Below are 72089 nucleotides of genomic sequence, written 5' to 3' on the forward strand. Positions count from 1 at the left end.
CACACACAAAAAAACACACCCACCCACCCCAGGACAGATTCACTAGGTTTGCTACCCTCTCTGTTCTTCATTCACACAAGAGAGCAGACTCATTTTCTCAAAGTGTATACTCAGAGGCTGGTACTGTCTTTCTCTGCTAAACAGGTAAGGACACGGATCAAACCACACAGAGTGGATGTTGTAGATGTTTCCTGCAAACTACAAAATGAGCTATTCAGGGCTTGAAGAGGATCCATACTCTTAACAGTTTCTTGGGGTTCCACTGCAGATGAGATTGGCAATTGGGATCCCATTATCAGCTGCCATATACTAATACAGAGTCAGTGTCTAAGACATAGATTGGAGTTTCCTGGGCCCTGGTTCACAAATGTTTTCAAACATATTCCATCGATTCATGAGACAGAGATCAACCACTGTCATACTGCATAGGATTTCAGAAGGTCAAAGGACTTTTCTTTATGGGACCTTCTTCAAAACAGTGCTTTCCCATATATTGCCATAAAATAAGGCTAGTGCTTAGATTATGTAGATTATGCCCATTTTGACAGGACAATATGAACCTGAATTTGAATCAGGGTGGAAAAGCAGAAGATAGAGTAGCAGCTATTAAGGCCCAGAAAGAACAGGTGGGCTTAAACATTATTTCCTTGAAAGGCAGAGACAAGACTGTAAGACAAAAAAGGTCAGGAAATTTTCGCTGTATGAAATAATTCTGAGTAAAACATTCTGACATTTACATATCGATGAAATGTATTTTGAAATGCACTCGTTCTCAGATGCTAAGCAAAGTGATAAAACAAAAATATATTTTCCCACCTTAAGACTTGTGCTTTTAATACACATAACAATTCTATTCAAAACAGTTTAAAAGTTCAACAGAAAAGTTAAATACAAATGTATAACAAATACCTTTTTTTGTATACTACATTTTTTTTTTTTTTTGAGACGGAGTCTCACTCCGTCCCCCAGGCTAGAGTGCAGTGGCGCGATCTCTGCTCACTGCAAACTCTGCCTCCCGGGTTCACGCCATTCTCCTGCCTCAGCCTCCCAAGTAGCTGGGACTACAGGTGCCCGCCACCACGCCTGGCTAATTTTTTTGTATTTTTAGTAGAGACGGGGTTTCACCATGTTAGCCAGGATAATCTCGATCTCCTGACCTCGTGATCTGCCTGCCTTGGCCTCCCAAAGTGCTAGATTACAGGCGTGAGCCACTGCGCCTGGCCTGTACACTACTTTCAATCTATCAACCACAGTATCTGCTAAGTGGAAAGCTGGTGCTAAAGAATGTGCAATTAATTTTTTTTTTTTTTTTTTGAGACCTAGTCTCGCTCTGACACCCAGTCTGGAGTGCAATGGCGTGGTCTCGGCTCACTGCAACCTCCACCTCCTGGGTTCAATCCATTCTCCTGCCTCAGCCTCCTAAGTAGCTGGGACTACAGGTGCGTGCCACCATGCCCAGCTCACTTTTGTATTTTTAAATAGAGACAGGGTTTCGCCATGATGGCCAGGCTGGTCTCGAATTCCTGACCTTGTGATCCGCCTACCTTGGCCTCCCAAAGTACTGGGATTACAGGCTTGAGCCACCGTGCCTAGCCGAAGTATTTTATAACATAGTTTAAAATCCTTAAATTCTACTTAAATGGCTGAAATGATATTAGCTCTTTCACAGAAGTTTCTAGTGTAAGCTGAGGTTCTACAACTACATGCTCTTTCCGAAGGCAGTCGTATCAGAATGCAGATGTATCTGATCTCATGTGATGATTGCAAAGGAAATAACTAAGCCAATCTAAATTTCACTCTAGAATTAGTTAAAGTTTTGATTAAAAGGAGGAGTTTCTTTTGAATTAAATTAGTAAAGACAATGAGAAACCTGATAGGAGTTAACATGAACACATACACCACAGGCTTTGGTTGCAAGTAGGCCATGCTAACAATTCTACTGGGATCTGACTACTTTCTCCTGGCAGTATCTTATTCATGAAAGCTATAACAAGATGTCAATAAGACAGCATATTAAAGAAAAGACAAACTCACTATCAGCAGGAACTCTTAGCAGAGGAGGCTTTAGACAGGTTGGCTAATGCCTGTGCTTCGATTTGTGGTGAGCTGGTAATTACAAACAACTGAAAGTGACAAACTGGTTTAAAGGTATCCTCCTCCAACCTTTGACATTTCACGTTTCTGTGGAATGAGTAAGATGAGCATTATGCTTACTCCTAGGCTGAACATTGAGTTTGATGTATAATGAACTGATAGCTGTTATGAACTTCTAAGGAAGATTTAAGTTATATCTGGGGGTTAGTTTTCTTAAAAACATGGTCTTTAATGCTACTTCATGATTAGCAACAATAACAAAGCCTCTAAGGACTTATACTGGCCACAGTTGTGACAATTTGAGCATCGAAAAGAACATAATGGATTGAAACCCATTAAAACTATAAAAATTCACAAGACCACCATCACACCAGAAAAGAGAAATCTAAAAAAAAGAAAAAAACCACTAATTTGTCACCATCTAATAAACCAGTTAGTTTGAAGTTCATAATTAAATGAAAATAATAAAGCATTCAACCTGCCCTTCTAGTAGAACTGTAGGTAAGGATGACCAAATAGCTCAAATGGAGAAGGGAAAGCTATAGTTCATATAGAACAACCGACTAACAAACGCAGAAGAAATGAAAGAACTAGACAACCAACTCACAAACTTTAACAAAGTTAATGATTTAGGCAAGAATTACCACCCAGTGTTAAAACTCCTGGGTAAATGGTAATTCATTCAGTGCCAAAGGAATACCACACAGGTAAGTATGTAGTCACGAAGGGGAAAAATCTAACTGGAGGATCAGACTGTCATGCTGATCCAGTAATCAAGCTTAGATCACTAGATTAGTTAATGGTAGATCAACTAGACATTACATGTTTTCTGAAGTGATGCGATATGAAGCATGTATCTTATCTATCATATAATCTAGCACAAAATGTTTTAACCTGAATCTATAAAGGCTTTAGATACAACTTCAAGATTGCAGGTAGTACAGGCAATATATAAACAAGTTAAACAACACCATGAAAAAGCAACTAGGCAAATTCACAAGACAGGATTCTACAGGACCGCTGCCCCAGTCTCTTTAACAAGTCAGTGTCATAAAAAAGGAACTGTGCTAGATTAAAATAGATGTAAGGGACATTAAAGGACATGACCAGTTGCAATGTAAGGTCATAGAATGAATGTCAGTTTGCACAAACCAACTGCAAATTTAGGGACAACTGGGGAAATTTAAATATGGTCTAAGGTAAAAAATGTGCTGGAATGAGAAAGTGGAGATTGTTGATTAAAGAAAAATCAGTTATAAAACACTATAGATGTGGTCTTACTTTGGTTAAAAATGTAAATGTATATGTATGGAAAAAGATCTGGAAGGATATTAAGAGTGGTAATCTGTGAGTGGTGGAAATATGTTTTAACTTCTTATTTTTGCTTGTCTATTTTTTTAAAACATCCTCAATGCATTTATATTGCTTCTATAATAAATAAAAGTTTATTTTAAAACAAGAACTTCTAGAAAATTGCAGTTCCTGTCTTCTGTTAGATAACTGATTATAGACAGTCTGTAGACCAACAAGAACAAAAACAAAGAACCACTACTTATCTGTAGACCAACAAGTACAAAAACAAAAAACCACTACTTAATATCTTATTCGTAGGTAAAATACTTGACTGAAATAAATTTTTCAGTGCTTAGCTTACAAAGATAATAATAGAATGTAGCAGAAATGTCTCTCCATAATAAATGCAGGCAACAGGCCAATTTATCTTTGAAGTATTCAATTAAAAAAACACAAGTACAATACGTCCTGCTAGGCATCATTCACCCTCCAAATCAAGCCTCGACTACTAGTATTCACCCTTAGAAAAAAAAATCTAGTGTCTAGTATTTAAAACGTGTAAATTATGAACTTCATGAGAGCCTTATGACCCCATCCTAGGGTGAGGTCCTCATCTATGCCTCAGGAGTGGCAGGAGTGGCATTGGGCTCCAAGTCCTCCTGGGAAGGGGGAGCCGAGGCTTCCTGTTCAGCAAGTGCCTCTCTAAGTTGGCTGCCTAAAACTGCATCATGAATGCTGTGGAACAGCAGCTCCCATAGGGCAGGATTTTCAAAAAATCTATTCCGAGTGAGGTCATTCACAACTTGTGCTATGAAAAGAAGAAAAGAAAATTAGTCCACACTCTGGGTATCAGTCTTCAACAATTAAAAAAAGTAACACTTCCATATAGTGGTTTTTTTTGTTATTGTTTTTTGTTTCGTTTTTTTTTGAGACAGAGTCTCACTCTGTCACCCAGGCTGGAGAGTAGTGGTGTGATCTCAGCTCACTGCAACCTCCACCTCCTGTATTCAAGCACATATAGTTTAAATATTAAAATGCTATAGTAAAAGTTTCACTCCAATTCCTGTCTCTACCCATCATACCCTCCATCCCAGGAAACTACTTCCTTGTGTGCTCTACCAGGATTTCTCTATGTAAATATAAATAAATATAAGTATGTATTCTTATTTCCCACTTTTCTTATCCCCAAAACAGCATATTTTATATATTTGGGGATAAGAAAAGTGGGAAATATACACACACACACACACACACACACATATATACACATATATAAATATATATATACACACATATATAAATATATATATACACACATATATAAATATATATACACATATATAAATATATATATATACACACACACATATATATATAAAATGCTGTTTTGGGGATAAGAAAAGTGGAAAATATATATTAATGTTATATATATAATATATATAGAGATAATTCTGAACCCTTTTTGCTTAATTTTTTACCACTATGTCATATTCTATTGTATAGATGTCCTTAGTTTATTTAACTAGTCCCTTTTGTTTGGTACTTGAGTTTTTTGTTTTGTAACAATGCTGTGATGATCAACGACATACAGATGTCATTTTGAACATATGCAGTGTATTGCTGGATTTTCTGTATTGAAAGGTAAATGCACTTATAATTTTGAAAGCTAATGTGAGTCTGCCCTCCACGGGGGCTGTTACATTTTGTGCTCCCGTCAGTAGTGTCTGAGAGGGCCTGTTTTCCCACCATATGCCTATGGAGCATGTTGTCATTTACTTTTGATTTTTGGCAATCTTACAGGTGAAAAATGGCATCTTTATGCAGATTTCATTTTCAAGCACTTTTTTTAATTATTAATTTTTTTTCTTTTAAATAAAGATGGGATCTCACTATGTTGCTTAGGCTGGTCTTGAACTCTTAGGCTCAAGCGATCCTCCTACTTTGACCTCCCAAAGTGTTGGGATTATAGGCGTGAGCCACCACATCCAGCCTCAGGCACTGTTGTACTTTTTTTTTTCCTTTTTTTTTTTTTTTTTTTGAGATGGAGTCTTACTCTGTCACCCAGGCTGGAGAGCAGTGGTGCAATCTTGGCTCACTGCAACCTCCGCCTCCTGGGTTCAAGCGATTCTCCTGCCTCAGCCTTCCGAGTAGCTGGGACTAAAGGCATGCATCACCAAACTGGGCTAATTTTTTGTATTTTTAGTAGAGAGGGGGTTTCACCATGTTAGCCAAGATGGGCTTGATCTTCTGACCTCAGGTGATCCGCCTGCCTCAGCCTCCCAAAGTGCTGGGATTACAGGTGTGAGCCACACGCCTGGCTCCTTTTTTAAAAAATCGTTTTCTTTCTTTTTTTTTTTGGAAACAAGGTCTCATTCTGTTGCCCAGGCTGGAGTGTAGTGGTGTGATGTTGGCTCACTGCAACTTCTGCCTCCTAGATTCAAGACATCCTCCCACCTCAGCCTCCTGAGTAGCTGGGATTACAGGCATGAGCCACCAAGTCTGGCTAATTTATGTATTTTTAGTAGAGATGGGGTTTTGCCATGTTGCCCAGGCTGGTCTTGAACTCCTAGGCTCAGGCAATCCACCTGCCTTGGCCTCCCAAAGCGCTGGGATTACAGGTGTGAGCCACAACACCCGGCCTCAAACACTGTTTTAACCAAAATATAATATAAAACAAAAATAGCAGACAAAGTATTTCCAAATGATTGGATAGAGAAATGAGCAACCTGAATGATTACATGTAACTGTTTATGGCAGCCATTAGATAATTGCTACTGTGGTAATGTATATATTATAATTACTATATTTATAGCAGCCATTAATATTATAATAAATGATGGCTTATTGGCTCCTTTCCTCCAACTCCAGTTCAGGAGGGTTGTCACAAGTAACTTGTAATATGAATGCCTCCATGTGGCTAATTTCAAAGCTGGCTTTAGAGTGATTTTTCAGAAGAATAATTTTCATTTTTATAAAATAATTAAAAAATTAAGGACATTTCCAAGTGCAATTATTTAAATAAGAGAAACAAAACTAAAATATTAAGCTTCACCCCATCTTAGAGGTATACTCACCACTGCATCCTGCTAAGTATACATATATACCGACGTCTCCATATTCTTTTACAATCTGTAATAATGTTGAAATAAAATTTAGTTTCTCTTTACTCTGTGCCAGATGAAAGTCTCTTTTTACCAATGGTTTTCAGCGACAGAAGACACTCTAATTCATTCATTTGAGCTACTTTGCTTCAATAATGATATATTTTTGAGCTAATCAGTTAAAAATAATTTTGTATTTCTTTTGCTTTTTATGTGGACAGTGATAATTAGGGGTAGCAAAAATACTGTTAAATTTTACTTAAGTATAATAAAACTATTATATTAACTTAAAGGATATTATAATTTTAAAATAAAAAACAATTTTTTTTAGAGACAGCATCTCACTAGTTTACTCATGCTGGTCTTGAACTCCTGAGCTCAGCAATCCTCCTGCTTCAGCCTCCTGAGTAGCCTAGCATATTACAGTAATGTTTTCTAAAACGAATCTTCTTATAGCAATACACATTAAAATATTTACAGATGATGTTATGACTGGGATGTGTTTCAAAATAAAACAACAGAAAGTGAATGTCAGCTATAAAGGAAACTAGATTGACCATAAATTCATCATTATTGAAGATGAGTGATAGTTCATAGGGGTTCAATATACTAAAATGTTTACTTCTATATATTTTTGAAATTTTCCATAATCAAAAGGGGATAAATCTTTTGTTGAAAAGAGATCCTAGCCCACCTCCCTGATTTTGCTGATAGTACGACACCAGGCATAGAGCTGTTAAATGACTCGTTCAAGAGGATGCTTACCCCTGCCAGAGTTTTCACTCCAACAGAATCAATAAAATTGACTTGAGTGAAATCCAAAATGACAGTGTGGACATTATTCCCTGGGGGCATAAATCTTTGCATTTCCTCAGGAAATGTGCTTTTGATCACTATCGGGGGATATTTTACTTCACCATCCTCTTCTTCAGGCTTGGTAGCATCTTCTCTATCTACTTCTGCATCCTGTGTCAAAAATTAAACCAAATCAGAATTTTATGAACAACTCATATTTCTGGTTGTGAGAAAGATTTATAATGGAAAATCTGCCCTTGTATTCTTAAGCTACTGACTCTACCAGACCCCTTGTAAAATATTTGTCACATTCCAGCCTTGTAACTGAACAAAAAAAGGATGTATGTATAGCATTCCATTTTAAGTCAACTTTTCTCTTTTTCTCCTCCTTTTTTTTCTTGTCCAACGAAATCCACTCTCCTCAGTTATCCTATCCATTTTCTGCGAACTTCTAAAATAGTTCCATTAACTTTAGTATGATGGGTCACACATTAGCCTGCCTGAACAGCAAAAGCCGCCTTTGAGCTTTTTTCAACTATCAGCTGAATAAATCTACGACAAAGTGCTAATGGTAAAATCTGTTAAGGTATTGTATAATTTTTATTTTTTAAAATGATGTTTTCCTTACTTTTTTCAGAAACAGCCTCATAACTGACCTTATCAGGTGCTTGTAAAATATAGAGGATACTAAGGTGGTTTACAAACTTTCCTCTTTTAGTAACTTCGTGCTATGTATAAACTTCAGTCATGAGTAAAGATGGAGGGCATTGCAGAACAAGACAAAAGGGAACATTTCAACGAAAAGGCCACAAGACCACTCACCGCTTTGACAACAGTCGCGTTGGCCATATTTGTATTTCCGACTTCCTTAGCGTACTTCCGCATGGCCTTTCTCCTTGCTCCCATGATGACTGCTGGGTTCACTCCAGTCTTTACAGAAGAGCAACATACGCAAAATCACTTCATGGCTCTCAGGGACCCACCCCAATGCCACTCCCCTTCAAATCTCCCCATTTAACTGCTTTCTGTGTCAGATTATCACCCCAACCCTTGCACTGCCTTTCCCTCAGAGGCCCTGAACTGGTCACTCCCTCACATTAGTAGCCTTTCTTATTCTCAGTCTTTATTCAAGACAACCAGAAGCTAAAATATTAAAGACAATTTTTAGAGCAGTCTTTGTCAAGCTCAGATCTGTCAGGTTGTTATATTTAAGAGACTCTGTGGGTTGACAGGGAGCTTTTCCTATATACAGGGTGGTGTAGGGTTGAGTTCTAAACATGACCAAAGGAATCTACATGATCCCAAGAGTAAGAAACCTAAAATTATTTTCTCATTTTTTCTTAAAATTTTGTTTGAAAAGTAATATATATATATACAACAAGAGAGAATGAACAATGGTGATGGCTGCACAATGTTTATGTACTTAATGCCACCCACTGGACTCTATATTTTGAAAATGCTTAAAATAGTACATTTTATGTTATGTATATTTTACTACAATAAAAGAGAGAGAAATAAAGCAAGAATGAAATAGTATACACAAGGGTATACTAGTGATCCTCATAGCCCTGTCAACCCACAAATCCCATCCTCAGAAATAATCAATTTCTCATGACTCACCTTTCGTTTTAATGCATTGCTATACAAGTCGCTATTTGCATAGTAAATTGGTGCATTTATTTGAAATATTTTTATTCCAGGAATTTCTTTCACCTTAAGAGTAAAATATTGCTGAATTTAACACATGGAAATATTTCAGAATCAAAACTGCATAGCCTCCCCACCCCAAATAGAAAATGAACGCAGAAGTTGCTAAGGTCCCCTTTTCAGGACTTAGCTAAAATGATGTCACTCTAGCACACACACAGAAAAAAAAAAAAAGATAAAAGAAAATAAAAGTCACTCTTATCTACTCATGCTCTGAATGGAAGAGAACTGACAGAGACCTTTTAAACATGCACATCTTTCCATTTGTTTTAAAAGTCAGTCTTTGTTTTATTTTTACCATTAAACACAAAGAAGAAACTGAAAAATCCCCAAAAACAGAAAAGAAAATGGACAGGAGATGGAAGGCTGCTGCCCAGACTGTGAGAGGCAGGCAAATAAAGTGAACAGAGGTTTACACTGGTTTGAGTCACAGAAGCAGGAAGGAGCTTAAATGGATACAAGTGAAACTGAGTGAATATTTTATCAAGAACCCTGGGAGGCAGGCTGGAAACAAGTAATCCTGCATATAATTCTTTGGATCGAGGAAAAATATAGCAATTCTAACACCTTTACCTTAGAGTGAATTTTGTTTCCTCATTTCCTAATACCTTAGAGTGAGTCTGAGAATTTCTTCCCAAGCATAATAAAGACAGACAGACAAAACTAGTTTTAAAAGATTTTGTAGAAATCTTCGAGATTCCACAGAAGAAAAGAACATTCAAAATCAAGGAAATCTGAAGCCATAATTTTAACCATTAAAATGAAGTGGGAGAATTCCACAGCCCCACCATCTACATTTTACACGGTTAAAATTATTTTACCATTGGTATACATTCATCAGAAAAAAACCATGCACACACAAACCATCCTTTCAGTTTCAATACTGTATAAATGTATACTTTAATTTCAACAATATATATTTATCCCCATTAAAAATGAGGAAAAATAAATATTGGAAATTGAGTAGTTAATGCACAGTATAAATTATAAAATTGAATCCATATAGTAGATCAAAGCTCAGACTTTTCACTTTGACCACTATACCTCCCACCTTACTCCTACTTTTTGTCCTGGGTAAAAACAGTACTTAGCCAAGCACATCACATGCTTACAACCTTTTTAAGTGATAGAAAAAGGTCCTACCTCCTCATATGCGTCTATATCAATATACACATCAGTTTCAGGAAGCTGTCCAAGGACTTTGTAGCTTGGACTGAAGATAAAGAGTGTTAAATACCATTGTGTTGAGGCAAAGTGTGTGATTTCAACAGGAGGTTGTGTATGTTTATGTCAGGTTGGGGTTTGCTAGTGCATTTGGGAATGCTTGATCCTTACATGGTGTCTTTGCAGAAGGGCTACACACATATCACGTTCCCAGTGCCATTCCAAGCCTAATACACCCTCCACATCTCATGCCACATACACATCACATGCCACACACAAACATACATACCACACATGATACACACACACCAGATACACCTCATACTACACATACACATCCCAACACCTACCTCACACACCACACACATACACAATACACATACCTACACACAATGCATACATACCACACACATATATACACACAATACACACACACCACACATACAGAATACACACACATTACACTATATACCACACATATACATGCACACATGCATACATACATGTATAATACACAATACATACCCCCACACACATGCATACACACAATGTACACACACCATACATACATACCTCATATCACACACAATATGCACACACTACACACCACACATATACACATCATACACACTGCATATATACTACACAATGCACACCCCTCACATGCATACACACCATGCACATACACACCACACATATGCAATACACACACCATATACACCTCATACCACACATATACACACTCCCACACATATACACAATACACACACATACAATGTATACATACCCACATACCACACACACATACACAATACACAATACACACATCTACACATAATGCATGTACACCACTCACATATAAACAAAATATACACACACATCACCCCACATATCACACACATACATACACACAATGCATACACACCCCACCACATATGCAATACAAATACCTACACACAATGCATACACACCACACACAACACACACACACCACACATACACAATATACACAATCACACCATATACCATGCATACACATCCACACATGCATACACAGCACACACACACTACATGCCACACACAATACCATACACAATACACACATACCATATACCTCACACCACACACACCCCTACATACATATACACACACATGCATACACACCACACATGCAATATACAGTACACACACCACACATGTGTACATACCACATATATGCACACACTACACACATAATACACATACATGCAGACACACACATACATACCCCACACTACATGCCACACACAATACCATACACAATACACACACCACATACCCCTCATACCACACACACACACCCACATACATATACACATGCATATACAACCTTCATGCAAGACACAACACACACACCACACATATGCATACATACCACACACAACACACACATAATACACATACATACACATCACACACATATACATACATTACATATACCTCACACTTCACATCACACACACACACATCATGTACACCTCACACCACATTCACGATGCACATCACACACCCTATACCTCCCCTCCCCCTAACACCATACCACAAACACGATCTGGTCAGGACAAAATGTTCAGGCATTTAGAGGTGGAGGCAACACTGAATTTCGCAGAGTTCAAGTTATGCCAGGGATATATGTAACACAAGTTCTCCTCATGCCACTCAGTAGACAGAACTGTCTTTCTGCTCTAACTCTAAAGTAGGAGAGGGAACTTTTGTTTGTTGTTAGCAAGAATCACTGACTCATGGTAGGGGAGTAGTCAATTGAGGGCGTGGGGAGAAAATGAAAATCTCAAACTAGCATAGATGTTAATTTAGTCTGAATAGATTTTAAACATTTTTTGAGAACCCTAATTCTTTTTTTTTTTTTTTTTTTTTTGAGGTGGAGTCTTATCCTGTTGCCCAGGCTGGAGTGCAATGGTGCAATCTTGGCTCATTGCAACCTCCACCTCCCGGGTTCAAGCAATTCTCCTGCCTCAGCCTCCCAAGTAGTTTGGATTACAGTTGTGCGCCACCACGTCTAGCTAATTTTTGTATTTTTAATAGAGACAGGGTTTCACCATGTTGGCCAGGCTGGTCTCAAACTCCTGACATCAAGTCATCTACCCACCTTGGCCTCCCAAAGTGACGGGATTACAGACAGGCATGAGCCACTGTGCCTGCCCCTAATTCCTAACTCTTTGTAGGACCATCTGGCTCAAATTAGATACTGTAATAATGATAGATACTACTTCTTGAACACCTGTTATTATATCCTTTGAACAATGCTGCTGGGCACATTAATAATATTATAATAAGAGTTAACATTATTAACAATCCTGTAGATTAACAATGTAGATGAGAAATTGAGGCTCAGTGGGGTTAGGTAAGTTGTTCAATGTCAGAAAGCTTGTCAGAGCCAGAATATGGCTCAAGGTCTTTGATTTGATATTCCACAGTTTTGCTACTATGTCCTGGTGCTTCTTAGCATGAATGTCAAAGTACTTTGTAAATTAGAATATACCACACAAGTGTTAGCTGTTTTGCTGGGTAGATTCCCTCCATAAGCATTCAGAGAACACGAATGATGTGCCTGGTACTAGACTCCAGGAGCATCACTTCTACAAACAAGATGCTCACAGTCTAGTGATATCTGTGGACAAATACGGCTCTGAGGACTGATATTGTAGATAAGAGGCTAAGGCTCTCAGCTGAGTTTGCAATTATGAGAAAACCTCTAAGAGACTCAAAGTGCTGTCCATGTGTTGCAATCCAGTGCCAAAGGGGAGGCAGAGTAAGGGACACATGGATCACAAGTACACGAGTAGCTGAGATGGACATATGCAAGGTGCTGGGGAAGGATTAGAGCATCGTTGTGGGTACACAGGGGAAGTTGAGGTCCCTGACTGGGTGAGCTGGGCCTCAAAGGATGAGGATTTCAAATGCAGATGATGAACAGGCCTTCCTGACAACCTGCAGTGCCCTGGCACACCATTTCTGCAAGTCTAAATACTACTGCTCCCAGTGAAAGTCAAGTCCTTACTACTTTCCTAATGACACCAAGAGCAAGAAAGTCTTTTTTAAATGAAATCCCGTGGGGTTTTATTTGGCATCTCTTATGCTTATCACACTGAACCTTGCTTACACCTGTTGAGGCACTTATAACTGTGTATTCTAAGTCTTTAAAGTTTTTTTTGTTTTATTATTTACTTATTTATTTTTTTAGAGATGGGATCTTATTCTGTGGCCCACGCTGGAGTGCAGTGGCCTGATCATGGCTCACTGTAGCCTTGAACTCGGAGGCTCTAGTAATCCTTGTGCCTCAGCCTCCTGAGTAGCTGAGACTATAGGTGTGCACCACTACACCTTGCAAATGAAAAAATTTTGTAGGTCTCACAATGCAATGTCTCACACCTGTAATCCCAGCACTTTGGGAGGCTGAGGTGGGAGGAACACTTGAGCCCAGGAGTTCAAGACCAGACTGAGCATGATGGCGAGACCCCATCTCTACAAAATATTTAAAAATTAGCCAGGTGTGATGGTGTGTGCCTATCATGGGAGGCCGAGGTGGGAGGATCCCTTGAGCCCAGGAATTCAAGGAGGCAGTGAGCTGTGACCGTATAACTGCACTGTAGCCCATGTGGCAAAGTAAAACTCTATCTCTGAATATGATAAAATAAAAAATAATTTTTTTTTTTGGTAGAGGCATGGTCTTATTATGTTGTCCAGGCTGGTCTAAAACTCCTCGCCTCAGCAATCCTCCTGCCTTGGCCTCCTAAATTGCTGGGATTATGGGCATGAGATAAATCACTGTGTTTGGCCTATATTCTAATTTTTTGAAGATGGACTATAAAATGCTGATTGAGGCTGGGCGCGGTGGCTCATGCCTCTAATCCCAACACTTTGGGAGGCCGAGGCAGGTGGATCACGAGGTCAGGAGTTCAAGAACAGCCTGGCCAAGACGGTGAAACCCCGTCTCTACAAAAAATACAAAAAATTAGCTGGGCGTGGTGGCGGGTGCCTGTAATCCCAGCTACTCAAGAGGATGAGGCAGAGGCAGGGAATTGCTTGAACCCAGGAGGCGGAGGTTGCAGTGAGCTGAGATCATGCCACTGCACTCCAGCCTGGGTGACAGAGCATGACTCTGTCTTAAAAAAAAACCAAAATGCTGATTTGTCAGCTTCTGGATTTGCAAAAACTCACATCTGAGTCATTGCCTCACCACTTACTGTGATCTTGTGCAAGTTACTCAGTCATTCTAGGCTTCAGCTTCCACATCTGTGAAACAGGGTTGCTGATTGTCATTGCTTTATAAGGTTATATGAAATGGCATAAAGCACTGATCTTTGCACAGAGCCAGGCACATAAGTAATTATAATAATTTGTGCCATCATTACTTCACTGTCCTTATTAACACCATCATCATGATTACGTGTCTGCTCATCCTTAGGACAATGCAACCTTTGAGGGGAAGGACCACGTCTTATACACTGCACTGTCGCTAGAGTCTAGCATCTCCCTGGGAATATAGTAGGCCCTCAACAAATATCTATTTAGTGAAATTAGAATTTTTAAAATTTTATAATGCTAACCAAATTGTGAGCTTTAGGGGGCAGAAGCTGAACCTCTGTCACATTTATAACACATGCAAGTGCCTGAGTTCAGGAATTATCTGCAGAATGATGTCATTGTCTCTTTTTTGTCGTTTTTGTTGTTATTGTTGTTGTTGTTGTTGTTGTTGAGACAGAGTCTTGCTCTGTCGCCCAGGCTGGAGTGCAGTGGCGTGATCTCGGCTCACTGCAAGCTCCGCCTCTCGGGTTCACACCATTCTCCTGCCTCAGCCTCCCCAGTAGCTGGAGCTACAGGCGCCCACCACCACACCCGGCTAATTTTTTGTATTTTTTGTAGAGATAGGGTTTCACCGTGTTAGCCAGGATGGTCTCGATCTCCTGACCTCGTGATCCACCCGCTTCGGCCTCCCAAAATGCTGGGATTACAGCACAGCCGGGCCATGAATGTCTCTTAACTATGCCTGCTCTGAGGGAAAATGAGTGTTTCAAACAAACGGCCAAACTCAGTGAACCTCTACCCCTCTCTAGAAGTGTGCCCTAATTACAGAAGAAGCCAGCTGAAAATAAACACATACACTGAGTGCTGATCTCCTAAACTCTAACATAAAAAGACCCAGCAAAACCACCAACAAAGGATAGAACATAAAAAATATCAACTTCAGTTAATTATTATTTGAGGAAGAAAGAGAAGTAGAACTTTTATTTTTTTCTTTTCTTTTTTTTTTTTTGAGACAGGGTCTCACTCTGTCACCCAGGCTGGAGCGTAGGGGTGCCATCTCAGCTCACTGCAACCTCTGCCTCCCAGGCTCAAGTGATCCTCCTACCTCAGCCTTCCAAGTAGCTGGGACCACAAGTGTGCACCACCATGCCCATCTAATATTTTGTATTTTTGGTATGGATGGGGTTTTACCAGGTTGCCCAAACTGAAGCTTTTTTTTTTTTTTGTGGTGGGTTCTCACTCTTTCACCCAGGCTGGAGTGTAGTGGTGTGATCTTGGCTCACTGCAACCTCAGTTTCTTAGGTTTAAGCCATTCTCCTGCCTCAGCCTATTCAGTAGCTGAGATTACAGGTGTGCGCCACCACAAACAGCTATTTTTTTTTTTTTTGTATTTTTAGTAGAGATGGGGTTTCACCATGTTGGCCAGGCTGGTCTTAAACACTTGACCTCAAATGATCCGCCTGCCTCAGTCTCCCAAAGTGCTTGAATTACAGGTGTGAGCCACTGCGCCCAGCCCAAACTGGAGCACTAAAAAACAAACTTGCTGGACTTTAAAAGTTATGATAACCAGCCAGGCACGGTGCCTCACGCCTGTAATCCCAGCACTTTAGGAGGCCGAGGTAGCCAGATTGCGAGGTCAGGAGATCGAAACCATCCTGGCTGATAACGGTAAAACTCTGTCTTTACTAAAAATACAAAAAATTGGCTGGGCATGGTGACACGTGCCCGTAGTCTCAGCTACTCAGGAGGCTGAGGCAGGAGACCTGGACCCAGGAGGTGGAGGTTGCAATGAGTCGAGATCATGCCACTGCACTCCAGCCTGGGTGACAGAGCAAGATTCTGTCTCAAAAAAAAAACAAACAATAAAAATTTTATAACTCAGGTGAGTTCTTTAGTGTTAGAAAAATAAAGACTAAGTAAATAAAAATAAATAAAATTTATGATAAGATACCATAAAATCCTATTCAGTAAAGAAAACAAAAAACACTACCACCAACAAAAAAATCTCAAATTCTGTACTGTAGCTTGTTAAAAGTTATAGATTTTTTTCTTTTCTTTTTTTTTTTTTTTTTTTGAGACATGTGTCACTCTGTCACCCAGGCTGGAGTGCAGTGGCTCAATCTCAGCTCACTGCAACCTCCACCTCCTGGGTTCCAGCGATTTTCCTGCCTCAGCCTCCCAAGTAGCTGGGATTACAGGCACCCGCCACCACGCCTGGCTCACTTTCATAATTTTAGTAGAGATGAGGGTTCGCCATGTTGCCCAGGCTGGTCTTGAACTCCTGACCTCAAGTAATCTGCCTGCCTCAGCCTCCCAAAGTCCTGGGATTACAAGTGTGAGATACCACACTCGGCCAAAAGTTATAGACATTTTAAAACCATAATGTTTACCAAAGTTCTGAAATAAAGAACTCTTATATATACTAATAATGTTCTTCATAAAAATGGGAAACACTTCTTTTAGATAAATACAGGCAACAAGGTTGGAACTTGTTATTAAAAGTAGTTAAATTCTTATCCTGAGTTTAGAATCCCACATATTCTTAAGATTTTTCTGTTATGTCATTTGTGATGATGAAAATGCTCATTTCCCACCCTTGAGGGTAGCGAGCATCCTGACCTCCTGCAGATAAGGGGTCAACATCCTCATAAAGTGCCCTTTCAACACATCACAGTCACAACTTTTAAGATTTCATGTGATTTGCAACCATACGCAAAACCACACTAGCTTCATTTTTATTTTCCTCTGTGTTAAAGCGGGAAGGGCACTGGCATTGGTAGAGTGGGTGGCACTTGTCAGGCACTGGCTGGCTGTTTGTAGGCCTTGTCATTTAAACCTTATTGTAACTATATGAGGTAGGAAGTATTAGTCTCATTTCATAGATGCAGAAACAGGCTCTGAGAGGTATGCAAAATCACAGAGCTTACAGAAGGTGCTGCCAGGACCTGACTAAAGTCCAGGCTATTTCTTTACTTTATATTATTTAAAAAAATTTTTTGAGATGGAGTTTTGCTCTTGTTGCCCAGGCTGGAGTGCAATGGCACGACCTCGGCTCACTGCAACCTCCACCTCCCAGGTTCAGGTGATTCTCCTGCCTCAGCCTCCTAAGTAGCTGGGATTACAGGTGCAGGCCACCATACCCAGCTAATTTTTTGTATTTTTAGTAGCGACAGGGTTTCACCATGTTGGCCAGGCTGGTCTCGAACTCCTGACCTTGTGATCCACTTGCCGTGGCCTCCCAAAGTGCTGGGATTCCAGGCAAGAGCCACTGTGCCTGGCCAGTCCAGGCTATTTCTATGACAATGTTTCCTTTTCATCTTTATGGTGATTTATCACAAAAAGGTGTTTTTTTGTTTGTTTGTTTTTTGGTAGAGATGGAGTTTTGCTATGTTGCCCAGGCTGGTCTTGGCCTCAAGTGATCCTCCCACCTCAGCCTTCCAAAGTGCTGGAATTGGGATTATAGGTGTTAACCACTGTGCCTAGCCATAAACAGTTTTGTTTTTTTTTTGGTTTTTTTTTTGCTTTTTTTTGAGATGGAGTCTTGCTCTGTTGCCCAGGCTGGAGTGTAGTGGCGTGATCTTGGCTTACTGCAACCTCCACCTCCTGGGTTTAAGCAATTCTCCTGCCTCAGCTTCCCAAGTAGTTGGGATTATAGGTGTGTGCCACCATGCCTGGCTAATTTTTTTTGTATTTTTAGCGGAGATGGATTTCACCACGTTGGCCAGGCTGGTTTTGAACTCCTGACCTCAAGTGTTCTGCCTGCCTTGGCCTCTGAAAGTGCTGAGATTACAGGCGTGAGCCACTGCGCCCAATCCTATCTTTTTTTAATGTATTTTATACTTTCCCTAGTGGGCTCAACTTCCTACTAGGGAGAAGAGATAACAGGGGATAGTGGTTCAGGGTGGAGGAAAGGACAATGGAAGGAATGCATACGGTAACTTGGTGTCAGAGTTTGCTTCATGTCATTGAAACTCATGTCAGTACTTGGTGCCAAAACAAATTGCAAGAGGGTAAATAAACCAGCATAGCACTAGACTGGGAATGGCAGAAACAATGATGGAAATTAGGCTCTTTTAACATAACCATTGATGGGAGCATAAATTGTGACATAGAAGAGCATTTGGCAAAATTATATGGAATTTTAAAATTGGCATTTTGTTCATTTAGTCAACAGGCTACATGAGTGTTATAGCTCCCTCTTACGCTAACTAGAAATCATCAAAGGGCTCCACTTTTACCAGCTTAAACTTTGGTCTACACTTAAAGTCAACATTGTCATCTCTGCCTGGACACTCACACCCATTCCAATCTGGGCACTCACCTCTGTGTTCTGTAAATCACAGTCAGCAGAGCAATGATCACGGCGGTGATCAAACCATAGTCCAATCCCAGGAACAAGGAGGACACAAAAGTGGTAAGCCAGATGGTCTAAGCAAAAGACAGAAAACTTGATGGAGAACCATGTTAAACATCCCACAAGAGTTAAACACGCAAGTGTGCACACACACACACGCTACTTTTACTTTGCCTAACTGGATACTGCATATAACAACTGCATTAACTTATCTTTCTCACATTTTTCTTAGCACTAATCATATTTGCTCTATGACATATTAACAGAGCCATCACCTTTGTTACTTACCAGCTCTATTTTGCTGGTTCTCCAGAAAAAGGGGAGATCTGAGAACTGCATAAACATTCCCTTCAGGTTGACAATCACAATGGCCGACAGCACAGCCTGAAACAGAGCACATCCCCCATGCCTCTCCTCTTGTGTCCACAGAGTGTCCTTTGCTGGTTCCTCACTGTCCTCCCCATGCCTTCTCCCTACTCACTTCCTATGTGACACTGATGGTAGCTTTGAAGCCATGAACACCTGGATTTTAAGGACCTGGTTAGCTAAAAGGGGCCTTGGAAAATCGTTTTTTTTTGTTTTTGTTTTTTGAGATGAAGTCTTGCTCTGTCGCCCAGGCTGGAGTGCAGCAGCGCAATCTTGGCTCACTGCAACCTCTGCCTCCCAGGTTCAAGCAATTCTCCTGCCTCAGCCTTCCGAGTAGAGTAGCTGAGACTACAGGTGTGTGCCACCACACTCAGTTAATTTTTGTATTTCTAGTAGAGATGGGGTTTCACCATGTTGGTCAGGCTGGTCTCGAACTCCTATCCACAGGTGACCCGCCTGCCTCGGCCTCCCAAAGTGCCAGTTACAGGCATGAGCCACCGCACCCAGCCGGAAATCAGTCTTATATCCTAATAGCAAACCTGCATGGTGGCCAAGAGGTTCAGAATTAAAATTGGTACTCAAGGAATTACTTCACCTATGGTCTTTCTACATTATGATCTTCTCTACTCCCTATGGTTCCTGATCTCTACTAGATTAAATATATCATCATGTAAATATCTTATGAGTGTAGGCCATCTCAGATTTTTTATGATAGTATAAGGTCATAGAAGGTCAAAGAGAGAAGGGACATTCAAGATCAGCCAGTCCAAACCCCAACTTTGCAGATAAGGAAACCGAGACTCAGAGGAGTTAAGATGGCTTTCCCCAGGTCCTGCAGGCAGCTGTCAGTAGGTTATAGAGCAGGATCTTGGTCCTAGCCTTGGGCCTTTCTCATACCGTCTTGTGAGGGTTACAGTAAATAACCCTAATATAGCCATAAAAACATAAACAAATAAAATAGCAAAATCTCTACACATGAAAAAAACTTCACCCAAGTCCACATTACACACACCTGGGGCAATGATTCAAAGAGGAATCCAGTTGCTAATATGACCAGCAGAATCATTAATGAGGCCAAACAACCTGCAAGCTGAATGAGAGAAGACACATGGAAGGTGCTTTTAGGAGACTTGAATAAGAGGCAGGGCATAAGTTGGTTTTATTCTTTTGATAATTACTATGGGAAGATCAAGAAAATATGGATTCAAATAAGTCAACTAAACCACTACATAACCTATAGCTCCATCACACTTCCTCTCTGAAATTTTGGTTCTTCTTATGGCTTTTAAATGGAAGCTGAAATGCTGTAATATCCTAATTAAAATGCCCTTCCCAGAGGTGGAGGAAAGATGTCTGGTGCCAACCTGAGACCTACAAGGGCCACCAGAAGAGTTCAGATAAGTGTCTGCTGTCCAATATGGGAGCCAGTAGCCACATGTGGCCATTTCCTTTTTTTTTTTTTTTTTTTTTTGAGACAGAGTCTCACTCTGTCGCCAGGATGGAGTGCAGTGGCGCGACCTCGGCTCACCGCAACCTCTGCCTCCTGGGTTCAAGCGATTCTCCTGCCTCAGCCTCCCAAGTAGCTGGGACTACAGGCACCTGCCACCATGCCCAGCTAATTTTTGTATTTTTAGTAGAGATAGTGTTCACTACGTTGGTCAGGATGGTCTCGATCTCTTGACCTCGTGATCCGCCCACCTTGGCCTCCCAAAGTGCTGTGATTACAGGCGTGAGCCACCATGCCCAGCCGGCCATTTACATTTGTAAAAATTAAAAGTCAGGTCTTGGTCGAACTAATCACATTTCAAGTGCTCAAGAGCCACATGTTGCTAGTGGCTGCCGTATTGGACAATGCAGATATTGAACATTTCCATCATTGCAGAAAGTTCTACTGGATGGTGCTGGCATACTGCCCACACTCAGTCTCAGGCTTTCATGACAACATCCCATGTCTGAACTTTGAGGTTTACTGGTAGCTGAGTGTTGCATAACTTTCCAATTTAACTGGAGAATATAGCTCTTTCCTATAGATTCAGTTTCTTGTGATTCACTTCAACCAATCATGCCTTCCTCTGATTCACTATACAGCTCACTGGAGCATGGATCTGCAGGCAGAGTAGCTTTGTTTGGGTTCAGAATATAATCAAAAGATTAAAATTTAATTACCACCCATATTGTCAGGTCTTAGAGGCCTGTTGTATACACACCTGTGTCTTCCCACCGGTTCCCTCCTGAACAAGGCTTCGAGACAAGGAGCATGAAATTGAAAAGGTCTGGAAGAGTGAGCCAATGGAATTGCACAGTCCCAGGGCAATGAGCTCCTTTCCCATATAGAAACAAAACACAAAAGACATAGGTCATTCTTCAGGAAAAAAAGCATAATAGCCCATTTAATACACATTGTCAGCACTACAGCCTATCTCTTCATTTTCCTTTCAGACGTAAGAATTTGTTTAGCATGAGTTCAAAATAGGAATTATGGCATATTTTATAGTTGGTGGGGGCAACACTTTGAATTTTTGTCGGAGATAAACGCTGGGCTCCCTGCTCAGCCTCCTTCTTTCCAAACACACCCTCTACACAAATAAAGCTTAAGAAGAAAACTGCACTAAAAGGGATAAACTATTTTTACTGCTGAAGAGAAAGTTATTGTTGTATAGGACTCTTGACATCTTTTTAATGCCTGGGCTATTGCTCACAAATGAGTACATGCCAGTGTCTTCCTGGAGCAAGTGAGTCCTGTTCTTAGGTTACTTTGGGTGTTTCTAGTTTGACAACTGCATCTCAGACGAATGTGAAGCATCTAGTTTCTCCTTAGAATACATAAGGTATTGAAATAGACATTGTTATGTCAACATTATAGGTCACAGTGTTTGGATTAAATACCTTATCTGTGGCTGTGTTATAAAAGTAGGTGACAAAGAGAATATTGTGGAGTTAGTGATGAATCATACACCCAACGTTTAATGAATAAAGATAAACCTTCCTGGGGAGCAAAAATGCCTGGAATAACATTTAATCCTAAGCTGCGAGCTTTAAAAATAGGAATAACATTGCAGATTGAATAAATACCTGCTTCAGATACATCAATCACCAGTATAAAAAGTTTTTCTACCAAGATAGATTAGTTCTTGTGCCTTCCATAACCGACCTTGGTGATTTTTTTTTTTTTTTGAGGCGGAGTCTCGCTCTGTCGCCCAGGCTGGAGTGCAGTGGCGCGACCTTGGCTCACTGCAAGCTCTGCCTCCCGGGTTCACGCCATTCTCCTGCCTCAGCCTCCTGAGTAGTTAGGACTACAGGCGCCCGCCACCACGCCCGGCTAATTTTCTGTATTTTCAGTAGAGACGGAGTTTCATCATGTTAGCCAGGATGGTCTCGATCTCCTGACCTCATGATCCACCTGCCTTGGCCTCCCAAAGTGCTGGGATTACAGGCGTGAGCCAAACCTTCAATGTACTGCTACGAAACATCTGCAGGAAACTGATTATCTTTACCTGATTGCCGTCAACCTGGTAGCCATGTTTATTTGCTAAGGTCTTGGCCATGGAGATGGTCACTGAAAATCCAACGATGGCTATGGCAATGGCATCTACGTACACAAGGTGGAAGAGGCTGGTGTCCGGATTGGCTGGAGGTAGCAGCCTGAAAAGTCAAGCTGACTTTAACTTGTGTTGTGACCACAAGGGAAAAGAAAAAAAACCCTGCGCAGGGAAGCATTTTAGGGGGGCATTATGGGCAAATGAAGTAATCAATGCTTGGATACTTATTTGCTCTGGCTGGCAAAAAGGAGGGCCCTCCTTGACACAGAGAGGTTCTTTTCAGGCTCAAACTGCAAAGTGCAGCTTTCTACCTGGATGGGTTATCAGAAGAGATCAGATGCCGTTTTATTTATAAAAGGAGTAACCTCATATCTCATGGCACCCTGATGGCAAGTGTAAGTAAGACACAGAAACCAGGAAGAAGAGAGGGTCAGCAAAGTGCTCAGATGCCACCAGGCATCTGAACCCAAGTCTTGGAGTGGGTAGGAGAGTAGCCTAAGGGCTACCTTAGAGGAGAATTAATGTCCTGGCAATGCTAGGCACCACATACTTCTCCCCCCTGTCATCTGATGTAAAGACTCGGAGTCTGCTACCTCTTCCTGTGTGTGTGTGTGTGTGTTTTTTAATCCCATTAGCTGAGTTTGTAACATGGGAAAGGAGCAGCAGAAGGCTATACTCCTTGGGTGTCACCTGGAATCTTGCGAATCTGGAGGAGATAAAAGTGTGACTCCTGGAATCCCACAATGGAGAACCCAGCTTTTGTGGTACATACTTGTAGTCTGGGATCCTTATCCTAAAGAAACAGAATAGGGATTCCCTAGAATGTTATGGGAGAAGGGGCAATAGGGATTTTCAGACATTCTCCTCCAATTCAAGGCATTGGGCTAAACAATAATAACAATAACTTAACTGATACTAATAATTATTTATTATTAACTGATAACTGACACTAATAATTATTTATTATTTATTATTACTATATTTATTATGTCCCCTTCTCTGTGCCAGGTTCTGTGCTCATCTAATTGTTTTCAATGGCCCTGTGAACTAGGCACCATTATAATTCCCATTTTACAGATGAATAAAATGAGGCATAGTGAGGTTCAGCAACTTGTCCAAGGACAAGCAGCTCATCTACCAAGTACAACAAAACCATGAAGAACCTGCTTAGCCACAGCTATTTCTCTTACTATGTCATAGCACAGTGATGGAAGGGATGTTTCACATCATGAAGTAAGGAAACAGAGGAAGAAAAGGAAAGGAACCTAATGTCTGTTAAGGTGAGTTTACCTGCTACATGCTTTACATAAGTCGTCTCATTTTCCCTCACAGCACTCCCATTACATAGGTTCTACTATTATCCCAATTTATAGGTGAAAAAATGGATTTTGACAGATGTTAAGTGATTTTCCCAAACTGTAGCAGGGAGTCAAACCTGGGGGGTCTGACTATAAAACCTGTTGTCTTTCCCTGCTCTTTGCTGCACAGGCATGAACTAAGAGGGAAGGCCTAGCAGCAGGTTTGGGCCTAAGGGAGTAAGAATATAAGAAAAGGACACATTTTGGAACAAGTTAAGGAAAGTAAACAAACAGACGAACAAGAAAACAGGATATAGTGCTATGATTGGGATCTTTAATAGTCAACTGTCACTTTCTGGGCACTGTAAAATGCACTGCTCATCTACCAAGTACAACAAAACCATGAAGAACCTGCTTGTCTACAGCAGATGCATTTATATGTGTAGGTATGTGTATATAGAAGCATGGTAGTTTGCTCCCAAATAGGCCACCAGTCATTCCTCCCATACTTGTATGTGCATGTCACTCCCCAAATCTAGATGTGGAATCTGTTTCCCCTCCAGCTATATTTGGGCTGGCCTCGTGATGTGCTTTGAGCAACAGAATGTGGCGGAAGTGATGCTGTATGAGTGCCTTAAGAAGTCTGGTAAATTCTCTGCTTTTCTTTCCTATTGCTCTGAGCCACCACATAAAGAGGTCTGGCAATGCTGCTGGAGATACCACATGTGGAGAAGATGCCCGCCAGCCCTCACCGTTCCACTCACTCCAGATGAGGTGTCAGACACGTGAGTGAAGCCCTCTTGGATCCTCCAACACTAGTCACACCTGCAGACATCTGCAGATGCATAACAAACCCCAAGTGAGACCTAACAAAGAACCATCCAACTAAGCCTAACCTAGACTAAAGAATTATGAGCAAATTAATGGTGGCTGTTTTAAGTCACTGTTTTGGGGTAGCCTGTTATCAGTGGAGCCATAAGACTCACAGGTAACTGAAATGCTATGATTGTATGTAGATAGGTAGGCAGGTATTCGTTACCTACTTGGTTTTGGGCAATGTTCCAGAAAGATAAGGTCTCCTCTGGGTAGCCAATTTCCAGAAATGTAAGGTCTTTTTTTTTTTTTTTTTAAGTTAAGCTGTCACATACAGAAGGAAAGCAGTATGTTTGAGTACAATGCAATAGGGAAAAGAAGGTATTAAGTAGAAATTATAGTGACAAGTAGATTTTAACATACATATATACACATATACATATATGTATATATATACACATATACATATATGTATATATATACACATATACATATATATGTATATATATACACATATACATGTGTGTGTGTGTGTGTGTATATATATATATTTTTTTTTTTTTTTTGAGATGGTATTTCACTCTTGTTGCCCAGGTTAGAGTGCCATGGCATGATCTTGGCTCACTGCAACCTCCGCCTTCTGGTTTCAAGCAATTCTCCTCCTCAGCCTTCCAATAGTGGGATTTCAGGCACCCACCACCATGCCCAGCTAATTTTTGTATTTTTACTAGAGATGGGGTTTCACTATGTTTGCCAGGCTGGTCTGGAACTCCTGACCTCGTGATCTGCCCGCCTCAGCCTCCTAAAGTGCTGGGATTATAGGCGTCTGCCACCACACCTGGCCAATAATATGTTTTAAAAATGTACAGTTAGATAATATAGATGAAGCAAAGAAGTAACATGATTAGAAACTAAAAACTAATTGAAATAACAGCCTTAGAACCCATTACTAGTAAGTATTTAACATGACTTGAATGCTTGCTGTGTGTTCAGGCGTTCACTCACTGCCTTCCATGCATTATCTCCTGTAGCCCTCACAACTGCCCTCAAGATAAGTATTAATTACCATGCCCACCTGGCAGGTGAGGAAATGGAGGCTTTGAGAGGATAAGTGGCCTGCTTAAGATCACACAGCTAGTACGTGGCAGGCTAGGATTTAGGCTGTTTTGCTCTTAAATCCCATGTCACTCAAGGAGAGATTTTTAAAACTATTAAATTTAGGAAAACAAAAGAAAACAGAAAACCACTTGCCGCTATTGGTGGGATTGTAAAATGGCATAACTGCTACGGGAAACAGTATGAAAGCCTTTCAAAAAAGTAAAAATAGATCCAGCAATCCCACTTACAGGTATATATCCAAAAGAACTGAAAGAAAGGTCTCAAAGACATATTTGCACACCCATATCCACAGCTGTACTATTCAAATAGCCAAGAGGTAAAGGCAACCCACATGCTCATCAATGGATGCATGGAGAAATAAAATACAGTATATATCCACAATGGAATATTACTCAGCCTCAAAAAGGGAAGAAAATATTGTCATATGCTACAATATAGACAAACTCTGAAGACATTATGCTAAGTGAAATACGCCAGTCACAAAAAGACAAATGCTGTATGATTCCACTTACATGAGGCATCTAAAGAAGTCAAATTCATAAAAACAGAAAGATGAATGGCAGTTACTAGAGGCTGGGGTAAGAAGAAAAGAGGAAGCTCTTGTTTAAGGGGTATAGAGTTACAGATTTGCAAGGTGAAAAAGTCCTGGAGATCTGTTTTACAATAATGGGAATATATTTAATACTACTGAACTGTACACTTAAAAATGATTAAGATTGGCTGGGCATGGTGGCTCATGCCTATAATCCCAGCACTTTGGGAGGCCGAGGTGGGTGGATCACCTGAGGTCAGGAGTTTGAGACCAGCCTGGCCAACATGGTGAAACCCTGTCTCTACTAAAAATACAAAAATTAGTCGGGTGTGGTGGCACACACCTGTAATCCCAGTTACTCAGGAGGCTCAGGCAGGAGAATCACTTGAACCTCAGAGGCAGAGGTTGCAGTGAGCCGAGATTGTGCCATTGCACTCTAGCCTGGGCAACAGAGTGAGACTCGGTCTCAAAAAAAAAAAAAAAAAAAAAGCCAGGCACAGTGGCTCACACCTGTAATCCCAGCACTCCAGCACTTTGGGAAGCTGAGGCGGGCGGATCATCTGAGGTCAGGAGTTTGAGACCAGCCTGGCCAACATGGAGAAACCCTGTCTCTACTAAAAACACAAAAATTAGCCGGGTGCAGTGGCTCATGCCTGTAATCCCAGCACTTTGGGAGGCCAAGGTGGGAGGATCACGAGGTCAGGAAATTGAGACCAACCTGGCTAACACAGTGAAACCCTGTCTCTATTAAAAATACAAAAAATTAGCCGGGCGTGGTGGCGGGCACCCGCAGTCCCAGCTGCTCGGGAGGCTGAGGCAGGAGAATGGCATGAACCCAGGAGGCGGAGCTTGCAGTGAGCCAAGATCGCGCCACTGCAATCCAGCCTGGGGGACGGAGTGAGACTCCATCTCAAAAAAAAAAAAAAAAAAATTAGCCAGGTGTGGTAGCATACGCCTGTAATCCCAGCTATTTGGGAGGCTGAGGCAGCAGAATCGCTTCAACCTGGGAGACAGAGGTTGCAGTGAGCCAAGACAGTGCCACTGCACTCCAGCCTAGGCGACAGAGTGAGACTTTGTCTCAAAAAAAAAAAAGTTAAGACAAAAATTTGTTATGTGTTTTTTACTAAAATAAAAATAAAAATAAAATGCACCCAACCCCCCTAAAGCCCTCAGCTGTTTGATGTATAGAAAAAAGATTATTTTTCATTGCAAGAGTACTAATGTAAGAGTTAGAGGCAATAGATCCATCGATTATTTCAGTCACACAGTTACTTAAAACTACTTTCCTACCCTAGAGGAAGTGTTCCAACGACATCCACATTGTATGATTCTTTCAAGTTAAACCCAGCTGAAATGCCAGTTCCCATTACGACCTAAAAAGACACAAATCCAAATGCACCTTTAAAGATGAATGTTCAAATACTGCAAAAATCAGCTTCAAATATGTTAGTCAAGTCAAATCTATTCTCACTTTTAACATTCAGATTTAAAAAGATTTACCATTAGCTTCAACAATTCTTACTTCTCTTAATGACCCTACCCCATATAATTAAAATGAACTCTACAGTTTATGACCTGGAATTTTCTTCATGCTTTGTCCTTTTCTACTCTAAGGTGTCTGTCTAGTTGACTGCTACAGAAAAAGGCCATAAAGGCTTTCAAACGTTGACCTTAACTTTAGGGTGGTGAAATGAGTCTCTGGCCACAATGTTATGAATAAAGGATATTTAACTCTGTACTTCGAGGGTGGTACAATGACACTGTATGATTACAAAATGTACGTCTGGATTTAGAATCCTCCTGGTGATCCTGTTTCTGGGACAGCAGCCCCAAGTGTGGTGATAGGGACCCAGCAGCAACCCATAGCTGTCTCCTCCCATTTCAGCTACAAAGTCAGGGTAGAACTGTACATCAAACAGAGGGTCACTTTACATAATCCCATCCTGGATTGGCAGGGCATAGATTTACTTGGGGTGTAAAGTACAATCCCTAATGAGTTACAAGAGAAACGTAACAAAAGGTGAGATAGCAATTTGCTCCATGCCCAGGAACTATTGCCTGTAGAGCTTTCTGAGTGAGTTACCCAACAGAGAAGAAATTAGAGCTGGCCAGGGAAGGAAGCCAGCCCCTCCTGAGGTGGGTCACTGCAGGAAACAAATAATAAGGTAAGCTTATTATCAGAAACAGCAGCCTGGGAGACCAGGGGCATGGGTGATTCTGGCTCTTTTGATGGAAGGATCCTTTTCTGTTGATGACAATTATTTTCATCACCCTTAATTGCATTTTTTGTGCATCTCTAACTAGAGGAGTGCCTAGAATATTCAAATCCACAAACTATATATGGCTCAAGCTCCTGGAGCTGTAATTTTATACAGTGGTAAGTAATTTAAACCATTGTTTTCTTATCAAGACAAATAGATGTATTATAAAATTGAATGCAAAACTCAAAAAATATTTTTATAATAAAAAACAAATTTGACACTTAAAGGGAGTCATAAAGATGCTGTCCCTAAACTTTCTAGAATTCTGGGAAACCATTCCCCTGGGAAACATGGAAGAGTCTTTAAAGGGAATCTGGGAAACAGAATTAGTAACCCAAAGCAGGAGAGGCAAGCTGTGTCATTTACTTCATAATTGGGGCTTGCCTGACTTCTTTCCCAGGCAAAGGTGCTCAGAACCTCTTGCTGTACTCCAAGTCAAAACGGGAACTCTGTGCCTACCCCTAGTGAGAGAAGAGGTTTTGAAACTGTTAGAGATATATTTTGTTTTGCCTGTTAAAAGGTACTAATGCCATGTAGACAAGACTGAGGAAAAGAGAAGGTTTGAAGGTATTGCTTCCTTGTGAGCTACGCCAGCCAGTTGTTTTCATAGCTAGAACTTGTTGCTATAATTTAGATCAGACACCTATACTCTTCATATCTTTTTAAAATTTTTAAATTTATTTTATTATACTTTAAGTTCTGGGATACATGTGCAGTACGTGCAGGTTACATACATACACAAGTACCATGGTGGTTTGCTGCACCTATCAACCCATCATCTACATTAGGTATTTCTCCTAATGCTATCCCTCCTCATGCCCCCCACCCATGGACAGGCCCCAGTGTGTGATGTTCCCCTGCCTGTGTCCGTGTGTTCTCATTGTTCAACTCCCACTTGCACGTGAGAACATGTGGTATTTAGTTTTCTGTTCCTGTGTTAGTTTGCTGAGAATGATGGTTTCCAGCTTCATCTATGTCCCTGCAAAGGACATGAACTCATCATTTTTTATGGTTGCATAGTATTCCATGGTGTATATGTGCCACATTTTCTTAATCCAGTCTATCATTGATGGGCATTTGGGTTGGTTCCAAGTCTTTGCTATTGTGAATAGTGCTGCAACAAACACATTTAAGGTTAATATTGTTATGTGTGGGCCAGGTGTGGTGGCTCATGCCTATAATCCCAGCACTTTGGGAGGCTGAGACAGGCAGATCACCTGAGGTCAGGAGTTTGAGACCAGCCTGGCAAACATGGTGAAACCCAGCCTCTGCTAAAAATACAAAACTTAGCTGGGCATGATGGCAGGCACCTGTAATCCCAGCTACTCAGGAGGCTGAAGCAGAATTGCTTGAACCCGGGAAGCGGAGGTTGCAGTGAACCGAGATCGTGCCATTGCACTCCAGCCTAGGGGACAAGAGCAAGACTTTGTCTCAAAAAAAAAAAAAAAAAAAACAAATTGTTATGTGTGAATTTGATCCTGTCATTATGATGCTAGCTGGTTATTTTGCCCATTAGCTGATGCAGTTTCTTCACAGTATCGATGCTTTTTACATTTTGGTTTGTTTTTGCAGTGGCTGGTACCGGGTTTTCCTTTCCACATTTAGTGCTTCCTCAGGAGCTCTTATAAGGCAGGCCTGGTGGTGACAAAATCTCTCAGCATTTACTTGCCTGTAAAGGATTTCATTTATCCTTCGCTTATGAAGCTTAGTTTGGCTGGATGTGAAATTCTGGTTTGAAAATTCTTTTCTTTAAGAATGTTGAATATTGGCCCCCACTCTCTTCTGGCTTGTAGAGTTTCTGCCGAGAGATCAGCTGTTAGTCTGATGGGGTTCCCTTTGTGGGTAACCTGACCTTTCTCTCTGGCTGCCCTTATCATAACATTTTTTCCTTCATTTCAACCTTGGTGAATCTGATGATTATGTGTCTTGGGGTTGCTCTTCTTGAGGAGTATCTTAGTGGTATTCTCTGTATTTCCTGAATTTGACTGTTGGCCTGTCTTGCTAGGTTGGGGAAATTCTCCTGGATAATGTCCTGCAGAGTGTTTTCCAGCTTGGTTCCATTCTCCCCGTCACTTTCAGGTACACCAATCAAACGTAGGTTTGGTCTTTTCACATAGTCCCATATTTCCTGGAGGCTTTGTTCATTCCTTTCCATTCTTTTTTTTCCCCTCTAATCTTGTCTTTAAGCTGTATTTCATTAAGCTGATCTTCAATCTCTGACACCCTTTCTTCTGCTTGATTGATTTGGCTATTTATACTTGTGTATGCTTCATGAAATTCTTGTGCTGTGTTTTTCAGCTCCATCAAGTCATTTATGTTCTTCTCTAAACTGGTTATTCTAGTTAGCAATTCCTCTAACCTTTTTTCAAGGTTCTTAGCTTCCTTGCATTGGATTAGAATATGTTCCTTTAGCTCAGAGGAGTTTGCTATCACCCACCTTCTGAAGCTTACTTCTGTCCATTCGTCAAACTCATTCTCCATCCAGTTTTGTTCCCTTGCTGGCGAGGAGTTGTGATCCTTTGAAGGAGAAGAGGTGTTCTGGCTTTTGGAATTTTCAGCTTTTTGCAGTGGTTTTTCCTCATCTTCATGGATTTATCTACCTTTAGTCTTTGCTGTTGGTGACCTTCGGATGGGGTTTTTGTGTGGACATCCTTTCTGTTGATGTTGATGCTATTCCTTTCTGTTTTGTTAGTTTTCCTTCTAACAGTCAGGCTCCTCTGCTACAGGTGTGCTGGAGTTTGCTGACGTCCACTCCAGACCCTGTTTGCCTGGGTATCACCAGCGAAGGCTGCAGAACAGCAGTGATTGCTACCTGTTCCTTCCTCCAGAAGCTTTGTCCCAGAGGGGCACCCGCCAGATGCCAGCCAGAGATCTCCTGCATGAGGTGTCTTTGGCCTCTACTGGGAGGTGTCTCCCAGTCAGGAGTTATGGGGGTCAGGGACCCACTTGAGAAGGCAGTCTGACCCTTAGCAGAGCTCGAATGCTGTGCTAGGAGATCTGGTGCTCTCTTCAGAGCTGGCAGACAGGAATGTGTAAGTTTGCTGAAGCTGCACCCACAGCTGCCCCTTCCCCCAGGTTCTCTCTCCCAGGGAGATGGGAGTTTTATCTATAAGCCCCTGATTGTGGCTGCTGCCTTTCTTTCAGAGATGCCCTGCCCAGAGAGGAGCAATCTAGAGAAGTAGTCTGGCCACAGCAGCTTTGCTGAGCTGCGGTGGGATCTGCCCAGTTGGACCTTCCAGGTGGCTTTGTTTACACTGTGAGGGGAAAACCGCCTACTCAAGCCTCAGTAATGGCAGACGCCCCTCCCCCCACCAAGCTCAAGCATCCTAGGTTGACTTCAGACTGCTGTGCTGGCAGTGAGAATTTCAAGTCAATGGAGCTTAGCTTTCTGGGCTCTGTGGGGGTGGGATCTGCTGAGCTAGACCACTTGGCTCCCTGCCTTTAGCCCCCTTTCCAGGGGAGTGAATGGCTCTGTCTCACTGGTGTTCCAGGCACCACTGGGGTATGAAAAATAACTCCTGCAGCTAGCTCAGTGTCTGCCCAAATAGCTGCCCAGTTTTGTGCTTGAAACCCAAGGGAATCTTGGTGGTGTAGGCACCCAGGGGAATCTCCTAGTCTGCGGGTCGTGAAGACCATGAGAAAAGCATAGTGTCTGGGCCAGAATGTGCTGTTTCCCACAGCACAGTCCCTCACAGCTTCCCTTGGCTAAGGGAGGGAGTTCCCCAACTCCTTGTGCTTCCTGGGTAAGGTGATGCCCCACCCTGGTTCAGCTTGCCCTCTGTGGGCTGCATCCATTGTCTAACCAGTCCCAATGAGGTGAGCCAGGTTCCTCAGTTGGAAATGCAGAAATCACCCACCTCCTGTGTTGATCTCACTGGGAGCTGCAGAACAGAGCTGTTCCTATTCGGCCATCTTGCCAGCCCTTTACCCCCAAATGTACTCTTCATTTCTTTTGAGACAGAATCTTGCTTTGTCACCCAGGCTGGAGTGCAGAGGTATGATCTTGGCTCACTGCAACCTCTGCCTTCCAGGTTCAAGCAATTCTCATGCCTCAGTCTCCCAAGTAGCTGGTATTACAGGTGCATTTCACCACATCTAATTTTTTGTATTTTTAGTAGAGACAGGGTTTCACCATGTTGGCCAGGCTGGCCTCGAACTCCTGGCCTCAAGTGATCTGCCCATCTTGGCCTCCCAAAGTGCTGGGATTACAGATGTGGAGTCACCACACCTAGCCTACTCTTCATTTCTTATCCTTGAGGCTCCCACACATGTGCAAACAAGTCCCAGGGTGCCAAGGGCACTCTATGGGACACTTTGGATATTAAAAGGTCCCCAGTGAAACAGTGACATCTTTTGGGCCCTGTGCAAACTTCTAGTTGGCAGTGGTTCACAGTTTGAACACTGTTCCTTTCAATAATGCCATATCTTTGCAAAGCTGGGTGTTCAGTGGTTGCTGTGATGAAAAAGCAGGAACCACATACATATTCATGTGAACAGGAAATGAGGGTAGCAGTGTCCTTTTTGATTCAGAGGTTTGAGGATCTGTGCAGTTCCCATCAGGCATACGCATTCCATGATTAAATAATTGTGGTTACTTAAGAACATAATAAAATATTTTTATTCCAATTTATGTGCATATTTTTATAAACAACTACCAAGTTGTTAATCATAAATATTATTAAAGTGTGTGGACCTAACTACTTAATAAATGGAACTGTGAGCTATTTCTTTTGGCTCAGGAGTGTCAAGGGATGGAGAAAGTTTGGGAACCTTTGCTTTGTCAAAAGGAAATGGATTTTTTTTTTAGGTTATTAAGGTAATATGTGCTCATTACAAAACAATTAGCCAATAAAAATTTGAGGAGAAAATCCTCCATAATCCCATCACTTATAATTAATGTTAAAATTTTCATGCATAGTCTTACATATAATTTAAAAAATCATCTGTGTCTATGTTTTAAGGCTTTTTCTTTTTACTTTCTTGTCAATTAATTTGTCAAATTTCTTTGACAAATTGTAACCTTCTTTTGGCAGAACTGACAGCAAAAAATTCCTTTCATCCACTTCAAAATCCCTCACAGAAATAAGTAAATGCAGTTGTAGAAGCTGAATAGGTCACTGACCGAAGCTGACTTACCGCAAAGAACTCTAAAGGAATAGGCGCTGGCAATTTCTCTTTAAATCTCTCATTAAACTCCTTGCCACCCAACAGCAAACCAAAAACCATCAGCCCGACGCCTAGGGAACACACGTTGAGGTTTTTAACATTCTGCAACACAGCAACTGTACTCTGTAACACAGTGAATGCTGGATGTTTACATCAAGAAATCGCCCCTGAGAGAGACAGAGACACTCTAGTGCACTAACTCACACCAGCCATTCCGTTATTGGATATTTCTAGTTGAAAGTTCTCAGGCTGAAATTCCTCTTTGTAGCTTCTACCAATTAGGAGGCATTTTTATCCAGTCTCCAACTTTATAGTTGTTACTCTTTTTTTTAATAGTTGTTATTTATTTATTTATTTATTTATTTTTGAGACACAGTCTTGCTCTGTTGCCCAGGCTGGAGTGCAGTGGCATGATCTTGGCCCACTGCAACCTCTGCCTCCCAGGTTCAAGCAATTCTCCTGCCTCAGCCTCCTGAGTAGCTGGGATTACAGGTGCCTGCTGCCACGCCCAGCTAATTTTTGTATTTTTAGTAGACACGGTGTTTCACCATGTTGGTCAGGCTGGTCTCGAACTCCTGACCTCCATTCATCTACCCGCCTTGGCATCCCAAAGTTCTGGGATTACAGGTGTGAGCCACTGTGCCCAGCCTTATAGTTATTCTTATCAAACAATTATTCTTATCATATGCTGATGTCTCAATGTAATATTATAAAATCCAGAAAAGGAACCCTGAAGCTGAGTCCTGAGCATTTGGAAAGAATTAAGGGTTGATAGCAAAGTACTCCAAAGGTAAATACATTGAAAAGATTTTAGGAGCTCAAAGAGAGAGAAATTATTGTTAGCAGGACTTTGAAGTCAAGAGTGCTGATGTTTGAGAAAGGAACCTAGGAGAACTAGAGAAGAAATCCACTTAATTATATCCTAAGGTTACCAACTGGGCACCTCAAATATAGTCAGTTCTCATTTGAAACCCAATAAAATAGACTTCCCCCTCAGCCCAGGCCATGCACCCTTTCCTTCCTATCAATGCCTAGAGTATTCAATATGTTTTATTTCCTTTGTGACAAGGCATTTCAACAAGTCTCAGAGTAAGAAGTACGATAATAGCTATTATGGGAAACTAAGAATTTTGTTATTTAGAGAATATTCCTAAAGTCTGATTCCATTTTCATCAGTCAGGGACTCAACTTAAATGTCAAAGTGCCTTTCCTAGACCCCTAATCTAAAGGTCTCCCTATTTAACTTTCAGAGCAGCTGGTACTTCTTCATAGCACTCAATATAAATTGTAGTTGATTACATATGTATGCGATTAATGGTTTACTATCTTCCCACTGGACTGAAAGCTCCAGAGGGCAAGGCCTGTATCTTCTCAGCTCACAGCTGCATCTTGGCACCTAGCAGTGTCTGGCACATAAATACCTACAAAGGCTACAGGCCTCTCTTTCCAAGGACAGCTTTAACAGCATGTCAGAGGTTTTGATATGTAGTACTTCTACAGTCAATTAATTCTAATTATTTCCTAATTCCCTCTTTATTCATGGGTCATTTAGAAATGTTTTTTGGTTTCTCAATACATGGGAGCTTTAAAGCTATGTTTAGTTTTTGATTTATTATATTGCACTGTGTGAAAAAACATTGAATTTTTAGAATTTTGATCAGTTTCACACGATCGATTTCAACATGATCAGTTATTACCATTGTTCCTTAAGTGCTTGCAAATAATTTATATTTTCTCTGTGTTTGGTAAGGGGTCTATATAACTAAAAGATTCATGTTAGTTAAATCTTTTATAGCCTTACTTATTTTTTTGCCAGTTTGAACTAGCAGGTTTTTCTTCTCTGAGACGGAGTCTTGCTCTGTCGCCCAGGCTGGAGTGCAGTGACGGGATCTCGGGTCACTACAAGCTCCGCCTCCCAGGTTCACGCCATTTTCCTGCCTCAGCCTCCTGGGTAGCTGGGACCACAGGCGCCTGCCACCATGCCTGGCTAATTTTTTTGTATTTTTAGTAGACACGGGGTTTCACTTGTTAGCCAGGATAGTCTCGATCTCCTGACCTCGTGATCCGCCCATCTCGTCCTCTCAAAGTGCTGGGATTACAGGCGTAAGCCACCGTGCCCGGCCTTAATTAGCAGTTTTTGAGAGAGATAAGTTCTCCCTTCATGCCTTTAAATTATTTGTTAGTTTCCAAAAAGACCATGATTTGGTTGTAAGAAAAAGCTCTCTCTTTACCTGATTAGAGTGATGGTGCAGTCACCAAATAAAGACCTAGCAAAAAATTCCTTGTGAAGTAGGCAGTATCACATATTAATAATAGAGATTTTAAGGTTTAGTCCTCTTTGTAACACTCTTTTCAGAAAACCTTAGAATAAATGAATTTTTCCCTTTTTATGGAAATTACTGGAGAAAAAGAAAAATGAGCCTTGAAAGTAAAAAGAGATACAGAAGAGAAGGGAGGCGGGGAATAAAGAGAAAAGTACCAGAACGTCAGGTAGTTGCTTACTTACATACACCACTGAAAAGATTCCACTGTGCCGCTTTGTTTTAACTCCAAACAGATATTTTAACATGGAGGTGAAGACATGCACAGCTGCTGCAGTGGTAAACCCACGGACCAGAGGCTCTGTGAGATATATGGCCACAAATCCAAACCTACAGACACCTAGGCAAAACTATTTTTTTTTTTTAATGACAAAGAAACAAATGAATCACATGATAGGTCAGGAAGTTATGACCCACAGCAAATATACAAGTTCTTTCTTGACCATTTTCTTTTTTTTTTTTGAGATTGAGTCTTGCTCTGTCACCCAGGCAGTGGCACAGTCTCAGCTCACTGCAACCTCTGCCTCCCGGGTTCAAGCGATTCTCCTGCCTCAGCCTCCTGAGTAGCTGGGACTACAGGTGCGTGCCACCATGTCCGGCTAATTTTTGTATTTTTAGTAGACATGGGGTTTCACTATGTTGCCCAGGGTGGTCTCGAACTCCTGACCTTGTGATCCACCTGCCTCAGCCTCCCAAAGTGCTGGGATTAAAGGTGTGAGCCACCGCGCCCAGCCTCTGGACCATTTTCTAACACTGCAAACTTGTACCTCAAGTGGGTAAGTAGCTAGCAAATCAACCACTGGTTATACAGAAAACAATGGAAGGTCTGGAGTGGCTTGGTGTCCCACAGTGCATTGACCACACTAATGCCTTCCCTGTCTCTCACTGAGCTGGGGGCATGCTTCATCATGTAGACTAAAGTGCACGATCATGATCACTGGCTGTTTCTTCCAAGCAGAGAGGAATGTCCTCTCCCAGCACTAACCAATCCTGCCGTGTCAAACTTGTCTTGCTTTTGGGATCTTTAAAGTACCCACCTGAAGCTTGCTTGCTGGTCACTCATAGTTGTGAATACGGCATGCGGTTGGTCTGCAGTTACTCCCAGAGCTCTGGGGTTTTTCTGGCTGACCCCGTCCACCGTGTAGTAAGACCAACCAAGAGCACTCAGTAGATACTTGTTAGGTTAACAAATGAGACAGTCCATTTCCCCATCTTTGAGCCTTACCTGAATGATTCCTGAAAGTAAGGTCACAGACATGGCGACTTTCACTCTCAAGGCATCTCTGGCCTCTGTGCCATTGGTTGCATTTACTCCTCCTGGAATGACTATATCATCTGGTACTAATCGAACAGCCACACCACCAATCATCAGGCTAATAACAGCAAAAGGACCTGAAATAATGAAGCATGAAGATCCGTGTTCAGGGTTCAAGGACACTATCTAATTCAGAGTATCTGATATGGTTTTTGCCAGTACACCAAAAGACAAAGGTGAGGTCAAGAAATCATGCTTGAAAGAAGGCTATGCTCCCTTCTTTAGTGTCCTGCCCCGGTGTATGAGCAACCGTGTGTGTGCATGTGTGCGCATGCAGACTGTATTTTCCAAAAACAGACATAGCAATATCTTCCATCCACCATCCACGTACTCTTCTTGACATTTCCCCATCAAGAGGTGGAGTCTAATTTCTCTCTCCTTGAATCTGGGTTGGCTTTGACTTGTTAGTAATCAAAAGAATGCAGCAGAAGTGACGTTGTGTGACTTCCGAGGCTAGGTAATAAAAGGGCTGCAGCTTCCACCTTCTGCTGAAACCCTAAGTCACCATACGTAAGAAAGTTCCAACTAGGCCAAGTGGAGAATTCCTGGGACTACATGGAGAAAGGAAGGCAGGGAAGAGGGAAGGGAGGGAGCAAAAAGGGAAAGAGGAAGAATTACCCAGACCAGCCCTTCCCAAGTCCTGAACTGCAGGCACTACGGAAGATACAAACATGACTGTTGTTGTAAAGCTGCTACATTTTGGGGGTATTTGTTACCAAACAGTAGATATCTGGAAAGTATGTGTGTGTTAGGTGGTAGCCTTATGCAGCACCAGAACTATTATGAAATCCATATGCCTCTGATAAACTGAAAATACGTACAATTCAGAGCCCAAAATATGACAAAAATGAAATACATGCATAGTGATTAGGAACTTGAAGTACTACCATTAGTATAAAAATAAAAACCAGATGTTGGCAAATTACATTATGAAATCAAGCATTTATCTCATTTCACAGATTTCAACAATTTCCCTTTTAAACAAGAAAATTGTCTTTTTTATTATCCCAAGATTATAAGAAAATTGTAAGTTCTAGAAATCTTGGGAGGAGTGTTTTTTTGTTTTTTTTTTTTGAGACAGAGTCTCATTCTGTTGCCCAGGCTGGAGTGCAGTGGTGTGATCTCAGCTCACTGCAATCTCTGCCTCCCACGTTGAAGCGATTCTCCTGCCTCAGCCTCTCGAGTAGCTGGGATTACAGGCACCCGTCACCAAGCCTGGCTAATTTTGGTATTTTTACAAAGAGATAGGGTTTCACCATGTTGGTCTGGCTGGTCTCGAACTCCTGATCTCAGACAATCTGCCCGCCTCAGCCTCCCAGAATGCTGGGATTACAGGGGTGAGCCACTGCACCTGGCCGAGTGTAGGTTTTTAAAGCACCTATTGTGTATGCAGTAACAAAAGTTGTTATTAAGACAATTTTTAATAACGACCATGCTATTTCGTTGGCACATTGCAAGGTTGGAAATACACAACGAAAGGTAATAGAATATCAAGTATAAGCTTTTACCTATGGATATGTGTCTGGAGGTTCCAAAAAAACAATACATGATAACAGGATAAAATGAAGAGTACAGGCCAAATATTGGAGGCACAGCTGCCAGCATTGCAAAGGCTAAGCCTGTGGGATTAAAAACCAAACAGAAATGGGGGATCATTAGAAGACAGAGGGGTTACATGTGTTTTTCTCTTGGTTCTTTATTTCTGATGAACGAGTGAAGCCCATCTTAATTTAAGCTGCAACCTGCCCTACCCCAATCCTGCACATCATCTTACCTTGGTGCTGATAGAGTCCAAGCTGAGACACTTTGCATTGTCATCTCCTTTTTGCCAGTGGATGATTTTTTTTTCTGCTTTATTCTTTCACAAATTAGATAAAAGCAGAAAAAAAGTCTTAGTGGGTGCCATTGTAATTTGGTGTTGACGCACAAATGCGAGCTCTTTCTCCAATGGGGTGTTTTTGTGGGTTCTCTGGAGACCCCTTTGCAATAAGGGACTCCCATTTACTATGCCCTAACCTATGTAATGCTCCCTCCTCCTTACTCTTAAGATATCTGGAGAATGGCGTGAACCCAGGAGGCGGAGCTTGCAGTGAACCGAGATAGCACCACTGCACTCTGTCCTGGGCGAAAGTACAAGACTCTGTCTCAAAAAAAAAAGATATCCCTCCTCCGACTCTTATCAGAAGGTACAGCCTTCCACGTTCTTTTGGCTGGCATATGCTCATCCTGTAGGCAGTCTTCTTGGGCAGGTACTATCAAATGAGCCAAGTCTCGTTACCTGCCAGTTACTCAACGGGAAAGCTTGGCATTTTACTCCCAAGAAACTTTGGAAGTGCAGGTCACACCCTCTAGGGGACTCTTTCCCTCACTCTGCTGTCCTAGGCAGTTCACATCATCCTTTAGACATTTTTTTTTTTAATAGACTTTTTAGAGCAGTTTAGGTTCACAGCAAATTGGACAAAAGATACAGAGGTTTTCCATATATTCCCTGCCCTTATGTATGCACAGCCTCCCCCACTATCAACATCCCCCACTATCAACATCCCCCACCAGAGTGGCAGATCTGTTACAAGTGATGAACCTACATTGACCTATCATTATCACCCAAAGTCCATAGTTTACATTAGGTTTACTCTTGGTGTGGTACAGTCTATGCAAATGTACAATGACAGGCAGCCATTATGACAGTATGATATAAAGTAGTTTCACTGCTCAGAAATTCTCTGTGCTCTATTCACACTTCCCTCCCCCCATCCCCTGGACACTAATGATATTTTTACTGCCTTTGAAGTTTTGCCCCCCTTCCCTTTTTTTTTTTTTTTTTTTTTTAAAGACAGGGTCTTGCTGTGTCACCCAGGCTGGAGTACAGGGGCATGTTCATGGCTCATTGCAGCCACAACCTCCCAGGCTCAAGCAATCCTCCCACATCAGCCTCCCTAGTAGTTGGGACTACAGGTGTGCACCATCACACCTGCCTAATTTTTGTAGAGACAGAGTTTCCCCATGTTTCCCAGGCTGGTCTTGAACTCCTAGGCTCAGGCAATCTGCCCACCTCAGCTTCCCAAAGTGCTGGGATTACAGGCATGAGTCACTGTGCCTGGCCAGTTTGGCCTTTTTTAGAATGTCATTCAGTTGGGATCATACAGTATTAAGCTACACCAGGCTGACTTCTTTCACTAAGTAATAAGCATTTAAGGTTCCTTCACGTCTTTTCATGGCTTGATAGCTCATTCCTTTTTAACATTGAATATTTCATTGTTTGGATGTGCCACAGTTTATCCATTCATCTACTGAAGGCCAACTTGATTGCTTCCAAGGTTTGGCAATTATGAATAAAGCTGCTATAAACATCCATGTGCAGGTTCACTTGAAAGTTTTTTAAAAACTAATTTTTAGAGCAGCTGGACTTTTTCATGCAAGAATTAGGTAGCAGTCTTCACAAACTCCAGGGGGTGCTGTTCAGTGCTCTGAGTAGCTTTCTTGTAGTCCTTTCTTACTTGACTACAGGTGGAGGGGAAATGGATAGGGTTTTAACCTCTCCCTGGAAAATTCTCATTCCAAATCAGTCTCCTCTTTCCCTCATATATTCTGTTAAAGTGACACACTCAAGAGAGCCTGGGTCATTCATTCATAGTTTGGGACAGATTGACTGGCATCCCTCTTCAGAATGTGTAGGCAATAAGCCCTCTTTATTCTCAGCTTTGGGGGCTCAGCCAAATTTCTTGGACAATTAGAAAACTCATTTAATGCACTGTTATGCTGTGGAGAAAACAGCTTTAGCAAAAGAAGAGCTGGGAAAGCACCCTAACTTCATGTATAATAACGTGGTCACTCGAATGTTGTTAAAAAAATTTATTTCTAGCAAAGAAATGTATGCATACGATTTAAAAAGCCGAGCAGCAAAGGCTCTCTGGAAAAGCCAGCTCTTTTCTGCTCACCCCTCTTCCTCCAGGTTTTGCTCCTTGGAGCCACACTTCCAACTCGTTTAGCTGTTTTTCTCTATTTACCTCCATTTTCCTAAATCAGCATTCTCAAAGGAGAGCACTCCCCCACCCCCACTTCTGGCAGGAGACATTTGGGGATGTCTGGAGACATTTGTGATTATCATGATGGGGGGTAGGGGGTGGGAGTACTACTGGCATCTAGTGGGTGAAAGCCAGGGGTGCTGCAAAATGCCCTACACTGCACAAGACAGGCCCCCAACAACAAACAGGGTAAATGGCATCAGGTTGAGAAAACTTGTTCAAATTATGTTTGTATCATGATTTCTCAATTTATCAATTTTAGATGCAAACTTAATTTTCCATTATGTTTACCTTTTCAGCTTTTCATTATGTGACTTTTTTTCTTTCTAGTCTGAGATCCTCTATTTATCCCTGGTATTCTATATTTTACTATGGTGTGCCTTGTTTTATTTTTCATTTATTCTGCTGGGTATTTAATGATTCCTCTCAGTCTGAAAACACATGTATTTCAATCCTGGGGATTACTCTTTGATCATTTCTTCCTTCTGTTTACTCTCTTCTTCTTTCTGGAAGTCCTATTAGATGTATGATGGGACATCAGGCTTGATCCTCTGGTGTTCTTATGTTTTCTCTCTTACTGTCTTTTTCTTCTACTTTCAGGAGATTTCCTCTACTTTATCTTCCAACCCTGACTAAATATTTATTCCAGCTATCATATTTTTAATTTCTATGAGCTCTTTCTTGTTCTCTGAATGCTCTTTTCAAAATAGCATCCTGTTTTCGTTTCATAGATTCAATGTGTTTTTGTATCTCTTTAAGGATACTATAAAGTTTTTTATTTTGCCCTGTTATTTCTGTTCCTTATGAATTCTTTTTTGTGTGATTTGGTCTCTTTCTTGAAGCTTCATGTGTATTGGCTCTTTGTTTACTGATGGGCCTTATTGTGGGACAACTGGGTGGCCAGCCAGCATCTTCACTGGGGGACCCCCACTTGTCACTATAGGTCTTTTATAGGTCACCATCCGCTTTGGGCTGTAAGTTTTTTTGCAGGCACTTTGAAGTAAACAAAGTAGAGAGGGGAACAGCCTTTGTTGGCTCACAGTTCAGTGTGCAGACTTTTAGTTAACATTCTTGACATCTCTTGGTATTTTTATCCTACCATCCACTGCATCGTGTAAGTGTGGGGGCCTGAGTGTACTGATGCTACTAATTGCAAAGACTTTGAACCAGTTCCCTTCTGCCTGACTTCCAGCTTTCACAATACTTGGAGCCTCCAATTTCCCAGTGTTTTGTAGTGTACGTACCTACATTTCAGCTTCCTCTACTCTAATAATTCAGCTGCCACTTGTCCATCTGCTTGCCATATATATATTTTTCCTGTTCCACTGTGTCTCTTCTCTCATTTTCTTCCTCCTTGCTAGTTTATACCATTTCCCCCTCTTTTATTGTCATTTTAGAGGGATTTTTAAGACAATTAGAGATAAGAGCATAGTTTCACTCTTACATGCTTAACACAAAATCTTTTTGGTAATTTAAATTATTTACCAATCACAAGAAATGTATTTACTTTCTCTTAGATCTCTATCTTTGCTATATTTTGTTTTTCGTATTTATCTATCTTCATTAATAATGAGCAGAAAAATACCTTTCCAATGCAAATTTGATTGTGGGATGATCTGTCCCTCTCAGCAGTGTTCCACCTACTGAATTATTCCCTGATTTGAAATAATTTCTTCCTAGGCTAGGCACAGTGGCTCACCCCTGTAATCCCAGCACTTTGGGAGGCCGAGGCGGGTGGATCATGAGGTCAAGAGATCGAGACCATCCTGGCCAACATGGTGAAACCCCGTCTCTACTGAAAATACAAAAATTAGCGGGGCGTGGTGGCAGGCACCTGTAGTCCCAGCTATTCGGGAGGCTGAGGCAGAAGAATTGCTTGAATCCGGGAGGCGAAGGTTGCAGTGAGCCGAGATCGCACCACTGCACTCCAGCCTGCCAATAGAGCGAGACTCTGTCTCAAAAAAAAAAAAAAAAAAAAGAAAGAAAAAAAAGAAATAATTTCTTGTTTCTGTAATAATATACACTCCTAGTTTTCCTTTCCAGATACTTTTCTATCTCTTCTGCTGGTTTCTCCTTCTGTATTTGGTCTTTAATGTTGGACACAGCTTGATGTTAGCTCCCTTCTCTTTTCACTCCACATTCTCTCCCTAGGCGCCGTGGTCTAGTGCCATGGTTTAAATGCTTTCTATAGGTCCGATTCCACAGTTGATATCTCTAGCCCCTACCTCTCTTTTGGGCTCACCATATATTAAATACAAACATGAAATATCTACTTGTCTATCTCACAAGCATCTCAAATTTAACATAAACTTACTCTTCAATCCTATTCCTGTCATCTTTTTTATTATTTTTATTTTTTGAGATGGAGTTTTGCTCGTCACCCAGGCTAGAGTGCAATGGCATGATCTCAGCTCACTGCAACCTCTGTCTCCCAGGTTCAAGCAATTCTCCTGCCTCAGCCTCCTGTGTAGCTGGGACTACAGGTGTGTGTACCTATGCCTGGCTTATTTTGTATCTTTAGTAGATATGGGGTTTCACCATGTTGGTCAGTCTTGAACCCCTGACCTCAGGTTATCCATCCACCTTGGCCTTCCAGTGTTGGGATTACAGGCGTGAGCCACCACACCCAGCCCTGTCATCTTTATTATTATTATTATTTTTTTGAGACAGAGTCTTGCTCTGTCGCCCAGGCTGGAGTGCAGTGGCTCAATCTCGGCTCACTGCAAGCTCCACCTCCCGGGTTCACGCCATTCTCCTGCATCAGCCTCCCAAGTAGCTGGGACCACAGGCGCCCGCCACCATGCCCGGCTAATTTTTTGTATTTTTAGTAGAGACGGGGTTTCAGCGTGTTAGCCAGGATGGTCTCGATCTCCTGACCTCGTGATCCGCCCGCCTCGGCCTCCCAAAGTGCTGGGATTACAGGCGTGAGCCACCGCGCCCGGCCTACCTGTCATCTTTATTATGTCTGCAATTGGCACCTCCATCCCTCAGGTGGTTGAAATAGCAACCTGGAAGTCATTCTTGACCATCCCTCTTCTTCACCATCCCCATACATCCAACCCATCAGCCCAGCTGCCTTAAAGTTGTTGTTGACACACCCTCCTCCTTCTCTCTAAATTAATCCAACTGCCAGTTTTGCTGATCTCACCTACAAAATATATCATAAGTCTTTCCAATTCTTTCCATTCTTACAGCCACCATTCTAGTTCAAGATGGAAGAAAGTCAGCTGGTTGAAAATAAGTTTGCAGAATGACTGTGAAAATTCAACTAGGCAGAATCCTGAGGAGTTCTTCGAGTGTGAGCTCGCGTGGTTGTCGGCAGTCATTCCTGCAGCTCCGTCAGTCCAGCTTGACTGAATGTTAGTTTGACTTCTGCTTCCTGTTTCGGATACCGAGCCCTTATCCGCTCCTCATCCTGCCCTTGTCCCCGCCTTTGAATCTGTCCCTTCCTCTATTCTTGGGGTGATGGCACCAAAATGATTGTGGGAATCTGTCCCAAATCTGCTTTAAGATTTTGTATAATAGATTTAATAAATATGGTAAATCAGCCACTTGGAAAATAAAAAACTCAGCTAATTGATCATTAGGGGAAGTGATTTTTTTTTTGACAAGTTATTTTTTTGGAAACTGGCTAGAAGGGAATGATGTTTGGTCAGCTGACCTACAGCTGTTCAAGCCATTATCACCTTTGCCTACCATGAGCTGCTGTCACCTCTACCTGGTCTCTTCACATCCATTCCCCCCACAGCAGTCTTCAGTGACTTTTTTTTTTTTTTTTTTTTTTTTTTTTGAGAAGGAGTCTCGCTCTTTCACCCAGGCTGGAGTGCAGTGGCGCGATCTCGACTCACTGCAGGCTCCGCCCCCCAGGGTTCACGCCATTCTCCTGCCTCAGCCTCCCACGTAGCTGGGACTACAGGCGCCCGCCACCTCGCCCAGCTAATTTTTTGTATTTTTAGTAGAGACAGGGTTTCACCGTGTTAGCCAGGATGGTCTTGATCTCCTGACCTCGTGATCTGCCCGCCTTGGCCTCCCAAAGTGCTGGGACTACAGGCGTGAGCCACTGCGCCTGGCCCTTCAGTGACCTCTTACAAAGTGATATGGTTTGGCTGTGTCCCTACCCAAATCTCATCTTGAATTGTAGCTCCCATAATCCCATGTGTTGTGAGAGGGACCCGGTGGGAGGTAATTGAATCATGGCGGTGGGTCTTTCCCATGCTGTTCTCACGATAGTGAATACGTCTCATGAGATCTGATGATTTTATAAAGGGCAGTTCCCCACTCAAGCTCTCTCTTGCCTGCCACCATGTAAGATGTGACTTTGCTCGTTTGCCTTCTGCCATGATTGTGAGGCCTCCCCAGCCACATGGACCTGTGAGTCTATTAAACCTCTTTTTCTTTATAAATTACCAAGTCTCAGGTATGTCTTTAATAGCAGCGTGAGAAGACTTACGCACAAAGAAAACCTAAATAAAAAGTAATGCTGATAGCTTTTCACTGCACTCAGAATGAAACCCAAAAATGGCCTAAGAAGACTCTGCAGGCCTACCTCTGCCCACCTCGCCTGCCACTGCCCCCTGCTCCCTCACACTCCTAGAACACTGCTTTTCCATTCATTCTTTGTACCACACCCAATTCTTTTCCTGCTCAGTGCCTTCACACATGCTATTCCTTCTGCCTGAAATGCATTTTCTCTCATTCTTGACCTGAGTCAGGTCTCAGCTCAAACCTCATTTCCTGGATCCACTATTTTTTTTTTTTTTTCAATAGAGTCTTGCTCTGTTGCCCAGGCTGGAGTCCAGTGGCACGATCTCAGCTCACTGCAACCTCCACCTCCCAGGTTCAAGTGATTATCCTGCCTCAGCCTCCTGAGTAGCTGAGACTACAGGCACATGCCACCATGCCTGGCTAATTTTTATATTTTTAGTAGAGATGGGGTTTCACCATGTTGGCCAGGCTGATCTCGAACTCCTGACCTCAGGTGATCCACCCATCTCAGCCTTCCAAAGTGCTGGGATTACAGGTATAAGCCATCACAGCCAGCCCTAGATCCACTATTTTTATTTCACAATACCTTATCTTTTCCTTCATTTTGCTTATCATTATAATTAAAATTTTTATATGTGCTTTTTTTCTGCTTAGCAATCTCATGCCTTGATTGGATGGTTAGTGAGCTCCATGAGGACAGCGAGCCAGGTAGGTACCTAATAGACATGTACAGTTTAGAATACATAAATAAATTAATGAATAAGTTAATGAATATTTTCTTAAGTTCTTATATCACATATAAAACCACAGAGTTGCTGCAATATACTACAGGAATTTAGCATATCATGGTCCCTAATAATTAGAATATGGACTCAGAAGCCACAAACCTTAACAACAACCACAACAACAACATGTTTCTTGAGTGACTGACTTAGCAAGTGGTAAGATAATGCCCAAGCAGTGTACTGATCTGCAAGATAGTAACACCATTTTCTACTATTAATATCCCTGGAGCTTTTTTTTTTTTTTTGAGACAGGTTCTCACTCTGTCTCCCAGGCTGGAGTGAAGTAGTATGATCATAGCTCAATACAGCCTTGAACTTCGGGGCTCAAATGATCCTCCTATGTCAGCCTCTCGAGCAGCTGAGACTACAGGCATGCCCAGCTATGTTTTTTGTTTTTTTTTTTTTGTTTTTTCTTTGGTAGAGACAGTGTCTCACTTTGTTGCCCAGGCTGGTCTCCAACTCCCAGTCTCAAGTGATCCTCCCACCTTGGCCTTCCAAAGTGCTGAGATTACAGGTTTAAGGATTACATGTTTCTGAAGAATACCTTCAGATAGGTAAAGGTTACTAGAAAGATATGATAAAAATTATGAATTTGCAATAATGATGAAATAAACAGAAGGTCAAGCAATTGTTTGAGGACAGCAAGGAGGGAAAGCAAGAAAGATCTACTGACCTTGAGGAAGCTGAAGCACCCCTGTGCTTATGCCTGAGACCAAGTCACCCAACACATATTCCTTGAATTTGTAGGCTGGCAGCCATTTAGTTATGGGTAGAAACATATAAATGATATTTCTTATTTTTTTAGGAGTACATCTGAAAGGACAAAGACAGACAGAGATAAAGTTATAAATGAGAAGCATCTCTGTAGAATTCAAACCAAAGCATTTTCCCTTCCTTATTCCCAGGAGCAATCTGGACAAATTTCCAATTGGTGATTCAAGATGTTGCCAAACACAGTAGGAGTCAGGGATGGGGAAAAAAAGAGTGGCTGGAATATTCCTGGGAGACAAAAGGTATTTTGAAGGTGGGTGGAGAACTAGAAAGCGTGTTGGTTATGTTACCATTTATACAGACAAAAGCCATAGTAGGAATTCAATAAACATGGTGAAATTTATGATGAAGCCTGTGTGCAAATATCTAACACCGACTGAACCTCGTGAACAGCTTTGCAAAGCATGATGGCTCAGCATTCATTTTTCTCTCCACTTAACCAAACAGATTTTCTTTACACATTTGACCTTGCGCCTCTCATAACTGAATTATACAATAACAGAAACAGGTTAAAAGGCAACATACGTGAATGCCTGTTTCAGCTTATCCGCAATGGAATCAGGAAGCTTGTCCTTTGTGTGTAGTCTTTCCTGGAGGACCGGATGACTAAAGATAGGCCTTTCCACATAGTACCTCTGGGTTGCTGCAAGGATTTCATTTTCTTCAGCATGATCCATAGTACTCTGAAATTATTCATCAACAGCCAGAGACAAGCATTTCCTGAGTGTCACTAGGAGAAAAAAGAAAAACTCCATTTTATATGCCAAAATCCTACTGATGACTTTTCCTAAGCATCTCTTCTTTGTGGTGTTCCAAGTTCTTCTGAGGTTTTCTTTGGATGCCCCAGAGGACCTAATGTATTGATCTGTATATAGGAGGCAGTAATTAATGAAATCAAAATCAATTAAAAAATAAACGTGACTTATTCCCTCCCAGGGCAATAAATGGTTAATGTGTGTACTTTTATCAAAAGCTCATATTAAGTGCAATGGCTAAATACTAGTCAGTTCCCTCTAGGTCCATATAAGAGGAATTGCAAATCAGGTCGATTTTGACCAGCTATATGTCAAAGAAACAGAAAAAAAGAGTACGATCAGTCCTTAAATTGACTCAATGTTTCTTAAAGCTATATTAGCCTCATTTCCAATTCTATATTTACGGTTGATTACTCTTTAAATTATTCTATGGTCCAGAGCTGAGACTTACATGTCTGTTTGAAGGAAGTTGCTGGTGACCTTTGTGAAAGGCAATAAGTTAAAAACATCAGCACACTATTCTAATATTGTTTTGAAGTTGATTACATTGTCATGTTTTTGATTATTAGAATGACTGATAGTTTTTTTCATTGCTACGTAGTGATACTACTTATATGAGTAAAAGAATGATTAAAGAATAAAAATACAACATATTTGTGTGTATGGAGACGTGTACAAGAATGTTTTCTGCAGCCTTATAACAGTGAAAAGTTGGAAAAAATCTAAATGTCTACTTGTATGCAGTAAAAAATATTTTGATATATTCACAAATTTAATTCTATGTAGTAATTAAAAGAAACGCACTAAATCTATATGCATCATCATCAATAAATCTCAGAGGCAATTTTCAACAAAAATGTAAGGCACAGATGAATACTGAGGGGATTCAATTATTTAAAGTTTAAAAACATAAAACAGTAGTATATGTTATTACATATATGTGTAGTAAAAGTATAAAACCACTCATGACAACAATAAATACTGAGATCAGGATGGTGTTACCTCTAGAGAGAGGCAAAAGAGACTAAGAAGGGATAGTAGAGGGCTTCTACTAACTGTATCTGCAATGTTTTAGTTTGCAAAAAAAAAAGAACTGGCACAAAGACAGCAAAATGTGAAGATTTGATTATGCTGCTTAGTAGGTAAACTGGTGCTTGTTACATGATTGTACTTGTCTGTACATTTGAACTATATACCTCATAATAAAATATTAAATGCACAACAACTAAAGCCAGTATTCCCAACTGAAGGAAGTTAATGGCAGAGCAGGCAGAGGTTAACATGAATGCATGGTTAAGTGCTTGTGTGGTGACTGTGGAATTGTGAGGGCTACTAATATTGGTCAATACAACTCCTTCACAGTGAAAACTCAGGTTTTCATCAAAATGAAATCACATTCAAATTGAAATCAAGGCCAGGCGTGGTGGCTCACACCTGTAATCCCAGCACTTTGGGAGGCCAAGGTGGGTAGATCACCTGAGGTTAGGAGTTCAAAACCAGCCTGGCCAACATGGAGAAAACCTGCCTCTACTAAAAAAAAAAAAAAAAAATTAGCTGGGAGTGGTGGCGCACGCCTGTAATCCCAGATACTTGGGAGGCTGAGACAGGAAAATCACTTGAACCTGGGAGGCAGAGGTTGCAGTGAGCTGAGATGGCGCCATTGTACTCCAGCCTGGGCGACAAGAGTGAAACTCCATCTCAAACAAAACAAAACAAATTGAAATCAGGGTTGTGTATGATCTACCACAAAATATTGTGCAAAATAAATACCTGTGTCCAAAGAGGTTGAAAATCCAAGAGCCTATAATAAAAAGAAATTCTGGCAGCAAATGCAACCAAGTACCACCAAGGATGATATTAAAATGTTATGGTTTGACTGTTTTTGTCTCTTTCAAAATTCAAGTTGAAACTTAACCCCCAATACAAGAGTATTATGAGGTATGGTCCTTAGGAAGTGATTGATCATGTGGGCTCTGGAGCACTCATGAATGGGATTAAGTTATAAAAAGACTTAGCAGAGGGAGTTCACCCCCTTTCATCCCTTCTGTCCCTTCCGCCATGTGAGGATACAGTGTTCCTCCTCTCTAGAGGATGATGCAATAAGACCCCATCTTGGAAGCAGAGACACCTGGCCCTTACCAGCTGGTGCCTTGTTCTTGGACTTCCCAGCCTCCAGAACTGTGAGAAATAAATTTCTATTGTTTATATATTTCTGTCTGTGGTATTTTGTTATAGCAGCTCATATGAACTAAGAAATGGTAAACCTGGAGAAAGAATTTTGCAGCAGAACCTGAGAAATAAAGATGATATGTTTTTTGTTTCAGACTAGCAAGGTGGGTTGGCCACCTCTCATCTAGCTCTTTAGGGCCACTCTAGGAACTCATCAAAATACAAGAATGACTGGGCTGATGTATGAGTGGAGTATGACACATCACAAACCCTACCACTGGCTTCCACCTGCCCTAACTCCTCCAGATCATTACATGACAGCATTATAAAACCATTTGTAATCCAGGCAACATACCATGCTGCTTTAAGCCTCTGTGCCCATCCAGGGTTTCAATTCATTCTAATAAGAGATGTTGTTTCTTTCCCTTCACTCCTTCCATTTTCCCCACAGCCTAATCTTTCTATCTTCCAAACCCTTGTTCTGTCTTCTGCTTCTCTGTGAAGTCTCCCCTCACTTATAATCCTTTATGAAATGGGCCTATGCATGTTACTTGGTGTACGCTTCCATTCTTCTATTCTAATAGAATCATTGATCTGCTCTTCTAGACTGTAAATTCCTTGAGACAATATCACACTCTGAATTCCCAGGACCTATCTCAGTACTTGTATCTTAACAGGTGCTCAGTAACTGGGAGGTGAATGAAATCTTTGAATGGGTATGTTATGATTATTGATACTGCATGCCATGCTTCCTCTCTGTCTTTCATCTTATAGATTGTGTCTGCTTTGAACTTTATTTTTTGTAGACATCAACTTCTTAGTCTTCTTTTGTCCTAGTTCAGAAAGGTAATTTCTTCCTTCATATGGCCACTTGAAGAGAAAAGGAACAGGTAGACCTGAGGAAGGTCTAATAAGAATCAGACTCTAGTTTTTCTCCTGTTGCAGAAACTCAGTTTTACCAACGATTTGCCTGTTACCCCACAGGAGTTTGCTCAGCTGTCAATCAGGTGAATTATGATGATCATGTCTAGGGATGTTTTATTACCTACAAGGCAGTGGTGACCAAATGTGGCCAGTCACCACAATGGTCTGGGAAGGGCTTGAATTACTGGGTTCAGGGCCTTATCCTGAATCTACCCAGTCAGGATTTCCATTGGGTGAGGCCTGAACAATGGGTATTCACTACTTGTGGATGTAAGCGTGTGTCCCTTACCCATGTATGTGGCAACCTTCTCTGGAGATTTCAGGGCAACAGAATGGTTTACACTGAAGCATAGCAGAGAAAACACTTAAAATACTAGGCATCTTTACCTTTAGTCTTAAGAGTCCTTTGGCTATCCCCAACATCAGGAATTCCTCGTGACACCCGTGAATCTGAGAGTATAAAGACAAGAGGGTGGTCACTTACCACTCCCTTATTTCTCCTTCTCCCAGAACCTCAAAATTCCTTCTATTTCATTAAGCAGAGCAATTATATTTATGTATTAAAAGTTCCCCAGGACATGCAGTTGATCAGCTAGATAGGTACTTGACATACTGAAAACACTGGCTTTCAACTCTGGCTAAACCTAGAACTTCCTCAGGTACTTTTAGAAAACACTAATGCTGGCCGGGCGCAGTGGCTCACGCTTATAATCCCAGCACTTTGGGAGGCCGAGGCGGGTGGATCACGAGGTCAGGAGATCAAGACCACGGTGAAATCCCGTCTCTACTAAAAATACAAAAAAATTAGCCGGGCGTGGTGGCGGGCGCCTGTAGTCCCAGCTACTCGGAGAGGCTGAGGCAGGAGAATGGCGTGAACCCGGGAGGCGGAGCTTGCAGTGAGCCGAGATTGCGCCACTGCACTCCAGCCTGGGCGACACAGCGAGACTCTGTCTCAAAAAAAAAAAAAAAAAGAAAGAAAAGAAAACACTAATGCTTAGGCTCCACACCTGACCAACTAGAGCACGGCCTCCAGGAGGCAGGCTTGGGCATTTCTTTATAGCATCCTAAGATGATTCTAATGAGCAGTTCAAGTTGAGAACCACTGGCTTAGAATCTGAGAGAGAGAGAAATACATATGAAAAATACATAAGAAAAATCACAAAGAAATATTTGAAAATGAAAACCAATTATAGATGTTGAAGAAATTAATACTGAATCAGTGACAAGATTAAAGCCTCATGAGATCTTTTAAACTTTATGTTATACATCATATATAGAATATATAATACAAAATAATAAATGTAATTGTCATAAGATGCTTACTGAAAAGTACACGAAATCAGTTTTGAAGAGGATTAAAATATAAGGACATAATTTAGTAGTAAAAAGAGCTTTTTCAAATTTGCCATTTTCATTTAGGGCATTGGTTCTCAGCCATAGCTGCACATTGGAGTCACCTGGGCAGCTTTAAATACTGATGCCCCACTCTATTTCCAGGGATTGTGATTTAATTGGTCTGCAAAGCAGACAGGGATTGAGAGCTTAAGAAGCTCTCAGGTGATTCTGTTGTACAGCTAAGGCTCAAAACCACTGACTCAGGAGATGGCAAAACAAACACCCTTACCCACCCATCCATGTACCCACCACCCAAACAAACAAACAAAAAAAACTAAATAGGGTGTAAATAAATTCTGTGCAATGCATTATAGCACTATGTTTACTTATGTGTGTCTGCAAAATATTTAATACAAATTACAAAAGAGTACTATTTAGCTTAGGTTTCTCAAGCAAAGTCTTGCTTCTATGCTTATATTCTCACAACAAAAGAGAGTTGTGTGGAGGTGGGCAGTGCAACATCCACGATACTTCAGGCAAATGCAGTCTCAACTGTCACAACCATTTCATTGTGGGTTTCAATTATGAGCAAATCTCAAAAAAATTTAGATCTCAAAACATTAGATGGATTTTCTAAAGCATTAAGATATGCACTATCTGTAGGGTTGCCAGAGAAAATATAGAAGGCTCAGTTAATTTTGCATATTAGATAATCAAGAAATAATCTTTTAGTATGTCTCAAATATTGCATGGGATATAATTATATTAAAAAGTATTCTTTGTCTCAACTTTAACTGGGTATCTTGTATTTTTCTTTGCTAAATCTGGCAACCTTAACTATCTGTATTTTAGGAAGAGACACAGAGAAGAGACGATTCTCAAATATTTTTTGAGATACTGGCACCCTGGCTATAATCTATGTCCTTTTTGAGATGGCTGGTTGGTAGTACAAGGACGTTTCAACTGGGAAAGGAAAGGAGAAGAAGATGTTGTAATGAAAGCCTGTCCTTTTAGGGGACTTTTTATTTGCATCAACAATGATTAAATAATTAAAGCCTCAAAGGCTATCAATAACCATCTTATCAGAGGCAGAGAGGCAAAGTAACCAAGGAACCAACACTAGGAGATCAAATAACGAGACTCTTATATGACAGATAATGAGCTTCCAGTATGCTGATTGAAACTATAAATCACCAAATTGTAAAAGTACACAAATCCTTATACGAGAAAAATCACTTACTAAAATCACCTAAAGGGACACATCTTCTGGCAGGTCCTCAAACACAAAATACTAATGACAGCAAAGCAAATTGACCTAGAGCTTCAAGGTCCATTTACCCACAGCCAGGAAGGGAGGAATTTTAAGGTAACTTAGAACATTTTTCATCATAGATTTTTTTTTTTTTTTTTGAGATGGAGTCTCACTCTGTCGCCCAGGCTGGAGTGCAAGTGGCGTGATCTTGGCTCACTGCAACCTCTGCCTCTCGGGTTCAAGTGATTCTCCTGCCTCAGCCTCCCGAGCAGCTGGGATTACAGGTGTGAACCACCACGCCCAACTAATTTTTGTATTTTTTTGGTAGAGATGGGGTTTCCCTTTGTTGGCCAGGCTGTTCTCAAACTCCTGACCCTTAGGTGATTTGCCCACCTTGGCCTCCCAAAGTGCTGGAATTCCAGGTGTGAACCACTGTGCCTGGCCTTATCATAGATTTTAAAATCTAAATTTATTGTAACTCCCTCACTTTGTAGATGAGAAAATGGATCCATCTGCACTCACTTGGGGGTAAGAGACTTATCCAAAAATATTCACAAAACACAAAACTTGCCTCCTATTCAAAGTAGTCTTTAAAACGCATCTCTGATACTTAGAAAATATTGCCATGATAAATATTTATAAATAAAAAAATAACAAAATGGTAACAACATTTTAAACTTCAGATTAAGAGCCAAAGTCAGCTGCATGCCAATAATGAAGATTCACTGTGGTTTTGTGGCGGATGCTCTGAATTGGAGGTCATGATCAGGGTAGACCCCTGGTTCTGTACCTTAAGTGTCTCAGTTGTTCTACATTGTTATGGCAGGGTCAACCACACCAGAGTTTTCTATGCCTTGCTGGCATGTCACAATCACCTGGGGAGATTAAAACCACAATTTCCAGGCCTTCTAGAGATTCTTTTTTTTTTTTTTCTTTTGAGATGGAGTCTCACTCTGTCGCTCAGGCTGGAGTGCAGTGGTGCGATCTTGGCTCACTGCAACCTATGCCTCCGGGGTTCAAGCGATTCTCCTGCCTCAGCTTCCCAAGTAGCTGGGATTACAGGCACCCACCACCATGGCCAGGTAATTTCTGTATTTTTAGTAGAGATGTGGTTTCACCATATTGGCCAGGCTGGTCTCCAACTCTTGACCTCAGGTGATCTGCCCACCTCAGCCTCCCGAAGTGCTGGGATTACAGGCATGAGCCACTATGCCCGCCCCCCTCTAGAGATTCTAATTTAGTAATTCTAGAATCTGTATTTTTTTAAAGCTCATGGAGTGAGAAATCTATTGGGAAAATAGATTGTGAGCCTCATGAAAGGAGAAACGCAATACTACTAATTTCTGCACAGTGATTGGTACTTAGGGCTAAAAAATGCTTGCTGAATGAACATATAAAAAAATTTGTCTGAATCTTAGTTTCCTCATCTTTATTAACTTTTAAACCACTTTATTGAGATATGACTGACATACAAAAAGCTGTATATACTTAGTGTATACAAGTTGATAAGTTTGGAAGAATCTATGCCATAAATATATCATCACCTCCAAAAGTTTGCTTTAGCTCTTATTATTATTATTTTGTGATAAGAACACAAGATCTACCCTGCCAGTACTTTTTTTTTTTGAAACAGAGACCTGCTCTTGTTGCCCAGGCTGTAGTGCAGTGGCACCATCTTGGCTTACTACAACCTCCACCTCCCAGGTTCAAGTGATTCTCCTGCCTCAGTCTCCTCAGTAGCTGGGAGTACAGGTGTGTGTCACTATGCCCGGCTAATTTTTGTATAATATTTTTACTAGTGATGGGGTTTCACCATGTTGGCAAGGCTGGTGTCGAACTCTTGACCTCAAGTGATCCATCTGCCTTGGTCTCCCAAAGTACTGGGATTACAGGTGTAAACCCCTGTACCCGGCCTGTTAGTGCATTTTTAAGTGTACAGCAGTGGGTGGCTAACTACAGGTACTATGCTGTACAGTAGATCTCTAGGATTTCTTCATCTTGCATAATTTTAACTTGGTTTCCTTTGATTAATTTCTCCCCATTTTTCTCTCCTCCCAGTCCCTGGAAATAACTATACTATTCTCTGCTTCTATGTTTCCTTATCTTTAAATGTTTCCAGTGACAACATTCTGGGAACAGTATCTGGCAAGTTTCAAAATGCCAATTAAATCTCTTGGTGCTTAAACTAGCTAGAATGGATTCAGTTGTCTGAAACTAAGAGCCATCATCAGTGAAGTAATGCTTTTAAGTTTTGAAATCGTATTTTTCTCTGTGAACTAGAGGTATCAGAAGAGAGTGAGTAAGGGCATTCATCCATCTACTCAAAATAATTTACACATTTATAACTTTAATAATGCATATATTAACCTTTTAATCCCAAATATGCAAGCACATGCCCAAACTTACTATATCTTTCACATGACTTCTCTATGGGCCTCAATATAAACAACAAAAATACATTTTACTATGAATTTTTTCAACATTGCCCTGAGCAACAGGATGTGAACTTTTCTATAATGTACACAGCAAATCACAAAAGTCTCATGAATTAGAACCCAGAAAAAACATATTTTCACTTATGGCTTTATCAGCCTTTCCTAAAAGGAATTCGAAAAAGCTGTTTTCTATTCTTATTACTTTTTGGACTGTTAGCAATAACCAGAATATATTATCTGTTTTCCCTTATTAACTATCATTGATTAATTATAGTGGCTCAATATGTAGAAAGAGCAAACGGCCCTAAGGCCTATGCAAACTGGTGTTGAATGTAGACTGTAAGCTCGATGAGGGCAGGACTGTTATTTCTGAGCATCAAGTGCACAGCCTGGTATGCAGCCAGCTCCCAAACATTCGTCGGCTGAATGATCTTGAGTGAGTGGCAGGGGCCAACGTTGCCATAGCACGTAGTCTTGTGCTGTGCCCATCCTTTCCCTCTTCTTTTATATTAGGTTGGCGCAAAAGTGATTGTGGTTTTTGCCATTACTTTCAGTGGCAAAAACAATACTTATCCTCTCCCCTTAAATTCCTCTGCCAAAGGACTCTTACACGTTAATATCCATAGAGGCAATACCACATGCAGAGCCTAGGGTTCAGAAGGACTGTATTTGAAGGCTGGAACTGGCACTTTTTTTTTTTTTTTGAAATGGAGTTTCACTCTTGTAGCTCAGGCTAAAGTGCAATGGTACGATCTCGGCTCACTGCAACCTCCGCCTCCTGGGTTCAAGCGATTCTCCTGCCTCAGCCTCCCAAGTAGCTGGAACTGCAGGCACGTGCCACCATACCTGGCTAATTTTTTTATTTTTAGTAGAGATGGAGTTTCACCATGCTGGCCAGGCTGGTCTCAAACTCCTGACCTCAGGTGAGCCGCCCGCCTCGGCCACCCAAAGTGCTGGGATTACAGGCGTGAGCCAACCTGCCTAGTCAGAACTGGCACTTTAGAGCTGCATGTGTTTTTGCAAGATATACAAGCTTTCTGTACCCTAACTTCCTTATCTGTAAATGGCAGCTGGGAGTACAGGCTATGGAATGACATAGACCTCAATTCAAGTCCTGGTTCTGCCACTATGGTGGGACATCTGGTGAGTTACTTGATCTAAGTAGGGTGACCACAGGTCCTGGCTTCTGCCTGCTGTTCCAGAGGATGGCTTTGGAGAGGATACTGGATTTGAAATGGCTCTCAAATAATGGATAGAAGGCTAAAAGGCAGGCACGTGATTTTGCACAGAGATGTGAAAAGGTAAACGCTAATAAGACATGTTCATGGAATACCAAAAGTACTGGTAGAAATCGTGCTTTGGGTGGTTACAGGAAACAAAACTGGAGAGGTCAAGTAGGATCAGATCTTTAAAGTCCATGAAAGGCAGGATGCAGGTTCCAATTTGCAGTGATGGGCTCTTGCTATTTGACCATACCCCAGTCCTCCTTTGTCCTATATAGAACTACTGCTCAAAATCACTCTGCCACGGATAAATTATTCCATACCACTAAATAAGTTAAATCCCTTTCAGCACTAATTTGCTGTGACTCCATAAGTTAATAAATAGCAAGATTTATTTTCCAGCCAGAAACGCTTGAAAGATCTTTAATGCTCACAAGATATGCCTTTAGAATTTTCTTTGAGGTAAAAAGCTCAGTAATTCAAAGTGGTGCTTAGGTTTGAATGACAGATACTTTAATAGAATAAAGTTCTCTAGTTTAAGCAAAAATGAAAGGAGAATCTACTGGTTGACTAGTCACTTCTTTTTCCAAAATAATATACATATGATAAAATTGCAAGTATTATGGAAGAACTAATAATGAAAAGCAATAGTTTTCCATCCCATTCTCCCCAACTCTAGTTCTATTTCCTGAAGCAGCCATTTACTTTCTTTTTCTTTCTGAGACAGGTGTCACTCTGTCACCCAGGCTGGAGTGCAGTGGTGTGATCATGGCTCACTGCAGCCTCAACCTCCTGCACTCGAGCTGTTCTCTTGCCTCAGCCTCTTGAGTAACTGGGATCACAGGCATGTGCCACCACAGCTGGCTAATTTTTAAATTTTTCTTCATAGAGAAAGGGTCTCATTATGGTGCCCAGGCCGATCTTGAACTCATGGGCTCGAGTGATTTCCCACCTTGGCTTCCCAAAGTGCTGGGATTACAGGTGTGAGCCACTGTAGCCAGCCACCATTTTCTTAAAATCATTTTTTATATTAATTCTTCTGGTGAGTTTACTATTACCTCTAAATCAGCAATTCTCAGAAAGAGAAACTGGTATTTCGGGTGAGATTTGTATGGGATAGTTCTGTGCATTTAGCATCTCTCTTCCTGACATTAAATGCTAGTAGCATTCTCCATCCACAGGATACACTTCCCAATCTTTTCTGGAATTGAGAATTACTGCTCTAAGTAATAAAATTATATGGCTGTTTTTTTACTTATCAAGTTTAGACATTATCCACGAATGCTTACCGTGAAAAATTAACTGTTTTCAGACAGGGTCTGGCTCTGTCACCCAGGCTGGAGTGCAGTGGCATGAGCTCGGTTCACTGCAACTTCCACTTCCTGGGTTCAATAGATTGTCGTGTCTCAACCTCTTGAGTAGCTAAGACTACAGGTGCATGCCGCCACACCCATCTAATTTTTGTATTTTTTTGTAGAAATGGGGTGTCACCATGTTGCCTAGGCTGGTCTCAAACTCTTGAGCTCAAGTGATCCACCCACTTTGGCCTTCCAAAGTGCTGGGATTTACAGGCGTGAGCTACTGCACCCAGCCGAAATATTAACATTTAAGTCTCCTTACTCACTTCTATTTTTGCTAAATTATATTACTATTTTTAATTTCTTTACCTATAAAACCAATATATACCGATTTATTCTCCCTTTTCTCTTTCCTTCTGGAATTTCTATTAGACATTTGTTGGAGCTTCTCATGTCATTGTGTGCTTTAACCTCTTACATTTTACAGCTTTTTATCTCATTGGGTTGATTATAGATAGTCTCCTCAGATTTAGCTTCCAGTTTAATAATCTACTTTTGGCTCTAATATGTTAAGTGAGACATTAATTTTTAAAAAATATTTAATGTCTATATTTTTCATTTCTATACTTTTTGAAATCAGCTTGTTCTAATTTCATAGTGTTCCATTTTTCCTTTTGTTTTCAATTCTCTTTATTCTTTTAATAATTTTTAACACACTTGTGATCTTGTTCATCTATTTCCATTGTTTTAGATTCTTGAGGATCTGATTCTTCTGCTTGTTCTGTTTGCGGACACTCCCTTGCAGTGATCTGTAGGTTTTTAAAATTGTGAGTCATATTTAATTGTGGAAGGGGAGGAGTGGTTCTGTGGATGTTCCATCTACACTTAAGTTGTGACATGTCTTTACATACTTTCATGTCTACTCTGCTAGGATTCTGGTGGTTTTAGTGGGTCCTGGACCTTTTCACTACTGTTAGTGTTTGTTTAATATGGTTTGAGGCTTCTGAACCATACAGGAAGTATAATTTTGAACCCAATTTCTGATGAGGCACAAGCCCAGGGTTTGTTCAGGGGTGACTTTCTTTTTTTTAACTTTCACTCAGGGCCTACAAGACTTCCTTGTTTCCCTAAGCAGTGGTTAGAGTTTGCCTAATACTCTATTAATGGACTAGACAGGTCTTTAGAGCTCCAGGCTTATCCAGTGTTTCAGTTCCACGGTCCTGGTCTCCTGTGGGCCTGAAGCCAAATTTTCTTTCCAGGTTTGAATGATACAACCTCATCATTCAACACTCTAGGGTCTATATTCCACAGAAAAATTCCTATGGCTTGGGCTGCATGTGAAATTTCTTATTATTGTTGTTCTTTTTAAAATAATTTTCTCTGCATTCTTCTGACAGTCTTTATTTCAAGGTTATTTGAACATTTGTTATGTTTTATCCTTCATTTTTGTGCGTTTGTCCTGGAGGGAGATCTGAATGAGTCAGCTTAGCCCTCTATGTTGCTAGAAGTCCCATCATCATCAGCATCACCATTTTTTTAGGCTAGTCAAGTGAAGCAGTGGGAATGTAGACGGAACAAAGAAATCAGTAACTGGTTGTGATCAGTTAGTTGTAAATACCACTGCACTTGGACCAGGAAGAATTTCCATTATTTCTATAACTATGTGAATATTGTTCATTGCTACTTCTATCTATAAAAGGAAATTTACTTAATTCTTCTTAAAGTCATTCTTCTTGAGCTCACTATCTGCCCTAATTTGTATTACTTTTTTTTTTCTTTTTTTGAGACAGAGTCTCGCTCTGTCGCCCAGGCTGGTGTGCAGTGATGCGATCTTGGCTCACTGCAAGCTCTGCCTCCCGGGTTCATGCCATTCTCCTGCCTCAGCCTCCTGAGTAGCTGGGACTACAGGTGCCCGCCACCATGCCTGGCTAATTTTTGTATTTTTAGTACAGACAGGGTTTCACCGTGTTAGCCAAGATGGTCTCGATCTCCTGACCTCATGATCTGCCCATCTCGGCCTCCCAAAGTGCTGGGATTACAGGCGTAAGCCACTGCGCCTGGACTGTATTAATTTTTTCTAAGCCTGGTGAAAGTACTGTCAACCTACAGTTTATTTCATTGCAATTGTTGATTAGCTCCACTCTTTCTAATTCCACATCTTCCTCCTCCTTGCTTTATACCCTCATTTTGCTAGAGCACATCCTCAGGCAACTGCTTTAGAAAAGGTACTCAGAAGTAAATGGCCTGAGTCTTTGAATGTCTGAAAATGTCTTCATTTCACCTTCACACTTGATAAGTTACTGACAATACGATTCTAAGTTCAAAATCATTTTTCCTTACAAATTTAAAGCTCTATTAAAATCCAGTTTCCTCATGAGAAGCCTTATGTCAATCTTAAACAAATTTATTTTTCCTTTCAGAAAGTTTTAGGAATCTCTGTGTGTTCCTGACTTTGAATTTCTGTAACAATTGTTATCTCTGTATGTTTTTTCATTCATTTGATGGGCCTTTTAACCTCACACTTTTCCTCAACTACAGGAACTTTTTTTCCTAGCATTTAATTGTCAATTTCTTCCCTTTTATTTTCTTTGTTTTCTGTCTCAGAAAACAAAGATTTTCTAACTGGATTGCTGCTGTCTCTCCTCTTTTCTAGCATATGATTTCTTTCTTCAAAATTTGGTTGTGCATTCCTAGAGATTTATTTATTTTATTTTTATTTATTTGTTTATTTTTTGAGACAAAGTCTTGCTCTGTCGCCCAGGCTGGAGTGCAGTGGCGCGATGTCGGCTCACTGCAACCTCTGCTTCCTGGGTTCAAGCGATTCTCCTGCTTCAGCCTTCTGAGTAGCTGGGACTACAGGCGCCCGCCACCACGCCCAGCTAATTTTTGTATTTTTAGTAGATACGGGGTTTCACTGTTTTGGCCAGGCTGGTCTTGAACTCCTGACCTCGTGATCTGCCCACCTCAGCCTTCCAAAGTGCTGGGATTAAAGGCGTGAGCCACCGCACCCGGCCCATTCCAGGAGATTTAAAAATTATTATTATTATTATTATTATTATTATTATTTAGGCTAGTCAAGTGAAGCAGTGGGAATGAAGGAACAAAGAAATCAGTAACTGGTTGTGATCAATTAGTTGTAAACACCACTGTACTTGGACCAGGAAGAATTTCCATTATTAGCCTTCTGGTAAATTATTTTTATTTTAGTTATTTAAAAAAATGTTCAACATCTTTTTTATTTTCTGATTGCTCTTTCTGAATAACATCATGCTTTTGTTGTATGGAAACAACAACTCTAATCATGCTAAGAGTGCTCAGATTTTTAAAAAAGGCGATTTTCTTTTCCCTGAAGGATCTCTCCTCTGGCAATAGTAATTGTTTATCTTGATGTTTCTTTTTCATGCTCCTTCATATGTCAGGTTATTCTTGATTATATAATTTCTTTATAAATTAAGGATTTCATTTGTTTTTCTGGTTGATTTGTGCCACTTTCTTCCACTGTCATGTATATAAGTGTCTCCAGGATAGGACTCTTCCCTGAACGAAATGAACATTAACAGCCTTTGTGTACCGGAGTGGGCTTTGTTGATAGCTAGTTATACTTTGGGGTGAAGAGGCAAGAGCTAGCCTTCTAGCCAGGGCCCACCCTCTTTCTAAATGCCAGAAAGAGAAAAGATTTACTCTATGGTGCCAATACTCTAGAGAAGCCCTATTTCACTATAACTAGTCCATGAAGACTTTCCATTAATCTCATTGCTCATGCATGCTATCCATTGCTGCTAACTCCATACAGGGGGTTCTTTCTAGAGGATCACTTGCACTCCCAGGGTGGTCCTTTTTGTACAAATTCTTCGTTCTGTTTAATCAGTAATTTGCTTCCAAGCATTTTTGTATCCCATTATCTTCAGAGTTCTTCCACCTTTGTATCTTTTACAGTCATTTAAATGGAGTCCTAGAATAGGGAGTAAGCAAGTACTTATGCTTGGCCTGTCATCTTTAACATTTGACTTGTTATTATTGACCATTTTGTAAACTGGGCATTTGTACGCTAAAATTTATCAAACACATTTTAATGTAAAATATATAGGTGTATGGAGAAAGTTTTGAAAGTATTTACCATAACATGGTAAACAGAGGTTATGTTTGATGGTAGAATTATAAGTAATTTTATTTTCTTTTTGCTTATCTGTATTTTCTAAAATTTCCATAGTAGGCACTATTATTTTAGCAACACATATTATAAACATAAGTGTTAAGTATTGATAATAGGAATAATAGGTAAGATGTTTTCTGTTATCGTCTCAGGAAAGAAGTCTGCAAATACAGGAGACCCTTGGCATTTGAGACGAAAGTGCAAGTTAGGTCCAGAGACCCCTGAGAATCCTGAGATTTGAGACCAGCATCAAGTGAAAGGGGAGTAAGTGAGTTTCTAGACTGATTTAAGCTGTCAGGCTTATGATTTTGTTACATGCTTCACATACAACCCTAGAAGGCAGGTACTATTTTCTAAACTACCAATTAAACATATCAGGCTACTTCAGGTTTTCTCCCCACTGATAGTTGAAACTCAAACTGCTAAGCATCTACCAAAGGAATCACAAACCAATACCACCTACAAGGAGGCAGGTAGTTAATGAAAATGACAGAAGTGGACAAGGTGTCTAAGCCAATCTAGAAAGCATGTTCCAAGCCCAAAGTGGTCAGCTGCTATCCAGGTATTGCTGAATGTTGGGTAGGGCTTCCATTTAAAACTTTTATTTAGACAGTCTCTTCAATAAATGGTGTTGGGAAAATTGGCTATCCACATGCAGAAGAATGAAATTGGACCCTTTTCTCATACTATATGCAAAAACCAACTCAAAATGGATTAAAGACTTAAATGTTAAGACCGAAAACTGTAAATCTACTAAAAGAAAATGGGGGAAAGCTCCATGATGCTGGCCTAGGCAGTGATTTTCTGGATATGACTCCAAAGGCCCAGGCAACAAAAGCAAAAACAGACAAATGGGATGGCGTCAAACTAAGATTCCATACAGCAAAGGAAACAATAAAATGAGGAGACAACCCACAAAGTGGGAGTAAAATTTGCAAACCATGCATCTGACAAGTGCTTAACATCTAAAACATATAAGGAACTCCAACAACGCAATAGCAAGAAAATAAATAACACAATTAAAAAATGGGCAAAGGACCAGAATAGACATTTCTCAAAAGACACAGAAATGGCCAAGAGGTACATGAAAAAATGTCCAACATTACCAATATTTAGGGAAATGCACTTTAAAACAGCAATGATACATAACCTCACCTGTTAGAATGGCCTTCATCAAAAAGATGCATGATAACAAGTGTTGGTGAGCATGCAGAGAAAAAGGAACTCTTATACATTGTTGGTGGGAGTGTATATTAGTAAAACCATTATGGAAAATGGTATGACAGTTCCTCGGAAAACTGAAAATAGAACTACCACATGATCCAGCAATCCCACTTCTAGGTACATATCCAAAGGAGTTGAAATCAATACGTCGAAGGGATAGGTGCAATCCCATGTTCATTACAGCATTATTCACAATAGCCAAGACATGGAATCAATTTAAGTGTTCATCAATGGAAGAATGAATAAAGAAAATGTGGTATATAGACACAGTGAAATATGATTCAGCCTTAAAAAAGAAGGAAATCATGTCATTTGTGATAATATGGATGAATATGGAGGATATCATGCTACGTGAAAAAAGCCAGATACAGAAAGACAAATACCACAACATCTCACTTACATGTGGAATCTAAAAAACTCACAGAAGTAGAGAGTAGAATGGTGTTGACCAGAGGCTAGGTGATGGGTGGGAGGGAAGAAATGAGGAATTGTTGATTGAAGGGTACAAAGTTTAAGATAGACAAGAAGAATAGGTTTTGGGAGCGATTGCACAGCAGGGGGACTGTGTGTTTTGTTGGGTCTGCACATCGCTTCATGAAAATTTGCATTGGTTTCCAACATTTAAAAACTGAGATAGTTTTTATTAAAATGTAGTTTCAAGTTCTCCTTCCAAACTCATGTTCTATATGAAGTTCTAGAATAGGCAAAACTAATCTATGGTGATAGAAATCATAACCGTGATTTCAGCCCTCTATATCTACAGGAGAGTGGTGCCAGGACCCCACATGGATAATGAAATCCGCAGATGTTCAAGTCCCTAGTTGGCCCTCTCTATCTGCAGAACCTGTGGATACAAAGGGTCGACTGTATATTTTAAAATAACTAAGAGTAAATTTCAAATATCTTATAAAAACCAGGTAAGTAAGCAAGTTGGTGGATATGTTAGCTTGATTTAATAATTCTCCATTGTATACATATATCAAAACATCACATTGTACCCATAAATGTGTAAAATTATAATTTATCAGTTAAAATATTAGTTATAATTTTAAAAAATTTTCTTTGAGATTTTTTTTTTTTTTTGAGATGGAGTCTCGCTCTCAACTCACTGCAACCTCTGCCTCCCAGGTTCAAGCAATTCTCCCTCAGCCTCCCAAGTAGCTGGGATTACAGGCACGTGCCACCACACCCAGCTAATTTTTGTAATTTTAGTAGAGACAGGGTTTCACCGTGTTGGCCTGGCTGGTCTTGAATTCCTGACTTCAAGCGATCCACCCACCTCAGCCTCCCAAAGTGCTGGGATTACAAGCGTGAGCCACCACGCCCAGCTATATTGAGATTTCGTGTACACATAGTGAACTATACAGATCACTATATGGCTTAATGAGTTTACTGTGCATTTCAGACTACTAGAAATAGAATCTTTCATTATCTAGAAATTTCCCTCGTGTCCCTACCCAGTCAATCTCTGATGTGTCGGCAACTACAGTTCTGATTTCTATCACCATAGATCAGTTTTGCCTATTTTAGAACTTCATAAAGGATATCAATTTGGAAGGAAAACTTGAAAATACATTTTAATAAAAAATTTCTCAATTTTTAAAAATGTTGGAAACCAATCCACATTTTCATGAAACAATGTGCAGACCCAACAAAACACACAGGCTCAACTCAGCTCAACAGCAACACAACCACTTTGTGTCTGGTCTGCAGTATAAACTAAGAATATATTTTGCATAAGTTTATTAAGATTTCTTTCCTGACTATTGGTTTGGGTGCTGACAGTTTTTATTCTTTAGTAACTAGCAGCACATTTCTTAGAACAAGAGGGGCAGACTTATCTTCAGGGCAACAAGGAGAAAGGGAAACCGAAGCCCTCTCTGCAGCCAGCCTTGGGGGAAAAGGAAGCACAAGGGGAGTAATGGAAAGAGGCTAATTTGGAGAGGAAAAGAAAGCCGGGGGTCACTATCCAGGAGGTAAAACAAGGAAGAAAGAGAACACAGGCTGCTGCTGTTTCAACTAAACAGTAAGAAACCCCATCTTCACATCACCTTACAAGTATCCCACTGAAAAGGGGCACTGTATGATCTTTAGCACTCTCTCAAACTCCTGTCCACTGCTCCTTTCCTTGCTGGGGTCATTTTCTTTGCCTTCCCACCTTGTCACTCTGCTCCAGTCACATGGACTTCCTTGCTCTCTGTTGTTGTTGTTGTTTGTTTGTTTTGAGACAGAGTCTCACTCTGTTGCCCAGGCTGGAGTGCAGTGGTGCGATCACAGCTCACTGCAACATCTGCTTCCCGGGTTCAAGTGATTCTGGCACCTCAGCCTCCCCAGCAGCTGGGGTTACAGGCGTGCGCAACCACGCCCGGCTAATTTTTGTGTTTTTAGTAGAGATGGGATTTCACCATGTTGGTCAGGCTGGTCTTGAACTCCTGGCCTCAAGCGATCTGCCTGCTTTGGCCTCCCAAAAGTGCTGGGATTATAGACGTGAGCCACCGCATTTGGCCTCCTTGCTGTTTTATGAACATGCCAAGCACATGTCTGCCTCAGGGACTTTGCACTGGCCAGGATGCTCTACTCCCAGATAGGCTCATAACTTCCTCCTTCACCACCTTTTGGTCTATGCTAAATATCACTTCTCAGGAGAAGCTTTTTTTGACCACCTTCTTTTAAAAATTTCACAGCCGACACCTCTACCACCTTCTTTCTAGCTGCATTTTTCTCCATAGCACCTAACACTATCGAACCTACATGATGGTTTACTTCTTTATTTTCTGTCTCCCTTCCCCTCTTCATAAGACTGTAAGCTACATGAAGTCAGGGGCATAGGAGGAACTCATTAGATATTTGTTGGATAATGAGTGACTCTAGGAAGAAAATAAAGAAAAAAATAAAGCAAGAAAGGAAGCAATGAAAACCCTTGTTACTTTTGAGATTGTTGTTAAAAGTGTTCAATAAACAGGGACTGGCTAAGAATTTTTACCATTTCTAATTATTTTGCAAAACTGTATTGCTTTCTGGAAGTAAAGATTTTAAAAGCAAACTAATGATAATCCTAAGGACTAGCACAACCCCATTCTTATTATCTTAAGAAACAAGATGTATGGGAGGATACATTTTTATTTATAAACACATAAATGAGCCATTGAGTTTAGTAATAATTAAGTTTCCAGTAGAGTTGAAATTATGACAAATCCACCTTTTCCTGGTACATTTCTTCCTACTTTAATTCATTTTAAGAAGTAGGTCAGGAATAAATTATGAAATAACAAAACAGCATGTGCCCAATACTACCAAAGCTTTGGGAACAACGATCAGCAATGAACATATAAAATGACTCCAATCCTAGAATTTTGTTTTGTTTGTTTGTTTTTTACTGGGAATAAGTACAACCAGCTCTAGGTGGCTGGAGAGGTGGGGGCTGAGCTGGTTTTGTAGGTCTGCATTGGATTTTTGACATCAGGTAAAGGCCACTCCTCTGAGATACAGAGGTAAAGAACTTTACTGCCAGTAGCTTTCCACTCCAGGAAAAAATACGCTCCAACCTAAGCTGTGATTTAGAATTAAGTCAGGCCCTGGGATTGGCCAATGCTGGATTAGACCAAGTGTGTCCAGGCTGCCAGTTCACCCCTGGAGACAGCACTGCATGCACTGTGTATGGAAGACTGCAGGGAACATGCGGGAATCAAGGGTCACAAGCCCCATTTGTCAACATGGAGCAGGTGGGATACAGTGATCTGCCTGCATTTTAGCAAGCTTGAGAATCGGCTTGCAGCAGAGATAAGACTAATCGAGAAAGAAAAGAGAGAAATTAAGTGTAGCTCTTGGTAACCCAGGTGCCTCTTACCCTTGTCAGTTTTTCTTCCTTAATGCCTTTCCATTTTTGGTCAACTCTTGTCTGTCTCACTTACTGATCTGACAGTCACATATACACACTGTTTTTTTTTTTTTTTTTTTTTTTTTTTTTGCTTTTTTTTTTTTTTTTTTTTTTTTTTTTTGAGACGGAGTCTCGTTCTGTCGCCCAGGCTGGAGTGCAGTGGCGCAATCTCGGCTCACTGCAAGCTCCGCCTCCCGGGTTCACGCCATTCTCCTGCCTCAGCCTCTCTGAGTAGCTGGGACTACAGGCGCCCGCCACCACGCCCGGCTAATTTTTTGTATTTTTAGTAGAGACGGGGTTTCACTGTGGTCTCGATCTCCTGACCTCGTGATCCGCCCGCCTTGGCCTCCCAAAGTGCTGGGATTACAAGCGTGAGCCACCGCGCCTGGCCATATACACACTGTTTTTTGTCTTCTAGGTATTTTGGGATATGAAGGGTAGTAGGAAATTAAAAGAAGAGTAGGGTAAACAAATACCTTTCATGGATTACAATTTAGTAAGTCCTAACTCTAAATTTAAGAGGAGTTTTCCAAGTATGAAAATCTACAGAATTTACAATGTAATGGCAACATGATTAGGTCCCAAGAAATAATTAAGGTAAACAATGTGTTCTTTTCCTCCTCTCCCAGTTCTGGTAACTCAATAGTCTTCAACTACTTGAGAAGGTGTGAGGATCATTTTTTTATCTCCGTTTGGACACTGAAGCTCACATTTCAGCTACGATCAAGGTGATCATGCTTATCCCCTGCTGACACCTTTCTTCCCCACCTCAATAAGTCACAGATCACTTCAAGGAGAAAATTTCAAGAGGCTATTAAACACTGGCATGGATACACAGAGAAGAGATGTTATCGTCTCTGGGGACCTTTAGGAACAGCTGATCATCCTGGATAGGCAGAGTTACACCTAATTCAGTCCATCAAAAACTACTGGGTGCTGCAAAGTCAGCGAAGCATTGTGGGAATATCGAAAAGGTGAGCAGGCACGGCAGCTCCCCCTGAATAACCTGAAATGGCTTGATCTGGACTGCTTCTGAGAAAGGCATGTTTAGGTTTGGTTACCCCAGATGAGGCTCAGTGCTGGGCCAGGCTATGTTTAACAGGGACTCTGTGGGCCTGCTTTCCATCCTAAGATGACACAATCTTAGAATCAGTTCTTAGCGATCACTTAACCCAGTGATTGTCAATCCTGACTAGACATTAGTATTTGCTGGGGGTACTTTTAAAAAATAAAGATGGCTGGGCCTATGCCAGTCCATTATCTTCTCCCCACCTTCATCAGTGGGGAGTCTCACTCTTGTTGCCCAGGCTGGAGTGTAGTAGTGCAATCCTGGCTCACTGCAACCTCCGCCTCCTGGGTTCGATTCTTCTGCCTCAGCCTCCTGAGTAGCTGGGATTACAGGCATGCGCCACCACGCCCGGCTAATTTTTCTATTTTTAGTAGAGACAGGGTTTTGCTATGTTGGCCAAGCTGGTCTCGAACTGCTGGCCTCAAATGGTACGCCCTCCTCAGCCTCCCAAAGTGCTGGGATTACAGGTGTGAGCCACTGAGCCTGGCTCACACTTTCACTATTGAAAACAATTGTATTCTGGAGGGCCATGAGGGAAGAGACAGGTCTTTTTCAAAATCTAGGGAACACTAAGGACTTTATCCTCAGAATAAATCTGATTAATAATTAATCAGAATCTCTGTTGGGATTTTTTCTAAATAATCTCCCAGGCAATGCAAATGCAATGGAATTATACATTAGTTGCTGAGAATCACTGGTCCCATATAACACCCTCATTTTATACATAGAAAAATTAATGTCCAAAGAATTTAACTGACATGTGACTTGCCCAAGATCATATGCCTGGTTAGTGGCAGAGCTTGGCTTAAAACCATGATCTCCATTAATTTACAAATCCAATAAGCATCTATCAAGTACATTCTAGGGTTGTTGGCCCACCACCTAGTTGCCACTCAAGAATATGGTAAGTCAAAGCTGGTTGATAGCTAAGGATATCTTAGGCTGATGCTGATCCAAGTTAAAAGGTAAGTGTAAGGTGTGATGGTTCTGGCATTCTCTCTTATACTTTTCTTCCAAATAGTGGTGTGTGATTTAGACCTCTGGAAATTTTGAGGAATCTTTTGATCTGGATAAAATCCATCACTACCTCTGACCCACTCTCCTATTTAGTAGTTCCAGGGGGCTGTCTACTCACCCAGATCCAACGTGCAGGACAAAAGTCAGGACAGGGGACAAGATCCCCCGCTGGGAGCTCCAGTGCAGTTCACTGAAGCCTTGATCACTGGGACTGAGAGCTGGAGAAGGGAGAGCTTGCTCCTTGGCCCTATGTATAGAAGAAGAAAAGGAAGTTAATTCAGCAGTTGCTGGTTTGTTTTTTGAAAGAAGCTATGTCCAAAATATTTCTTAACACTGTCCTTTCATTCCTAATACCAACCCACTCCCTTCCAAGGCACAACTACTGCTATCACAGTGGCTTACATGGGATAGACTAATAATATATAATTACATCTTCTTCCTAAGGGTGAACTGCTAGGGTGTGAGAAAGATATAGTTCAATTTTTGAACTCAACCATTCCCATATGTAGCAATTCAGGAATACAAGTTTGCATATGAGAAATTATGTCCTGAATGGGGCATCATCAATACTGGAAGCAAATCCTCTTAGAGCACTTGCCTTGGAAAGAGCAAGAAAAGTAGAAAAATGACAGACTCATAATGTTCAAGATAAGAGTTGATCTTGATCAATTAAAAACTTAATTAGGCTAATCTGTCTTTAGTCTTTTACAAACAATACAATTATTCCTTCCCATTCACAGAATACTTACTCAAGAGGCCATGTATTTATTCCATTTGAAAGTAAATTAAGTCATATCCACTCAGTTTGTGAATTTACCCACGTTGCTTCACTTCCCTTTCCCTCCATCTACCTGCCCTCTGACTAATTTGCTGACCTGTTCTGAAGCAAGCTCTCATAACTTGGGCACCAGGAATCCTCTGAAAGGTGTACAAGATTTTGAATGGGTGTGCTTTTTTATTTCTTTTCTGGGGTAAGTCCCTAGTGTCCTCCAGATTTTGAAAGAGTCCTGTCCCCTCCTTCATAGCCCTCTAGAATACAATTGTTTTCAAAGGTGAAGGTGGGGAGAAGATAATGATGTTGATAGTTGTTGGTACCTACAATAAAATATTTTATGAAGGTGGTCCTGGAACTAGTCTTCAAAAGAAGGATTAAAAGAGTTCATGAAATTGGATCTATCCTCCAAATGAATGGACTTACATAAAATGTACTGTGAGGCACAAAATGATTAAATTTATCCATGCTGTGTCTTTTGTGCAAGATTTCACTAGTTTGAAACCAAAAGAAAGGAAAATCATCATCTCATTTTTCTTGATTTTAACTTTATTAACTTAATCATAGTGAGAACACCTGGGAATATGGACGTACTTCCTATTTATCATGATTTCCCTAGAAAACTGTTTCACTTGGGTTACTAAAACGCAGACTACCTGCAACGGTAGAAAAATTAAGATACCAGGGGGCAGCACATGATATTCAGAACGACATGAAAACTCAACTAACTTTGATTGTCAATTAAACAGGCAGTGCACACCTGCATCTACACCTCACAAGGCAATCCATTGATTGTTAGAAACTTCCTCAGTCTTCCATTCTTCTGTTCTTAGCAAAGCGCCTCTATGCGAAAGGCACTCAAATACTTGTTGGATTGAGTCAATTCTTTTGGTTTCGCTCATAAATTAATGAGGAACGTGTAACTCTGTATAGTTTCAGAGTAGTTAAAGAGAGAAAAAAAGAAATGCTAGGTAAGA

At 40.9% G+C, this 72089-nt stretch overlaps 1 protein-coding gene across 1 annotated transcript; it reads right to left on the reverse strand.

Moving 5' to 3' along the window:
• Positions 1–4001: 4001 nt before the first annotated feature.
• Positions 4002–48286, reverse strand: SLC26A5 (solute carrier family 26 member 5). Its single transcript, XM_032761289.2, has 18 exons — positions 48135–48286; positions 47512–47651; positions 39052–39162; positions 37454–37620; positions 36414–36578; positions 33878–34030; positions 27771–27853; positions 22674–22821; positions 21387–21500; positions 20192–20269; positions 19102–19197; positions 18781–18887; positions 10134–10203; positions 8904–8996; positions 8106–8213; positions 7254–7454; positions 6462–6516; positions 4002–4195 (listed from the first exon to the last, which is right to left on the reverse strand). Exons 1-18 carry the CDS (start codon positions 48284–48286, stop codon positions 4002–4004), a joined length of 2235 nt encoding a protein of 744 aa, XP_032617180.1.
• Positions 48287–72089: the final 23803 nt, after the last annotated feature.

The sequence above is a fragment of the Hylobates moloch genome, unplaced genomic scaffold, assembly GCF_009828535.3.
Source record: "Hylobates moloch isolate HMO894 unplaced genomic scaffold, HMol_V3 SCAFFOLD_1, whole genome shotgun sequence".
Classification (NCBI taxonomy): domain Eukaryota; kingdom Metazoa; phylum Chordata; class Mammalia; order Primates; family Hylobatidae; genus Hylobates; species Hylobates moloch.

Excerpts from the sequence above, each read along its gene's own strand:
- SLC26A5 (XM_032761289.2), bottom strand. The coding sequence starts at position 48,286 with ATGGATCATGCTGAAGAAAATGAAATCCTTGCAGCAACCCAGAGGTAC. Across the intron at positions 47,652-48,134 it reads AAGCTGAAACAGGCATTCAC|ATGTACTCCTAAAAAAATAA; the intron begins GTATGTTGCCTT and ends TTGTCCTTTCAG. Across the intron at positions 7,455-8,105 it reads ACGCGACTGTTGTCAAAGCG|GATGCAGAAGTAGATAGAGA; the intron begins GTGAGTGGTCTT and ends TTTTTGACACAG.